This window comes from Raphanus sativus, chromosome 5 (genome assembly GCF_000801105.2).
Source record: "Raphanus sativus cultivar WK10039 chromosome 5, ASM80110v3, whole genome shotgun sequence".
NCBI lineage: Eukaryota > Viridiplantae > Streptophyta > Magnoliopsida > Brassicales > Brassicaceae > Raphanus > Raphanus sativus.
Genome location: NC_079515.1, coordinates 22,787,422 through 22,848,369, shown reverse-complemented (window position 1 = coordinate 22,848,369; position 60,948 = coordinate 22,787,422). Strand labels below are relative to the sequence as shown.

The 60,948-nt window shown below is 34.0% G+C and overlaps 10 protein-coding genes across 15 annotated transcripts; 4 read left to right on the top strand and 6 right to left on the bottom strand.

Annotated features, from left to right (window-relative positions):
* Positions 1 to 213: 213 nt before the first annotated feature.
* LOC108805203 (U2 small nuclear ribonucleoprotein A') lies at positions 214 to 2,499 on the top strand. The gene is made up of 7 exons (XM_018577176.2): positions 214 to 390; positions 482 to 522; positions 755 to 884; positions 980 to 1,185; positions 1,288 to 1,446; positions 1,654 to 1,788; positions 2,253 to 2,499. Exons 1-7 carry the CDS (start codon positions 309 to 311, stop codon positions 2,256 to 2,258), a joined length of 759 nt encoding a protein of 252 aa, XP_018432678.1. The 5' UTR covers positions 214 to 308; the 3' UTR covers positions 2,259 to 2,499.
* A 1,079-nt stretch (positions 2,500 to 3,578) lies between these two features.
* LOC108805204 (60S ribosomal protein L21-1) lies at positions 3,579 to 4,433 on the top strand. The gene is made up of 2 exons (XM_018577177.2): positions 3,579 to 3,874; positions 4,047 to 4,433. Exons 1-2 carry the CDS (start codon positions 3,638 to 3,640, stop codon positions 4,302 to 4,304), a joined length of 495 nt encoding a protein of 164 aa, XP_018432679.1. The 5' UTR covers positions 3,579 to 3,637; the 3' UTR covers positions 4,305 to 4,433.
* An 8,358-nt stretch (positions 4,434 to 12,791) lies between these two features.
* On the bottom strand, positions 12,792 to 14,032 carry LOC108863449 (uncharacterized). The gene is made up of 2 exons (XM_018637879.2): positions 13,900 to 14,032; positions 12,792 to 13,218 (listed from the first exon to the last, which is right to left on the bottom strand). The coding sequence occupies exons 1-2, from the start codon at positions 13,976 to 13,978 to the stop codon at positions 12,980 to 12,982; spliced, it is 318 nt and encodes a 105-aa protein (XP_018493381.1). The 5' UTR covers positions 13,979 to 14,032; the 3' UTR covers positions 12,792 to 12,979.
* Positions 14,033 to 14,392: 360 nt separating this feature from the next.
* On the bottom strand, positions 14,393 to 16,981 carry LOC108863448 (probable elongation factor 1-gamma 1). The gene is made up of 8 exons (XM_018637878.2): positions 16,865 to 16,981; positions 16,725 to 16,766; positions 16,109 to 16,258; positions 15,958 to 16,018; positions 15,818 to 15,870; positions 15,605 to 15,706; positions 15,020 to 15,512; positions 14,393 to 14,896 (listed from the first exon to the last, which is right to left on the bottom strand). The coding sequence occupies exons 2-8, from the start codon at positions 16,731 to 16,733 to the stop codon at positions 14,517 to 14,519; spliced, it is 1,248 nt and encodes a 415-aa protein (XP_018493380.1). The 5' UTR covers positions 16,734 to 16,766; positions 16,865 to 16,981; the 3' UTR covers positions 14,393 to 14,516.
* A 144-nt stretch (positions 16,982 to 17,125) lies between these two features.
* On the top strand, positions 17,126 to 20,996 carry LOC108861921 (leucine--tRNA ligase, cytoplasmic). The gene is made up of 3 exons (XM_018635911.2): positions 17,126 to 17,282; positions 17,385 to 20,648; positions 20,796 to 20,996. Exons 2-3 carry the CDS (start codon positions 17,398 to 17,400, stop codon positions 20,800 to 20,802), a joined length of 3,258 nt encoding a protein of 1,085 aa, XP_018491413.1. The 5' UTR covers positions 17,126 to 17,282; positions 17,385 to 17,397; the 3' UTR covers positions 20,803 to 20,996.
* A 113-nt stretch (positions 20,997 to 21,109) lies between these two features.
* On the bottom strand, positions 21,110 to 25,040 carry LOC108859768 (probable serine/threonine-protein kinase At1g09600). The gene is made up of 6 exons (XM_018633676.2): positions 24,169 to 25,040; positions 23,809 to 24,093; positions 22,709 to 23,254; positions 22,455 to 22,634; positions 21,814 to 22,170; positions 21,110 to 21,735 (listed from the first exon to the last, which is right to left on the bottom strand). Exons 1-6 carry the CDS (start codon positions 24,655 to 24,657, stop codon positions 21,556 to 21,558), a joined length of 2,037 nt encoding a protein of 678 aa, XP_018489178.2. The 5' UTR covers positions 24,658 to 25,040; the 3' UTR covers positions 21,110 to 21,555.
* A 144-nt stretch (positions 25,041 to 25,184) lies between these two features.
* Positions 25,185 to 26,079, bottom strand: LOC108857600 (60S ribosomal protein L21-1). Its single transcript, XM_018631603.2, has 2 exons — positions 25,788 to 26,079; positions 25,185 to 25,568 (listed from the first exon to the last, which is right to left on the bottom strand). The coding sequence occupies exons 1-2, from the start codon at positions 26,022 to 26,024 to the stop codon at positions 25,311 to 25,313; spliced, it is 495 nt and encodes a 164-aa protein (XP_018487105.1). The 5' UTR covers positions 26,025 to 26,079; the 3' UTR covers positions 25,185 to 25,310.
* Positions 26,080 to 27,270: 1,191 nt separating this feature from the next.
* LOC108856468 (phytochrome A-like) lies at positions 27,271 to 35,081 on the top strand. Of its 6 annotated transcripts, none has more exons than XM_056985600.1 (7): positions 27,271 to 27,703; positions 27,823 to 27,952; positions 28,198 to 28,316; positions 28,607 to 30,669; positions 33,459 to 34,278; positions 34,347 to 34,637; positions 34,710 to 35,081. In XM_056985600.1, exons 4-7 carry the CDS (start codon positions 28,617 to 28,619, stop codon positions 34,909 to 34,911), a joined length of 3,366 nt encoding a protein of 1,121 aa, XP_056841580.1. In that variant the 5' UTR covers positions 27,271 to 27,703; positions 27,823 to 27,952; positions 28,198 to 28,316; positions 28,607 to 28,616; the 3' UTR covers positions 34,912 to 35,081. The 6 variants fall into 6 exon arrangements, with proteins under 6 accessions (XP_056841580.1, XP_056841583.1, XP_056841582.1 ...); XM_056985603.1 differs by adding an exon at positions 28,055 to 28,093 and having other exon boundaries at positions 27,271 to 27,952; XM_056985602.1 differs by adding an exon at positions 28,051 to 28,093 and having other exon boundaries at positions 27,271 to 27,952; positions 28,198 to 28,288.
* A 538-nt stretch (positions 35,082 to 35,619) lies between these two features.
* LOC108834579 (germin-like protein subfamily 2 member 1) lies at positions 35,620 to 36,614 on the bottom strand. Its single transcript, XM_018607912.2, has 2 exons — positions 36,347 to 36,614; positions 35,620 to 36,282 (listed from the first exon to the last, which is right to left on the bottom strand). The coding sequence occupies exons 1-2, from the start codon at positions 36,534 to 36,536 to the stop codon at positions 35,738 to 35,740; spliced, it is 735 nt and encodes a 244-aa protein (XP_018463414.1). The 5' UTR covers positions 36,537 to 36,614; the 3' UTR covers positions 35,620 to 35,737.
* Positions 36,615 to 42,591: 5,977 nt separating this feature from the next.
* On the bottom strand, positions 42,592 to 44,237 carry LOC108831070 (transcription factor MYB61-like). Its single transcript, XM_018604638.2, has 3 exons — positions 43,939 to 44,237; positions 43,728 to 43,857; positions 42,592 to 43,584 (listed from the first exon to the last, which is right to left on the bottom strand). Exons 1-3 carry the CDS (start codon positions 44,069 to 44,071, stop codon positions 42,810 to 42,812), a joined length of 1,038 nt encoding a protein of 345 aa, XP_018460140.1. The 5' UTR covers positions 44,072 to 44,237; the 3' UTR covers positions 42,592 to 42,809.
* Between the last annotated feature and the right edge of the window lie 16,711 nt (positions 44,238 to 60,948).

Sequence of the window (60,948 nt, the reverse complement as noted above, 5' to 3'; positions counted from 1 at the left end):
ACACATTCAAATGTTTTTTTTTTAATTCAAAACATGTCCACTGCGTCTTTTAATATTTTGAATTAAAAAAAAAACATTAAAAGCACATGTTCAGGACATTTTTTGCTAAATTAAAACTATGAATTTTTATTATGGGCCTACGGAAATAGCTAAACAGTGCACTTATATGGGCCTTCTATAAAGCCCAATCCATAAATCGGTTGACCGAGTGAGATAACAGCGGCGTTCTTCGACACTGTTCCTCTCTTTCCCTCTGATTGCGAAGAGCAGAGAGGTAGAAGCGGTGAAACCCTAGAAGTTTTTGAACAATGGTGAAGCTCACGGCTGATTTGATCTGGAATAGCCCTCACTTCTTCAATGCCGTTAAGGAGCGAGAATTGGAGCTACGAGGTTAAGACTTATTTTATTTCCCGTTACCGTTCTAGGATTTTTTTTTTCGTAAACCTAAACTCATCTTCTCTCGATATTATTTTGTTTGCAGGTAACAAGATTCCTGTAATCGAGAACTTGGGTGCTACTGAGGTACTTTTCTCTCTCTATCGAGTTTCTTTTCTTCATTGTCTGGTTGTTATAGACGAGTTTTTGTGGATGCGGTTTGAACGTTTTTTGAGTCTGTCTGTTAGGTCTCTGCTCCTTTGTTTTAATTAGCATCTGTTTTGGAACTCTGTGTCTTCGTGTATTAGTACTCTTGTTCTGATTGTGTGATTCGTTACTTTCTAGAGGCTCTTATGATATGCTGTTGTTTGGCTTACAGGACCAGTTCGATACAGTTGATCTGTCTGATAATGAGATAGTTAAGCTCGAAAACTTCCCACTCCTCAATCGCTTAGGGACTTTGATCATAAACAACAATCGGATCACCAGGATTAATCCTAATATTGGAGGTAACATCCTCCTCTTTGTTCGTGTTGTAACGAAAGGTTTAAGTTTTTGACACATTGTTTGCTTTGTTGATTAAAGTATGGTTGTATGTCTGCAGAGTTCCTACCGAAGCTGCACACTCTGGTTCTTACAAACAACAGGCTTGTGAATTTGGTTGAAATTGATCCCCTTGCCTCCATTCCAAAGCTGCAGTACCTTAGTTTGTTGGATAATAATATCACCAAAAAGCCAAATTATCGCCTTTATGTGATTCACAAGCTGAAATCACTTCGAGTATTGGACTTTATAAAAGTCAAAGCCAAGGTGAGAGAGGACCCTTATTCTTTGATTTATCCACTGCTCATATTTGCTTTACTCTAGATGACAAGTAGATCATTTACCTGAGAATCCTTTGTTTCCTAACAGGAGAGAGCTGAAGCTGCGGCTTTGTTTTCATCCAAGGAAGCGGAAGAGGAGGTTAAGAAGGTATCTCAGCAGGAGGTTCAAAAAGTGGTGGATACTACAGAAGAACCAGAGACTCCAAAAGTGGTGGCCCCAACCCAGGAGCAAATTTTAGCAATCAAGGTGCGATTATTTCTAAATCGAGTCAAATTGAATTTTAAGCTGAGTAGCATAGGGTGGTACGATGTTAAAAAAGAAGAAGATATTTCCAAGATAGAAACCACAAAAGCTCCTTGAATTGTTTGTGTTGAAAACTGGAAACTGGGTAGGACAAAGCATTAGTAGATGATAGTAATATTCGTTTTTTTTTTCATTGCCATCATGTTCTAGGCTGCAATTATCAACTCCCAGACGATAGAAGAAATTGCAAGACTCGAACAGGCTTTGAAGTTTGGCCAGGTTCCTGCAGGCCTGATAGTTCCTGATCCTGCATCTGGTGTTAATGACAGTTCTGGTCCTATGGAGGTAGGGATCTTATCCTAAAATTTAACTCATTTTTTTATGAGTCTTTTGACTTTAACGTAGGTAATATATGGGGGGTCTCCTGATTACTTCAAACGTTTATAGGATTAGGATGATAGGATCTAAGTAGAACGTTATTGGAGTTTGGTTATATTTGTTGTTTAGGTCTTTTAGTTATCCGCATTAGTGCGACTGGCCGTTTTGATTTATTGCTTCTCTCTTTTGTTTTTATGGACCATGTACCTCTAATACTTTGCTGGAACTGTGAAAAGGTCAAGTGAGAAATAGTATAGGACAAATTATTAAAATTCCTTTTTATTGTGCGGTAAAACCCATTTGAAGAAATTAGGATGACTATGCGATTGGTTTGCTTGACTGGTTGATGCTGCTGCTTTGAATTCATAAAAAAAAACATTTTTATAGGTTGGATCGTGTACTAAATACTGTCTGCATTTAATGTCCTCCAGGAATAGAAAATGTGGCAGTTGCTCCTTCAGACCGTAGTAGCTGCTGCTCGAATTGCTCACAGCAGTTATGTCTGACAAGCTTTATTGCTTCATGGTCATGTAAGACATCCTTAGGAAAATTGTAAACTACTTGTGCTCAAGAGCATCTGTTATTGAACCCTTGAAAAGAGTGGCAAAGAGGATTTTGTAATGTTTAGTCTGCAATCACAGAAAGAGATGGTGCACAGTGCACACAGAATTTGCCAAAGCTCTTTTTTCGCATTATACTCTCTTCTCACTTCATCTTGAATCTCGTCCATCTATGTATACTTCTACAGTTCTACTGAGTGACAAGTTCAGAAATCATAAAAAATATCCATACTCCATCGGTTCTTAAGCAAGACACTCGTTAATGATTTGTTGAAAGGATGCACTGTTCCTCTCTCAACATCAACCATCAAACATGCTGTAAAAGATGTAGATATCTTAAGATTTACATGGAAACTACTTAAAGAAAAGCCTTTGATAATACTAAGGTAACATCTTGAATTCAATGGATCCATCAGACTCGAATGTTAATTCTCTCCACCATCTCGTTAACATATGAACAAGTTTTGAAGGGACATTGGTGGAGAACAATAATGCAATTTAACAGTAACTACTTGATCACCAGGTCTTATATAGTCGTGACAATTTTAAACAACAAAAGAAAACAGTATATCATCTTCTAAAGTCGTAAGAATCTTACAAAGGAAAATGAATGCAAGTACTGAGAGGATGCAGAATTGCAGATATAAACAAATTCCGATTACTCCATACGTACAAGCCTTCCTCCTCTTCTGATTCATCATTAAACTAAAAAAAAAGATGTTGCAGGGTGCAGCAAGCAATGCATATTCATGGTAGTGGGCCAGCCATATCCGTACAAAACATTCAAATAGGTCGAACACACAATCTTCAAGGTAATATATAGATATGTTCCTTCATGGTTTCACGTGACATTGTTCTTGGTTATATTACATTTTCCTGAATTCTCAACTTTACTAGACATGGAGGAGAAGGTATATCGTACATTACACACTAAAGATCATAAAACGAAGATGGAGACACTTTTGCTAGAGGTATTAACTCTTTGTTTTTGTATTAAGATTACATGAGGTTGCTTTGGTCAAGAACAGAAAGGTTCTTCTCACTCTACAACACTATTTTCAGAGCTAATTTGAGTAATATGTTAGTTTGGAGACTAAAATATAAAAGAGGCAAATAAGCCCCACTTTTCTGGCCCAGGCCCGTTTACAGAAAACCCTATTTTTCCAGAAGATATAAATAATCATTGCCTTCGGCATTTTGTTTCTTCGGCTGTTTTAAGGTTTAGACTTGTCGCGTCCACCAAAGAGAAGACAAAAATGCCGGCAGGACATGGAGTTCGTGCTCGAACGAGGGATCTGTTCGCGAGGGGGTTCAGGAAGAAGGGTACAATCCCATTGTCCACTTACCTCAGAACCTTCAAGGTCGGCGATTACGTCGATGTTAAAGTGAACGGTGCGATCCACAAGGGCATGCCTCACAAGTTCTACCATGGTCGTACTGGTCGCGTCTGGAACGTCACCAAACGCGCCGTTGGTGTCGAAGTCAACAAACAGGTCTGATGATGTCTCATCTCTTGTGTCTTATTATATGTAAATGTTACTCCACTGCGTCAATCTAATTGTTGTATTGAGATTTGAGCTTAGTTAGATAAGTGAAATTAGATTAGTGGCGGTTAAGCATAATTAGATTGGTGGATAACGTGATTGACTAAATTAAATGTTTCAGATCGGAAACAGGATCATAAAGAAGAGACTTCATGTGCGTGTGGAGCACGTGCAGCAGTCTAGGTGTGCTGAGGAGTTCAAACTGAGAAAGAAGAAGAACGATGAGCTCAAAGCTGCAGCCAAAGCCAGAGGAGAGACGGTAAGCACCAAGAGGCAGCCTAAAGGACCCAAACCAGGATTCATGGTTGAAGGTATGACCTTGGAGACAGTCACCCCAATCCCCTACGACGTCGTCAACGATCTCAAAGGAGGCTATTAGTTCTTACTCTTCTTCCTTGTTCTTGCTGTGTGTTTTGGAACTCTGCAAATGTATTTTTTGTAGCGACTTGAACTAAGAATGTGATTTTATATGAGAATTTTGCAATCCAGTTTTTCATTTTATGTGTAATGTGCTTAATCATTATTCATTTTGTTTATCAGAATCATGATTCAACCAATTAGATTGAGCCTATATTTTATTTTTCATTATGAGAACAGTTGTCGACCAGTATGAATAAGTATGAGTTATGTAAAGATATCTGCTGAAGAGAGTCAGAGACCAGCTGCTTATTTGTATTGGAGCTTTTGGTTATTCTGTTTGCTCATAGAGTTTCCTAAAATAGATACAGAGAGAAACCTCATTTCATCCGTTACTTACCTAATTTTTCTTATAGGCTGTTTCATGAATCACTCATATTCCAACCTCTCTCTCGATTATTGTTTCTACGTTTTAGTTTTAAAAGTTTAATCACGAAAGATTGAGAAGATTTCACTTAGTCGGTTCTTGTTCTCTCTCAAGTGAGTGTAATCTCTTACACTTCCATAAGGATTGACTATGGAGGAGTATAGGTTCTCCTTGGGTGAAGGTCCGAGTTGTTGATGTTGCTTGGAGCAGGGTATTATGATTGAGACCTTGGAGCAGGGCAATGGAGATCAACGAAGGATGAAATCCCTGGTGCATGCAAAACTTATGTCTTTTCAATTTCTTTCATTCATCATTAACAATGAGTTTATGTCGGTACAACTTTGGACAAAGGAAAAGCTTGGAGTTCTCAAGGCAATAATAGCATTAAAGAGGTTGCAAGCTCCGTCGAAGAAGAAGGATTTCACGGTGGAGACCCGATCGGAGCGGACAAAGGCAATGGCGGTGGAGACTTTGTATATGTCTCTCTAGGCTGACCACATCTTTGCTACATATGGCTTCCATTACCTTTTTTTAATCTTTATTTTCATGTATAAGTATTCGGTTTGTCTAAACTAAGTTTGTAGGGTTGTTTGTACTAACTTTAAGTCCTTTGAGAAGTTTTAATTAAAATTATGTTAACAGAAAAAAATAAGTTTCACAAGTAAATAACAAATGAAAAATAAATTCGATAACTAAGATAAATTTATTTTAATAATAAACTAGTAATAAATTAAAGTCAAACAAACTTTTTTCCTTATTAATTACCTTTAATTAGTTTTCCAGGGCCACCAAACATTACAGTATGCCCCCAATATTTTTCAATGATTGGCTTTCTTCTCCCATACCACCCATCAAAATCACTTACTTCCTCACTATTCTCTTGTGTCACATCAATGACTTTCTGGTTTTCAGCATCTACTACCGAGCATAAACGAGCGTATGCATAAAGTCGCGGATCTTCTACGTACTTAATTAGTAGTCCATTTCCCATCGGACTAGTCTTTGTGTTTGGAACTGTGAACAATTCGCCACCCCAATAAATTTCGTCTGCATTGTATGCTAAATCAGTGAATATTTTAGCCGGCCAAAAACCAAGAGCCTTGTACTTCTTTCCTTTTCCAGTGAGTAACCACCAGTTTCCATTTTGTGGATCCTTATAAGAAAACACAAGTTTAAAGATAAGTTTTGATATATTATAAGGTTCATGACATAGTTTAAATATGAAAATATAAAAGTAACTTTTTGGATAAGTTAGCAATTAAAAAAGTAATTAATTAATACAAACTTTGCTAAATTAACTTACTCGGTGAATGAAAAATCTACATTCCATTATTCGCACAGGGATCTCTGAGACTTTGGGAAATGCATAATCAAGAGGACTATTGTTGTTCACTATCACAAAACCGGGACAGTTCGTATTGAAACAGTGTTGCTCACGTGTCTATCCATTGAGAAAATATTAATCTGATATTAGTAAAATAAAGAAGAAAATCCTAATAATGCTGATTTATTAGAAATCATAACCTTTTTTTTTTTTGAAAAAACTGAAAGTATAACCATTTATGTGATGTATGTAGAGCTTACATGGAAATATGAAAATTTTCGGCAACGATTGTCTCCATAGAGCGTCGGGTTAACCTGTCAAAAAGACAATTTAAGCAAAATAATAAATATTTATATATTTACTTATATTAATTTTCGTTTACTAAGTTATGTGAAAACTATGAATGTTATGTTGTACCGTCCAACCAGCCTTGATGAAATCTGTACCGTTGGAAACTTTTATTAAACCAGAAGAGTATTGAAGTTGATGAACCATTGGAGTTTGGTATAAACTGAAATGAGCAAATCCTCCTCCAAAATCCATATGTGAGAAAGAGTGCTTTTTTGTTATTTTGTTTCCTGCATACTATTAAATTTCACTATTTTTAATCTAACTTATTAAAAAAATACTAATACATTTTGTTTATGCATAAAAACTAAATTGAGAAAGAGAGGAGAATTTATGCAACATGTAAACCCGGTTCGGAATCGGTTAGAGGATGAATACTTGAGTCAAACATTTGGTTGAATGTCTTTTGTCTGATAAGGTCTTCTTTGGTAGTTCTTCTTATTGGGACTGTGCCATGTGGGCATCCAACTTCTATTTCAATATCACCTTCTTCTTTCTCTTCTTCTTTTTCAACTTCCTCTAGTCCATTCACGTTGCTTGGTCTCATCTAATGGGGGAAAGTATATAATTTTAAAATAATGATAATTTAAAATGATGCCTGACATAATATTTATTCATAAATTAAAAGATTATTACTTCAGGATGAAAATCATGGGTTTTCAAGAGAGCATGATCAAACGCAGGTTGTTTGTAAAAATCTATACAATCATAGATATCACCATATTCAGTCTGCAAAAGATAAATACAATAATCTATCAAAACAAAACAGTGAGGTTTTGTTAGGAGAAAAATTATAACTGAAAAGTTATATATGTACAAAAATATATGTATATAAATAAAGTAAAGCACGAACCTTGACTGTCTTAACAGATGGTTTATTTATAAGCTTAAGTTGTCTCTCTAATTTCAAATCCTCTTCATATAATTCTCTAGTTGCAGGCTTTGCAACACAACTTGTCAACAAAAAAACGGCTAAAATGAAAAATTTCATCCAAAACATACTAAGATCAGTATTAGTTCTTTTTGAATGGTTGTTTTCTCCTAACCCCATACACACATACTTATATGATTTTGTTATGAGCGCTTATACACATTAATTGAGTTCACAAAGAATTTGAAATTTTAGTAATTTGAGAATAATAGGAAGTTTGCGATTTCTTTATGAATAAATCTATTAATTATAACTAGGAAAGAATATGAAATGTATTGCACCAAATCTTGAGTTGAAGATAGTAAATACAGAGGAATATGCAGTGGCATATTCTATTTTTCTTCTATTATCTAGAAGGAATTTGGATTTTGGCTCTAATATATCACCTACCCTGGAATCAATCTTACTAATACCATTTATCACATAAAACATTTTTTCACCATGTTTCAAACTAGGAACACAACACCATCAACAAATGTGATTAGACAACCTGTGCTCAGACCAACTGACAGTGGAAGAACTAGATTTAAAATTTATAAGGGTCATATTTTTTTATCATATAAAAGATATGTATATCAGATTTAAATCCATAACATGTGGGTCAAAAAGAAAAATTTTGACCAATTCACCATAGCAACAACTAGGGTAAATACATAACGATAGTACTACAATTTTCAATATATTTATGATTTGTTTTGTATTTAACGAATATTTGAATTTTTTGATTTTTTCTGTTTTGGAAAAATACGGATATCCGAAAAATTTATGAATTTTAGATTATTTGTTTGGTTTAGTTCAAATATTACAGATGTAAAAGTATAGAAATCATTTAGATATTTGAGAGATTTCCAATTTTGATTTCGGTTCATTCAGTTTTTGAAAAGATATGAGATAAAACGTCATACCTAGAGGATATGTTATAGGAATTATCAAAGTAATACCAGTAACAACGTGATGGTCTATACTCCAAAAACATGCATATGCATACAACCATTACAAACCCCAAAGATAGCTGTTCTTATGATCTGTTTATATTGGTATCTTTTGATTTTATGCAAGAGAGTATGTGTCAATAGTTTAATTAATTTTTAAAATTAATTATATATATATATCAATTGTATAAATTAGGAATTAGATATATGATAAAAATATAATATAATTAAATTAATAAATATATAAATGCTTAGTATGGATAATAAAATTAACTTTAAATTTAAAACAAACCAGAAACAAAAATCAAAAAAATTATAAAAAGTGTGAACAATAAAAGTAAACTAAATATATAAATAGGCAATAATATTTATTCAAACATAAATCACTGAACTTTTTGGTTCAATTTCGGTTTGAGTTTTTCGAGTCCGATATGATCCAGATAAAATGTATATGCCTAAAATATATAATGTGTATAATGAGAATATTAAAAAATGAAAAAAAAAACAAAAAAAAAACGGTCACGTGGGTAAAGGCATCATATCTTCTTCTACCTCTCTCTCTTGAGTGATACAATTACAGAGAAAACTAAAACCATCAGAAAAAAGCTTGAACGTAACAAAATGGCTGGAAATCTATTCAAACACACAGTTCGAGAGTGTATCTAACAAGGTGATCACGCTTGTCAGAGACGACCAACAAAGTGCTAACGCCTCCACTGGATGTTATTCGAGGAGGTAAAGGCAAATGCACCATGTCAGGCGGTGGAGGTGGAAGCACCGGTAGAGACAAATCGCAACCAAAAACGGACCCAAAGTAGGATCTTGATTTTTTTTTGTTAAATTAGTAATTTTTCTATTGATTCATTGTTGAAAGGTTGGTTAGTTATCCACATTAGTGTGGCTGATTTCATTATCTATTGTTTACCTCAAATGTTTACCTAAGTGAGAGAACCAATGTCTTTCATTTCTGAGAATGAAAATAGTATAAGGACAAGTTATTAAAGTTACTGTTATATTGTGCGGTAGAGTCTTTTGAATACATAGAAACATATTGATGGGTTGGATTATGTACTAAACAAGCACCAAGAGGTAGAGGCGAGACAATAAGCACCAAGAGTTAGTCTAATAGGATAATAGCAAACCTTTTAATAGGATAAAAGGACCCAAACCAGGATTCATGGTCCATGGAGACCCTCACCCCTATCCCCTAATACGTTGTCAACCATCTGAAGGGAAACTATTAGATTTTTACTTGTTCCATCATTTCTTCTTTCTGGTCACAAACTTATCCTATTACTTTATCATTTTCGGTTCACTCTTTCTTTTTTTATCAATGTTTCAAAATATTTACATTTTGACTTATTAAATTCATACTAAAATAGCAAATATCAGATAAGCTACTAAGTAAACAAAAAGAAGAAGAAAACTACTAAGGAAATCGATCAGTATATAGTTATTATACATTGTTTAATCTATCGTGTTAACTAATTTTTTTTAAATAACAAGAGGTAAAATATACTAAATGGAAACTAGTTGAAAATTTCGGAATCTACTAAGTTAGTGGGGTAGGTTGATTATGTCAAAACCCAGGCAGGCCACACACCACACCACAAGTCGGATTAGAACAAGTTAATCCGTTTCGTAAACATTAATTTGTTGTTTAGCGATTAAACATAAATGCAACGACCTTACCTCAATTCTCAAACCCATGGGACAATGTCACAAAAGCCCAATTGATGATTAATGCTTCCCAGATCATAATAAAGAAAAAGAAGAATTAATGAGCAAACAAAAAAAAATTACTTTAAACACAGCAATATTTATGTCTAGAGCTCTAAAGCTATGCCAATCACTAAAGGCTTTCATAAATCATTTTTTGGTTATACAATAAAGACAAAATTAAAACATAATCCAAAAGACAACAAGGAAACAAAAGGGCCAAAAAAAATCCCCTAATATTCCACTCCACTAGCCTACACTCCACAACCCTTTTTATATTTCGTCTTTGTATACTAGTAAATTGCTGAATGGGCATGATCCAAGCATTGTGAAGTATTTACACTGTTCCGAACTATACATATGGGGACAGATGAAGAATGCTGACATGCTTAATATAGGGCCCATTAATAGTGGCCGAAGTTCCAAATATGTCAAAATGCAAAGAAAATTAATAACAGATTAAGAAAAAAGAGAATAGAAAGCGGTGAGACCCTCTGTCTCTCATGGTGCGTGGGCTTTTGAGTCCGAGCTTGAGCCCTTGTCCGAGTCCAAGCATGTCCCCATATTCTTCTTGATTTTTGTGAATTTTTGTTTTTTTGTTTTGTGAATTTTTATGATTTCTTTTGAATTTTTTATGATTTTTTATTTTCTGTATTTTATGTTTATTTTATTAATAAAATAATATAAATATTTTTATGATTTTTTTGATTTTTTTATAAATATTCATATTTACTGTATTTTTATATTTATTTTAGTAATAAAATATATATTTTAACAAAAAAACAAAACGACACGTCATTGATTTTGAAGAGTATCGGTTATAGTTTTTACTTGATGTACAAGTAAGTCCAACTGAAAGTTTTTTATAATATTAGCGTCACTTTGAAAGTTTAAAGTGCTTATTAAATAGTTTTATAGTTTAAAATGTAAGTGGATATCCCTTTAAAGGTTTTTATGCGATTTTTCTATTTTATTTTTGAGATTTATTTGTTGGTTAGCAGTTAGATTGCATGGAAACTCGGATAAAGGTTTGTTTCACGTTTCAGAAAAGTTTTGGAATCAGAATCTCTTGGAAATTCGTGGAAACTCGTTGAAACTCATTAAAAACTTGTTTCCAAAAATTTCATTTTGGAAACTTGCGTTTTAACTTTAGAAACTCATAAAAAACTTATTTCTGTTATTTAAAATTTTAATATGATTTACATGTTTAACTATTACTTATTTTATTTTTGTATACTTAACATAAAACTGCTATTTGTTGATTTATATTTTTAGATAAACTAGACAGACAATTGTTAATCATCTATATTATTAAAACAGAAATACACATATAGAATGTCCTTTAATTTTCAGTGTTATTTACACTTCCATGCCACTGACATTAAATAATATTTCCTATTTTATTGTTGTCTTTTCCACTTTGATTAATGTGTTTTCCAAAATTAAATTTGAATTAAATAATACTTCCTATTTTAATGCTTTATCTTTTCCACTTACATTAATGTGTTTTCTAAAATTAAATTTGAATTAAATACACTCCATTAACTTCTCAATTAAATCAATGTCAAATTCAAAAAAATACATTTTTATTGGACAAACAATTCATGGAAATTATAATATCAACTCTTCATTGAACAAATCTGAACGAAAAAAGTATTACCAAATTTAAACCTAAACTAGATAATATCCAAACGGATTTACCATTTTGGTATCTAGAGAACCATAACTAAACCTTATCCGAACGAAATATTTCGGATATTCGAATATATTTAAATCATATTTATATACTTCAATATGTTAGCTATTTTTCGAGTTAATATCCAAGATATAAGCTATTTTAAGTTGATTTGAATATAAAAAATAGTCAAAAGTAAACATTTAAAGTAGATAAATAATAATCAAAACACCAAAAATACTTAAAATATATATATATATATATATATATATATTTTTTTTTCATCCAAATATTCAAGTTAAATTTATTTTAATTTTTAATTTAAGTAATTTAGCTTATACTACTCAAATTTACATGTTATATTTTTTAGATTGAAGGATATTTAAAGATATATAAATTTTGAAAATTTAAAAATAATTTAAACGGGTTATCAAACCCGCAAAGATCTAAATCAAACCGGAACCAAAGTTTATAAATGTCTGAATAGAGTTAGAATCTTTAAACTCGAAAATCTCAAACCCGAATAAATTTTAACCGAATTTGAATGGATACCCAAATACCTATCTCTAGCTTAGTCATTATAAAACGATCAAATATTATAAATATACTATTTAGTATAAATAAATAAAAACTAAAACTGAAAATTAATACCTGTGCGGTCGCACGGGTCAAGATATATTTCAGATTATATATATAAACATTTCCAAAACGTTATCATTCCTAAAAAAAAATAACAATCACGTTCCACGTTTCGTTTCCATGTTCCGATCCATGCAACCTAGGTTAGCAGAGATGATCACTAACCAGTGGGTAATAAACTAGTAATTGTGTTTATGAATGGTAATCTCGTTCTGAATCATGCTAACTTTTTATTTGAGTTTGAACCTGTATCATTAATTTCATTTCTAGTCTTTGGAGTAATATTCATAGTTGCTTCGCAGTCAGTAAAGTTCTCTTGTTACCCAAGTCTTGTAGACTTGAGATTATTGTCCCTCTTTCAGCATTTACTTATTTATTTATCTGCTAATCCTTTCCCAACTGTTTGTTACATTTCTTTCGTTGCTTTGCAACCTTTATCTTCAAATAAGCAAAGATCGCAGGACTCATACTCATTTGCACAAACAAAGTACCTATCATCTCACAGCAACATCAGTTAACTATCAAATGGATATATAAAATATAAACACCTGCCAATAGCAAACATAAGATCTCACTGGGAAAAGTAACGTTTTAACCATAGACATGCTCTGATTCTTCTATATATCTTACATAACAATAAAACAAGCCAACACAAACAAACACGGCCCAGGGCAATTTGATAACAAATTTCTAAATTTGATTTTAATCTCGAAGGCCTAATTCAACCTCGAGTTCATCATCTTCCTCAAAGAGCTTCAACAGCCGGGCATACTGCTCGTCTCTTTTCTTCTTCTGCCATAGCTTGTATAGAAAGAAGGAGAACATTGCTACAGCCACAAATCCGACTAGTATGAGTATTACTTTTGCGCCTCTTCTGCTAGAAGTATTGTGAGACTCTGTCTTAACTTCTTTATTTGTGGTATTGGTATCACCTGAAAGACCTGGAAATATCACATCAAAAGACTTTAATATATGCCTGATCTTAGCATGTCAAGAAAACGTTTAGGCCTTGAAAAGGCCTGTCCTCAAAATGACTTGCATGTTGCTTATCTTAAAAAAAAAGAAACTCTAAACATAGACAACAGAGAACAGCAGCAACAACAAAAACAACACTACACAAAAAATAGCAGGATGACCTTTTGCCTATTTCTTTTAATGTCTGAAACCGGGGACAAGAAAAAAGATTCAGCCACTTTAGTGCAGCATGACCATAAAACTGCTGATGAATTATACCGAAACCATGATGGTATCTACATGAAAAAACAAGTGAATCTCGTTCCCACAAAAGTAATATATAGCCACACACCATACCCATGAATTGAACCGTAACATGTTGTTTTAACTAACATGTGTTAAGAACAAATATATGTGTGCTCAAGATCTATTAACAGAGGAATACTAAAGTCTCCTTAACTAAAATGTTTCAATCCTTAAAGCGAAAGACCAATACGTAACCACATTAATACAGATTAAACATACGGAATCTAGATATAGCCTAGTTCAGCTAATCTCGCGAATTCAAAATCTAACATCTCCAAACGAAAAAAAAAACGATGGATTCTCTACCAAACTGACAAAGAAAATTGGGAAATAAGATTAGGCAGATTTTGGAGAAGACGAACCTAGGACAAAGTGCAGAACAGACGAAGTGAAGAATACCAGATGCCGCCACGAAAGACCACTCGTCGAGGTCTCTCTCATTTCTCTCTACACACGGCAACTCGGCAAGGAGGGATCGACTTGTGAAAATAGAAACAAATGAGACTTATTTATTTCATGTCTTGTAGGAAAGGATCAATTCATTCGGTCTGTGACCAAACAATTTAAATTATGTCTTATGTCATGAAATAAAATAATGTCAACATACCAAGTGGACTAGTGGAGACAGAGACCTGTACACTCAATCTTACCAAATGTCATGAAAAAAAAGGCCAAGACCCATTGCCTACAGACGCCGACGGAGACTCATTCTCCAACGTCATTATACTTCTGTTTTTGGTGAACATCTTTATACTTTAGAAACATGAAGTACCCGTAATGATAAAATAGAAGACTTGTATCTGACAGTCTTGAGATTTTCACAATATGAAAATAAACCTCCGAAACAACGCGCAATTCCAGAACTATTAAGTATTACTTAAGACCACAACCTCTTGTCCTTAAACCACTGTATTAGACATAAGCGACTCATAGTATATCAAAACCAAAAACTAATTGTCAAACCAAACCAATTATCTTTTCACTTGAAGCACTTGGCGTCCAAGAGAGCTTCACCTTCAAATGGCTCTGCGTCTTCGATCATCTGGCTAACACGCTCCTTCTGTGCTTCATCCGAGATGTCAACCTTTGTCCATTCGTACAGCTCCATGTCGTACACCTCGTCCATTATGAACTTTGGGATCTCTGGCCCTCTGAACAACCACAAACCCTTCACCTTGAACGGAGCCTCTGACCCGCAGATCAGCATCTTTCCAAAGGCGTACTTACGAGCCAAGTCCATTCTCTGAAGGAACCCGCCTACCTTGTTGAGCGTCACAAAGGACACCATGTTCTCGTCGTTGTACTTGTAGTCACAGAACCATAGTGAGTATCCCTCTGGGTCATACATGTCCCAGAATCCTGCATTGAGCAATTTAAACATGGTGATGAACATAATCATGATACTTAACTCCATAAGCTAAACGATTCATGCATCTCCATAAGAAGCGAGGAATAGGTAAAAGAGAAGATATCACCACATACCTTTAATAGCAACCTCACGGAAGTTAGATTTGGTGTTCGAGTAAAGCCTCTTCCACTCATCCAGAACCATTGGGCTTGGTGGTAGCAAATCAAGAGGGTTCTTTGCTTTGGGCTTTGGTGCCTCTTCTTCCTCTTCAACAACCTTAGGTGCCTCTGGTGCAGGGGCAGCCTTTTTCTTAGGCTCCTCCTTGGGCTTTGCAGGCTGGGCAGCTTTCTTGGAAGCGACAGGAGGGACAGCTTCAGTCTGTTTGACATCACCCACAACCTTCTTGAAGTTCGGTTGGTTGATAATGGTCCAGAAGTATCTCTCAACATGAGGGAATGCAGAGGTAAAGCTCTTGGTCATGACAGTGGCAAATCCAAGGTTCAAGTTGCAGACAGTGATGATATCAGCGAGGGTAACGGAGTGTCCAACTAGGTAGGTGTTGGAAGCGAGATGAGTGTTCAGGGCTTCAAGTGCTCTTTTCAACGCAGAGATAGCGGCTTCCTCACCCTTTCACACATAAACAATCAGGGATAAGAATGAAAACAGGTGTCCTAATTGCTATAGTGAATGAAACAACAAATAAAGGATAGTAAGCTTACAGGTGCACTGTATGCCATAAAGCCCATTCTTGGGCCGAACCACTTCAAGATGTTACCATATATCTCCAACGTGGAGAAATCGCTCCATTGCTCAACGTGTGCCTGCAAAGTAAAAAACATGCAGATAAACATCGAGAACACGAACAAATAGATAAACAAACAGAAAGTGCAAACAGATTAGAAAAGAGTAGCAGTGGTGAAACAGAAACTTACGTATTCGATCAGAGAGGAACCGTTCAAGGAGTTCTCACCGTTCAACCGGCTTACTGTAACGAGATATTAAAACATCCATTAGACCAAAATGGCAACAACAAATTAAAACAGACATGGGGATAAATAAATGATTCTTATACCATAACGGGCAATGGCGTTGCTCTCAAATATGGGACCCTCGGGAGTCTCAAGTACAGGAACCTATTAAGACCAGTAGCTTTTTCTTAGCCAAAAAAAAAAGAACTCAAGTTTAAAACGAATGACATTGAGATATCAGCAGAGCTCTCATACCTTTCCCAAAGGATTCATCTTGAGGAACTCTGGGGTCTTGTTGGTGACACCCATCTGAAAGTCAGAGGGCACATCGATCTTCACACCAACGTACTCCGCAGCAATGAGTGCCTTGTCAGCATTTTTGTTTCCCTTGTATGTGTGCAACACCTGCAACCATTAAAAGATTCCAATGTCACAAAGTGATCAGCGCTACTAATCAAACAATTTCTCAGCCAAATACATTCTCGAGCTTGATAAGTAATCTCAAGCTCAAAACTTAAAACTAGTGAATAGTAGCTAGATGTCGAGACTAACATAATTTCAAATCAATTTGGAGTGCCAACAACCATTCAAGATCATAGATTTTTTTTTTTTTGCTAAATGAGATAATAGATTCTTCAACAAAGTTAATACGAATCCGAAAGTTTCTAAAGAATCGAACGGTTACTACAGTTCACGGATTTATACAAAAACATGCAAGAACCTAAGAGCCGTCAACAAAGATAATCTGAATCAAGAGAACTACTAAAATCGAGCAATTACTACAGTTTGTGCTTGCTTCTTCACGATCATATATCAAATACAGGATGTGATCGTACAAAGTAAGCTGGAAAATCAAAAATTTAAAACTCACCAAAGCCATTGCTCAGACGGACTCCAACTTCGGATACTGGATCTGGTTTCAAGGTAAAACATTAAGGAGTGAGTTCTCAATTGATACCCGATGAAAAGAAGCTAATATGATAATTCGATACTTCGATCGATGAATCTTACCAGAGAGAGGTTAGAGGCGAGCAAATCGAGAGAAGAGTCTAGTGAGGCGGAGAGAGCTGTAGACGAAGTAGGGTTTTTATATTCGTAGTGTATTCCTCTCTCCTGGGTTGGTTTGGTTTGGTTTGGCCGGTTCTATTTGGTTTAAATTCTGCTTTTCTTTATATATATCCGATTGGGCCATCTGTTAGCTTGGGCCCAAAGAAAGCTAATTGGGTTAGGCTCCGAACCGGGTTACATTCCGTTAAGAAAATTGGAACGTAACCGGCCGTTAAGTCAAAGGATCGAAGATTAGGTTTGCTTAAAAACCCTAGACGCCATCACCTTCATTATCTTCTCCCACTGTGGCTCCGTCTCTACCAAATCTCGGATTGCTTTCGCGGTGGACTCGATTCACTACTGCTACAAGCTCATCCTTAAGGTCCTCCTCTCCCCTCTTTTGCTCCTTAACCAGCTCTCCCTAGTTCTTTTAAATCTATTTACCGTTGTTTCGATTCGATTTTGAATGTTTCTGTTTGGTCAGGCACTGTCACGGAATGGCATCTGAGAAGAAAAGCTCCGTGAGGAGAGATCGTCTTCTGGAGATCGAGGTCGCCGTGCGTAAGTGGTGGGAAGACGAGGAAGTATACAAATCCGAGTCTCGTAAGGATCCTCCGAAAGACGGGGAGAAGTTCTTCGCGACGTTCCCTTTCCCGTATATGAATGGCTATCTACACATTGGCCACGCCTTCTCGCTCTCCAAGGTTGACTTCGCTTCTGCTTACCATAGACTTAGAGGAGCTAACGTGCTGCTCCCGTTTGGGTTTCACTGCACTGGTATGCCGATCAAGGCTTCTGCTGATAAGCTTTCTCGCGAGATCCAGCAGTTTGGGAACCCTCCTGTGTTTACTGCTGAGGAAAGCGTCAAAGAAGTTAAGGAGGTTGAGGAGGAGAGTGATACACCGGCTTTACCGGGTCAGTTCAAGGGGAAGAAGTCGAAGGTGGCTGCGAAGTCTGGTGGACAGGTTTATCAGTGGGAGATTATGCGTAGCTTTGGTCTTACTGACAGTGAGATTGCGAGGTTTCAGGATCCGTATGAGTGGTTGTACTACTTCCCTCCGTTGGCTGTTGAAGATCTCAGAGCGTATGGGTTGGGTTGTGACTGGAGAAGGTCGTTCGTGACGACTGATGTGAATCCGTTTTTTGATGCGTTTGTGAGGTGGCAGATGAGGAAGCTGAAAGCTATGGGGAAGATTGTGAAGGACCGTAGGTACACCATCTTCTCACCTTTTGATGGCCAGCCTTGTGCTGATCACGACCGTGCTAGTGGTGAAGGTGTTCAGCCGCAGGAGTACACGCTTGTTAAGATGGAAGTGGTGAAGCCGTTTCCTCTGAAGCTGGGTCCTTTGGAAGGAAAGAGAGTGTTTTTGGCTGCAGCTACTTTGAGGCCTGAGACCTTGTATGGACAGACAAACGCATGGGTGTTGCCTGATGGGAAGTATGGGGCTTATGAGATCAGTGAAACTGATGTCTTCATCCTTACGGAGAGAGCTGCACGCAACCTTGCGTACCAGAACTTCTCGAAGATCCCTCAGAAGCCTTCTTGCTTGGTTGAGTTGACAGGGCAAGATCTGATTGGACTCCCTTTGAGGTCTCCCCTTGGGGTGATCGATATCATCTATACTCTGCCCATGTTGTCCATTCTGACCAACAAAGGTACTGGCATTGTCACCTGCGTCCCTAGTGATTCCCCGGATGATTACATGGCTTTACATGACTTGAAAGCAAAGCCTGCTCTTCGAGAAAAGTTTGGTGTGAAAGATGAGTGGATGCCCTCTGATATTATACCGATTATCAACATTCCGGAGTATGGGGATAGGACTGCCGAAAAAGTCTGCTTGGATCTGAAAATTAAAAGTCAAAATGAGAAGGATAAGCTTGCTGAGGGTAAAAAGTTGGTGTACCTGAAAGGATTCACCGAAGGAACCATGATTATTGGAGAGTTCGCTGGTAGGAAAGTTCAAGAAGTCAAGCCCATTATCAAGGCACAGCTCATAGAGTCCGGCGAGGCAATTCTATACAGTGAGCCCGAGAAGCCTGTGATGTCAAGATCGGGTGATGAATGTGTTGTGGCTCTTACCGATCAGTGGTACATAACGTACGGAGAATCAGAATGGCGTAAGATGGCTGAGGAATGCTTGTCAAAGATGAATCTTTACTCTGAAGAAACAAGACATGGCTTTGAGCACACTTTGAGCTGGCTTAATCAGTGGGCTTGCTCTCGGTCTTTTGGTCTTGGAACTCGTATTCCCTGGGATGAACAGTTTCTTGTCGAATCCTTATCTGATTCCACTCTGTACATGGCTTATTATACTGTTGCCCATATGTTTCACGATGGAGACATGTATAAAGGCAGCAAGTCTTTGATTACCCCTCAGCAGATGAATGATGAGGTGTGGGAGTATCTCTTCTGCGATGGCCAGTACCCAAAATCATCTGACATTTCATCGGATCTTTTAAGTAAGATGAAGCAGGAATTTGACTACTGGTACCCGCTTGATCTTCGCGTCTCAGGAAAGGATTTAATTCAGAATCATTTGACGTTTTTCATCTACAACCACACTGCATTGATGGCGACTCGTAACTGGCCTCGTGGTATCAGATGTAATGGTCACATTATGCTGAACTCTGAGAAAATGTCGAAGTCAACTGGGAATTTCAGAACATTGAAGCAGGCTATTGAAGAATTCTCTGCCACTGCTACAAGGTTTTCTTTGGCTGATGCGGGTGATGGCGTTGACGATGCAAATTTTGTATTTGAAACTGCAAATGCTGCAATTCTGCGCCTGACAAAGGAGCTAACATGGATGGAAGAGATTCTGGCTGATGAGTCCTCTTTGAGATCGGGCCCTGCGTCTACATATGCTGATAAAGTGTTTGAGAATGACATGAACATTGCTATCAGGTTGACTGAAAAAGCCTACAAAGATTGTTTGTTCAGGGAGGCACTTAAGAATGGGTTTTACGACTTGCAAGCTGCTCGAGATGAGTATAGACTCTCTTGTGGATCTGGCGGCATGAACCATGACTTGGTACTGACCTTTATGGATGTGCAGACACGCCTCATTGAGCCAATCTGTCCTCATTATGCAGAATATGTTTGGAGGAAATTTCTGAAGAAGGAAGGCTGTGTGATAACAGCAGGCTGGCCAGCATCAAATGAGCCAGATTTGGTTCTCAAGGGTGCTAACAAATATCTGCAGGATTCCATCGTCTTAATGAGAAAGCTTCTGCAAAAACAGCTTTTAGGATCCAAGAAGGCTGCTAAGAAAGGCGCTCAAGTAACAGCAGTGGCAGAAGAGAAGTTGAAGGGCCTTGTGTATGTGAATGAGGAATTTGATGGATGGAGAGCCCACTGCCTCCAGATTCTGCAAAGCAAATTTGACCAGCAAACCCGTTGCTTTGCCCCTGATGCTGAGATACTTGCAGAACTGAGGGAGACATTGCAGAAAGAGGGCCAAGCGGAAAACTTCAAACAAATTCAGAAGATTTGCATGCCTTTCCTTAAATTCAAAAAGGACGAGGCTATAGCTATTGGTGGCCAGGCTCTGAATTTGAAGCTACCTTTTGGAGAGATGGAAGTTCTTCAGAGTAACATGGACTTGATCAAGCGGCAGCTTGGTCTTGAAGAGGTTGAGATCTATTCTGCGAGTGACCCTAATGTCGTTGCTAGAGCTGGTCCACATGCTTCACTCCTGAAGCAGAATCCTCCATCTCCTGGCAGTCCAACCGCAATCTTTGTCAACAGGTAAAACCTTGTTGTATATGACAAATCTCCATTATAATAGAAGTAGCATGGATACTCGTTTTACTTCTCGTCAATTAACTGAACTTCTTACTGTTCTTGCACGATTGCCTTTGCCTTCATGTCTAAGAATTTCCTCATGAATCACAGGGTTTGAAAAAGCGTGGGATATACAACGACAAGTCAAGAGGTCGAAAGGCTTGGCGTATGCAAGGTGTTTTGGTGTTTTTTACGAGTCGGATTTTATATGCAACTGTTTTGACTTCTTTGCTGTGTTTTTACCCTTTTTTGGTATTGTTCAGTAAGACTTTCTATTATTTCTTATCAATGACCCTTGTTTCATTTCGCATATTCATCCTGCTACTTTTCCTGATCGGCTACAGGTTTAGCTTCTTACTATAGCTGTATTGTCTAAGCGCTTTGATACTGCATTTGAACAAGTAGGAACATAGGGACTTCAGATTTGGAGAAACAGAGTAAAGTTTGTCAACTATGGACAAAAGGGTCTCTACTTGATTCTTATCCATCTCTATAGCTAGGGATAACAAAATGCCTTCTTGTTTCTTCATATACCCTCCACACTAGAAAGCTTTGGAGAACTTGTCTTCTACCATGATTAGATACGAACTAGTCTCATAGATGTCTGACACATTAGAGTACCTTGGATATATTGCTGTGCATTCAGGTCCTTTTCCAACTTCTAAGAGATTCTATGCCTGGTTGACTTTACTGTGTATGTTACAAATTATATCTAATGCTCTTATAATTGCACAAAACACAATAAAATATTGGGACGGGCATGATGATCATAGTGATGGGATTGAGTACAAGTCGGTAATACCGTTAGAATAGGTTAAATAAACAAAATAAATTACACGAGTGACTTTACACAAGACCTGAATAAACTTCTCTACACTGCAAGACATGCTGGAGTCTGTCCGTTATCGTCCCTGTTCGTCTTCTTATCTCGAGCTTTTCGAACAGCTAACTGAATACGTCTTTCATGTTCTTTCAACATTTCATCTAAGTTTCCTCCATTAGAAACCAATGGCCCTGAGTAGTTCATTCTCTCTATCTTCTCACCGTGTCCCTAAACATAACAAACAACTATGATTAGCTCCACAAAGGAAGCAAAACAAAAGCAAAAAGCACAAGATGTTCTTCTTACCCGTATGGATTCTTTGTCTTTTGTAGAATATTTGGGTTTCACCAGCAGACGTTGTGGCCAATCACCATCTCTCATGTTATTGTTATCACTATCTTCAAGCCACCGTGGATTTGCTACAGAGAAATGTGATGCATCTCTAGCAGCTACCGAGTTTGAGAACTTAGTCAACTGTGGTGCTCCACGTTGAACAAAAGAACGTTGCGACCTCAGCTCTTTTCTTGGTGACCGACTCGAACCCATCATAACATTCTCTCCGTTTCTATTAACCGAGGACAGGCCATACCGCGTGTAACCGTTCTGCGCGGTTCCACTCTTCATTGCTGCATCTTCATTAGGATTATTCTGCACTTGTCGTTTCTTTTAAAAAAAAACAAAATATAAACAAGATTTACATGACTATAACACAACAGTATGTCTATATTATGATTGAATCATACATACTTGTGTTGATGGTAGTAACTCTGCATTGGAATCTTGAGCTGACACAGGTTTAAAGTCTCTAGATACTTGTTTTGACTCATTCTGTTTACTGCCCGTGCCTTTCTTCACATCAATTTCCTTTCTCGGTTGGTACTTTGGTAAACTTGATGCCATGACTATAACACAACAGTATGTCTATATTATGATTGAATCATACATACTTGTGTTGATGGTAGTAACTCTGCATTGGAATCTTGAGCTGACACAGGTTTAAAGTCTCTAGATACTTGTTTTGACTCATTCTGTTTACTGCCCGTGCCTTTCTTCACATCAATTTCCTTTCTCGGTTGGTACTTTGGTAAACTTGATGCCTCGCTTGCAAAAGGCTCTGTCGTGAAGAACTGATTAAAAAGGAACAAAAGTGTGAAGACAAAGAAGGATATAAACAGACATGCAGTAATATAATCCCAATCACCTCGCTTTCAAGGGCATTAGCCGTGGTTCCACGAGCATCTGGCTCAACAGCTAGAAGAACCTCAACTAGTGCCAAAGCTGTAGATGGGAGACTCTTAAACGTCTCGGCTACACACCTCTTGTATGGATGCTGAGGTTTAAAGATGGTCGCGTCTGGAAGTTTAGATCTTTTCCAATACTCTTCAGAAGGTGAGCCACAGAGTTTGAAGATCTTGTGTAGCTGTTCCACCTCAGTTCTTCCAGGCATGATAGGCTTCCCACTAAAGAGTTCTGCTAGAATGCATCCTGTGCTCCACATATCCACAGTAATGCCGTAGTCCGTTGACCCTAGCAAGAGTTCAGGTGGACGGTACCACAAAGTTACAACACGGCTCGTGAGAGGCTGCTTCTGGTGGGGGCCGTAAAAGTTGGCAAGGCCGAAGTCTCCGATTTTTAGATTGTTGTTTTGGTCCAGCAGCAGATTCGAGCCTTTGATGTCACGATGCAATACACCTCGGCTGTGACAGTGTTCTAGACCATGTAGCAACTGTTTCATATAGCATTTAATCTGCCAAACTCACAAAGGTTTTAGATGAGAACCAACCACATAATAGTAACCATAGTTGCAAACAGAACAATAGTATTAACAATAACAATGTTCTAAAGTCGGTATAAACGGCACTTAGACTAGGCTAGACTGTAGATCAACCATAACCAAAACAATTTTTTTTTTTTAAATCCGGTTTATGCAATTTAAATAGGTTTTAACAGTTTAATGTTGATTAAAATTGATCTAAATTAGTGATCTAAATATGTAAACTAAGCAGTGCAAATCTATATATTTGTCTAGTTTTATTGTATATGTAATTTTTCTAATTAATCAAAATAATTTCGTAACTAAACACAAAAGTTAAAATATCTAATGTAAATGTGAAATGTATATAAAAAATAAAATAATAATTTCTGAACGTTTAAGGGCATGTAGTAATGGTCTATGTAATATTTCTCTTAAATTAAATTGTTAGAGTATACTTAAAAGAAAATAGTCTGCCTAAGCCTAGTCGATAGTCTTCTACGAAGCATCTAGTTACCATCTATCGAGTTTTGAAACATTGGCAATACCTGTGCCTCAGAGAACTTAACACCAGGTGTTGAAGCAAGTCCTGAGAGATCGTGTTCCATATATTCAAATATAAGATACATACTCCCTGACACCCTCGAAGTGATCAAACCCTCAAGCTTCATAACGTTGGGATGGTCAAGCCTTCTAAGGATGATGATTTCTCTTGCCATGAACCGAACACTGTCAGGATCCATATTAGCAAACCGCACTTTCTTCAGTGCAACTATTTGGTTTGTCTCTAGGTCCCTGGCTTTGTACACACTGCTATACGTCCCTTGTCCAATCTAGCAGCAAAAACCAACAATGTCAATCAAATAATCTCAAAATATATATAGATAGATAAAAAAAAAAAAGCTCACCTTCTCCAACTTTTCGAAGGAGTCTGGCTTGCGTGGAATCCATCCATTGATAGCTTCTCCAGCAACAGAAGCTAACCAAGAAGGCCAACCAGCCATAACCTGAGCACCTCGTTCTCCATTACTAACACTGCTTATTCTAGTCATCTTAGGTTGTTGCAATGCCTCACGTCTCTGGAAGATAGACCTGGAAGATTTTCTCTCAATATTCACCTTCTTGTTGTCACCCTCCTCGTTAGAGGTTGCATTCTTGGCATCGCTGGGTAATAGAAGCTTCAAGGTGGCTTCTTCTTCTTCGTTGTTCTTGGCATCGGGTCTTTCCTCGGATCCAACATTGGCTATGCTGGATGAAGCAGGCTTTTTCTTCTTCTTGCAGGTTCTTGTATTAGGCTTGTTTCTTCTCTCCTTGACAATGTTGTTGTTGTTGTCGTCAATGTTCTGGTTGATGATGCTATCATTTGCTCGTATTCCCTTGGAGAATTTGCAGCCCATAATTCTCCACAGTTTCCTGATCGGAACCAGGAAACTGTATGGTTTGATTAGCCTCCCTATGCTTCTTATTCTGTTATTGATTATCGATTCCTTCCATTAACCCACAAAAGGGATCAAGGATTCAAGCTTTATGGGATCAAATGTGTGTTTGATCTCTATACCAAATGATTATGTGGGTTCTTGATTCTACCTACAATACAATCACACATTCTAAGATCAATTGAAAGGAAACCCTAGAAGAATGAGGAAGAGAAGGTTTTGAAGATCCAACATAACTGCAAAAACTAGAAACAATAATGGACAGAGAGAGAGAGAGAGAGGTTGGAATATGAGTGATTCCTGAAATAGCTTATAAGAAAATTTAGGTAAGTAACGGATGAAATGAGGTTATCTATTTTAGGAAACTCAAAGAGCAAACAGAATAACCAAAAGCTACAATACAAACAAGCAGCTGTTATGTCTCTCTATAGTTTAGGCTAACTGGTTGAATCAATGGTTCTGATAAACAAAAATATGAACAATGATAATGAACATAACATAAAATAAAAATTTGGATTGCTAAAATTTCTCATATAAATCATATAAGAATTTTAATCCGTTACAAATGCAGAGTTCCAAAAACAGACAGCAAGAATAGGGAAGAAAAGTAAGAACTAATAGCCTCCTTTGAGATCGTTGACGACGTCGTATGGAATTGGGGTGACGGTCTCCAAGGTCATACCTTCAACCATGAATCCAGGTTTGGGTCCTTTAGGCTGCCTCTTGGTGCTTATCGTCTCTCCCCTGGCTTTGGCTGCAGCTTTGAGCTCATCGTTCTTCTTCTTTCTCAGTTTGAACTCCTCAAAACATCGGGACTGCTGCACATGTTCCACACGCACGTGAAGTCTCTTCTTTATGATCCTGTTTCCGATCTGAAACACATTACCAAATATTTAATTTAGTCAATCACGTTATCCACCAAGATATGCACTACATAAGATCAAAAGAAAAAAGACGAGTTTTAAGGTTAACTGCCACTAATCTAATATCACTAATCTAATTAAGCTCAAATCTTAATCTAACAATAAGATTGACGCAGTGGAGTAACATTTACTTATAGTAAAGACACAAGAGATGAGACATCATCAGACCTGTTTGTTGACTTCGACACCAACGGCACGTTTGGTGACGTTCCAGACACGGCCAGTACGACCATGGTAGAACTTGTGAGGCATACCCTTGTGGATCGCACCGTTCACTTTAACATCGACGTAATCGCCGACCTTGAAGGTTCTGAGGTAAGTGGACAATGGGATTGTACCCTTCTTCCTGAACCCCCTCGCGAACAGATCCCTCGTTCGGGCACGAACTCCATGTCCTGCCGGCATTTTTCCCGTGCGAACAAGTGAAACTGCTAGAAGCCGCCGAACTTACGAAATGAGAAAGACAGCTTATTTATATGTCCCCTTTTTGAGTTTAGGGTTTCTTTAACGGGCCTTTGTTTGAAAACTTGGGCTTATTTGTTTGTTTGTTCTCCTAGTCAGAGATATGGGCTTAACTGTTTAAACCGTTAGTTAACTTACGTGTATCCGATGAATTAACATAAGAGTCCCTAACATATGGTCAAATTAAACCCAATACCATACAAAACTTATATAAAAAAATAAGCAAGAGAAGCTACAAGGAAAATTTGTTGACACAATTTCACTGAAAGAATTTTCTTTTTCTTTATTTATTGGGAAGGCATAGAAGGGACCAATGGGCTTGAGACTTGAGATAAGGTTTCGAAATTATTCTGTATATAGTTGCCTTTTTTGTTGTAGAAGTTAAAAACCTTTTAATATGATTGAATCCAATGGAGTCACAATCTCACAGATAAAGTATTAAAATATTTTGTGTTAGATAAATTAAATGAAATGACTTAGTTTCGTGTAATAGAAGGATCAAACTGAAACGTATTAGCATCAGGCTCATCCATTACTACTCGACCATAAAATCGATTCTATATATAGTTGTCCTTTACATATTATTTGGCATTCTTTTGATATATTTATAGATTTCTTAATGCCTAATGCTTTTGAAAATAGACAAGTTGGCAGACCGAAACTGTTATATGGCACTAAATCATGTTTACTGATTATTTATATTGCTAAAGCTAAGCTAAATCTTGCTTTAATCATGTTTAGTAATAAGCATTTCTGCTCAGGTACAGCTCATCATGTCAGTATTGAGTATTGTTTTAATAACTTCTATCATATTTACGGAAGTGGTATCCTAATTGCAAAAGTCGACTAAAAAACTAACATTCAAATTATATCAATCCGAAAGTATTTTATCATTCTATTAAACGAAAACAAAATAAAATTTTGAGGTGAGTGTGTAAAACACTAAGTCACTAACCATCATGTATCACTGTGAAAGTCCAAAACAAAACAAGGAATACAAATTTGGAAAGGTCCCTTATTTAAATGTGGATCATCCCAGAGTGGCAACTACAAAGTGCAAAAAGCCGAGAAAAAACGCGAAGACCATAACACTAGCGCTGTCTTCTAACGTCATCCAACCTAACTCCACTTTCCATTTCTGGTTATTGCCTTCACTAAACTACTTCTGTCTTCTTATTGATTTTTTTTTTTTTACAACTCATCTTATCCTTTGGATGATTCTCTTTGACCAGATTGAGAACATGTTCAATTGTTCTTCCACTTCCGCAGTGGTAGTTACATCTGTATATAAACAGTGCGGAACTAGCCTTATAGGAGGGTGGTCAATTGGCCACATGAATTTTTGTTTTAGAAAAAAAATAAATTTGAAGAAAATCTGATGAAATTAGTTATTGACCCTTTAGAATTTGCATATTATGAAATTGACCCTAGTCAAAGAAAAATGATGCCTATAAATAAATCATTTTAGTGGATTAAACTCCAAAAAAAATAGAGAGAAACAGAGCCTTTTTCTTTTCTATTTTCATATTTCTTATGCCACCGTTCTGTTTTGGCGAGAAAAATGTTACCGGCGAAGCCGACCTTGTTCTTGATTTATGTGTGAGAGTCGTCCTTTATCCAAAGTGAGCTTTTTTTCTCAAACTATTCCCATTTAAAATATAAAACAGAGTGTCCATACTCTGATACATGTGATGTGCATACGTATATGGGTGGTCCCATTCATCGTCGTCGTCTGTGCTAGGGAGCACAAATAATTGAGAAGAGAGTCGCAGCACAAGTTGAGGCGGTGTTCGAGGTCAAATTTTAGAAAGAAAAGCCTCTGAAGAGTGTAAGTAGACAAGATCTCATCATGGTTTCATGAATCGTTAAAGGTAGTTACTTACTTTGCTTGATTTTTTTTTTTTTGCTTGATTTTTATATATATATATATATATTGAAGCTTTCTTTCTTTCTATTGTTTTTTGCTTAGTCAGCAACTGGACTCACACTCCTGTCTGAGTTGCTATAAACTTGTCAGTAATTTTAAAGTTAATAATTAGCTAAAAATATATATATTTCTCTGTTTTCTGCAGACAGAGAGGTCTCTTTTGATGTGTGTGTTTGTTTCTTTTCCCAGATTTTGTAGTCTGTGAGACCATTTATAAGAAGAAGCATCCCCAACAGTCACTATCTATTAACATTCTTCACTCTTGAAGTTGCTTTCGCTGGTGAGACTTTATTGCTCTTTTCCTAAAGGTATTTAGCTATAAAAGACTCTTAAGTGTTACCTATTTAGTCTATTATAGATGTAGCTGTATTTGAATATTACTAGGCAAATCGGTTCAGATCCTAGTATTATATACTTAGCTATGTTTTTATATACCTCATAATCAAGGTGGCTCAGTTACTTTGTAAATGATGAATCATTGAATGAATAGTTGAACATGGTAGGATGGTTCCTGCATCTACTGCATCATGTTTCATGGTAGGATAGACTTTCTTGATGAAGTTGCACTTAATTTTTGTTGTCTTGTCTCATGTGTCAGGCAAAAAAACATGTCAGGCTCTAGGCCAAGTCAGTCCTCAGAGGGCTCGAGGCAATCAAGACACAGCGCTAGGATCATTGCACAGACAACCGTCGATGCAAAACTCAATGCTGATTTCGAGGAGTCAGGCAGTTCCTTTGATTACTCAACCTCAGTGCGCGTAACTGGCCCAGCTGTGGAGAACAACAACCAGCCACCGAGATCCGACAAGGTGACCACCACTTATCTTCATCACATACAGAAGGGAAAGCTGATTCAGCCTTTCGGTTGTTTGCTCGCCTTGGATGAAAAAACCTTCAAAGTCATCGCGTACAGCGAGAACGCCCCCGAGCTCTTGACTATGGCTAGTCACGCAGTTCCTAGCGTCGGAGAGAACCCTGTTCTAGGCGTTGGCACGGATATAAGGAGCCTCTTCACCGCTCCTAGCGCCTCTGCCTTGCAGAAGGCTCTTGGATTCGGAGACGTCTCTCTGTTAAACCCTATTCTTGTCCACTGCAGGACTTCCGCAAAGCCGTTTTACGCGATCGTGCACAAGGTCACAGGGAGCGTTATCGTAGACTTCGAACCGGTGAAGCCTTACGAAGTTCCCATGACAGCTGCCGGCGCTTTGCAATCGTACAAGCTCGCCGCGAAAGCGCTCACGAGGCTGCAGTCTTTGTCTAGCGGCAGCATGGAGAGGCTCTGCGATACGATGGTTCAGGAGGTTTTCGAACTCACGGGCTACGACAGGGTGATGGCTTATAAGTTTCACGACGATGACCACGGAGAAGTTGTCTCCGAGGTCACGAAACCTGGTCTGGAGCCTTACCTCGGTCTGCATTATCCAGCCACCGACATCCCTCAGGCAGCTCGGTTCTTGTTCATGAAGAACAAGGTGAGGATGATCGTTGACTGCAACGCGAAACATGTGAAGGTAGTTCAAGATGACAAGCTCTCCTTTGACCTCACCTTGTGCGGCTCCACGCTTAGAGCACCACACACCTGCCATTTGCAGTACATGGCCAACATGGACTCGATCGCGTCTCTTGTTATGGCTGTGGTAGTCAACGAGGAAGATGGAGAGCGCGATGATGCAAAGAGAAAGAGACTATGGGGTTTGGTGGTTTGTCACAACACGACTCCTAGGTTCGTCCCGTTTCCTCTCAGGTATGCATGCGAGTTTCTAGCTCAGGTGTTTGCGATACACGTCAACAAAGAGGTGGAGCTGGAGAATCAGATCGTGGAGAAGAACATTCTGCGCACGCAGACGCTCTTGTGCGATATGCTGATGCGTGACGCTCCTCTAGGTATTATTGTCTCGCAGAGCCCCAACGTAATGGACCTTGTGAAATGCGACGGAGCAGCTCTTTTGTTTAAAGACAAGGTGTGGAAGCTTGGAACAACTCCAAGCGAGTTCCATCTGCAGGAGATAGCTTCTTGGTTGTTTGAACACCACGCCGATTCGACCGGTCTGAGCACTGATAGCTTGCACGACGCTGGGTTCCCAAGGGCTTCAGCTCTTGGGGATTCGGTGTGCGGAATGGCGGCTGTGAGGATATCGTCTAGAGACGTGATTTTCTGGTTCCGTTCTCATACAGCTGGTGAAGTGAGATGGGGAGGTGCAAAGCATGATCCGGATGATAGAGATGATGCGAGGAGAATGCACCCGAGGTCATCGTTCAAGGCGTTTCTTGAAGTGGTCAAGACTAGGAGCTTACCTTGGAAAGACTATGAGATGGATGCTATACATTCCTTGCAGCTTATTCTGAGGAATGCTTTTTTCAAGGATGGAGGAGAAGCTACTGATGTTAATACAAATGTCATTCACTCGAAGCTTAATGATCTGAAGATTGATGGTATGCAAGAACTAGAAGCTGTGACCAGTGAGATGGTTAGGTTGATTGAGACTGCTACCGTGCCAATACTGGCGGTTGATTCTGGTGGATTGGTTAATGGTTGGAACACCAAGATTGCTGAGCTGACTGGTCTTACGATTGATGAAGCGATTGGGAAGCATCTACTCACACTTGTTGAAGATTGTTCAGTGGAGATCGTTAAGAGGATGTTAGAGAATGCATTAGAAGGTAATTTCTCTTTCTTTACTACTTACACTGACTTTTGCTATAAAATATTGGATTTTTAACGTAAAAACCCTCAACTAAATTTGTTTTGGATAAAAAACCCCCAAACTAAATATTTAACGAAATAATCCTTAAACTTATTTTATTTAATGAATTAAACTCTCTCAGTTCAAAATTAGCATTTTTAAAAATTTCTATAAATATATGAGTCTGATTTTTTTAAATCAACATTATATATGTATAAATAAAAAAATGTATAATTAAAGTTATACATATATAATGTTGATTCTAAAAAAAACAGACTCATATATTTATTAAAAAAATTTAAAATGCTAATTTTGAAAATTAAAGTAACTAGATAATATATAATTTTTGGTATATTTTCTTGTCTTTTACATTTTTAATTTTTAGGTAATTTTTATTACATGTAAAGCTTTAGATAATTTTTTCTATTTTTGGGTTTTCTCATTTTTAATTTATACATATATAGTGTTGATTTAAAAAAAATCAGACTCACATATCTATATAAATTAAAAAATGCTCATTTTGAAAATTAAAGTTATTAATTTTTAGATAATTTTATTATATTTTGGATTTTTTATTTTTTATTTTAATGATAAAACCCTCCAACTATGTTTATTTAATGTAAAAACCCCTAAACTAAAGATTTACGAGTACTGCTAATTATGACCTGAGAGAGTTTAATTCATTAAATAAAGTTAGTTTGAAGGTTTAGTTTCGGGTTTAGTTTCGGGTTTAGTTAGGGGTGGGCATTTCGGTTTAGTTTCGGGTTCGATTTGGTTTAGATAATTTGGGTTTTACAAAACTCAAACCAATTAAAACCAAAGTAGCTTTGGTTTGGGTTCAGTTTGGATTTAATTCGGTTCGGTTTAGTTCGGTTTGGTTTACATTTAGTTCGGTTTACATTATTATGGTCTAATTTGGTTCGGTGTAGTTCGGGTTGGTTATAAAATATGAAAACATCAGTTTTATACTTTTATTTAAAAAAATAATCAACTCATAAACGATAGACTGAGAATATAAAAACTTATGCTACATGATTTTATATATAATAGTATTATTTGAATCGTATTAATATTTTTTTTTAAAGACATGGAAGTTATGAAAAAATGAAAAACGAAACTTTAACTAAAATTTACAATATGTTAATACATATATATATATAATATATTTTTACTATATATATATATTGGATTATCGGTTTGGTTCGGTTTAAACCCAAACCAAACCAAACCGTTCAGGTTGAGTAAAACATGAACCAATTGGGTTACAAAAAGAGCACGGTTTGGTTTGGTTCGGTTTCACTTCGGTTTGGTTGGTTCTGTTCGGTTCGGTTTGGGTTTTTTGCCCACCCCTAGTTATTTCGTTAAATACTTAGTTTAAGGGTTTTTACCCAAAAAAATTTAGTTGAGGGGTGTAAGTGTTAAAAATCCTAAAATATTTCTACTAGGCCAAGGATTTTGAACGAACTTGCAGAACAGAACCAAAATTTCGGTTAGTTTGGTTAGAAGTACAGTATGATTCAGTAGGCTTAAATCGATTTTTGGTTCGGTTTGGCAATTGGTTACGTTGGTTTTCTTCTTTAACCAAATTATAAAATGAACTAAACCAACCTAACGAAATAACTGAACTAACCGAATTTATCCAATATTTAAAAAAAAAAAAGACTTATCAAAATAAAAAATAAGTAGGAACTAGGTGTTTTATCCGTATTTGTGGGGTTAATAGTTTAAAAAATTATAAAAAGATATACTATAAATTCAAATTTTTTTAGAATAAAATTATTCTCATGTTTTTGAAATCTTTAATAATTAACTAAATATTAACTTTTATACTCAATATTTTTTATTTTAATAAAATATATTTTGTTACGCAAATAAACCTAAATCATTCATATGTACATAAATTGTATTTATTTTTAAAATATATGATGTAAAATATTTTTACATAATATAATATAGAATCTTTTAGATAATAATGAATACCAAACTAATAAATTTATTTTAATTTATGGGTATTATATATTAAAAAATATAACCTAATTATTTATTAAAATAATAAAGATTTTCAACGCTCTAAATTTAAACGTGAGAACGAAAAATCACTTCGCAAATAATAGTATAAATAATTTTGAATCTGCTACCAATTTTTTTAAAAAATTATCACAATAAGTTATTTTGATTGTTTTAAAAGAATTATCTTAAAATATAAATTATTATTCTATCTTATGTGATAAATTACTAATTAATAGATTATAGTGATAAAAATTTACGCTTTATAAAAATTAATATATTATTTTTTCTTTTAAATAATTTTACATATAATTTTTAAAAAATATATTATATGTATACTTTAATATTACTAAATTATAGTGTATAAGTTTGGTAATGATATTGTCTTTAGCAAATTTTGATTATTTTCAAAATAATGATAAACTACCAGTTAAATCACTCAAAATATTAATTAATTAATATTAATAGTTAAGCAAAAATATGACTAAATCTATAATTATGGAGAGCATGACAAATAAGCAAATTCACTTCTCAAATAATAGTATAGATTTCAAAAAACAAACTAATGGAATGCCAAACTGAACTTTATTTCTGTAAAATTTATTTTGAACCGAACTAACCGAAAACCGAAGTAAATGAACCTGCAGACCTCATTTCAACTATTTTACTCTGTTTGGTGTGTTTTTTTTCCTTTTCTCTCCCTCAAAGTGCTGAAAAGACTATACACTTCGGTTGTAACTTGTATATATATATATGCAGGAACCGAGGAGCAGAATGTTCAGTTTGAGATCAAGACACATATGTCAAGAACCGATGCTGGGCCAATAAGTTTAGTTGTAAATGCATGTGCAAGCAAAGATCTCCACGAAAACGTGGTTGGTGTATGTTTCGTAGCCCATGATCTCACTGGACAGAAGACTGTGATGGACAAGTTCACACGGATCGAAGGTGACTACAAGGCCATCATCCAAAACCCAAACCCGCTCATCCCGCCCATCTTTGGAACCGATGAGTCCGGGTGGTGCACAGAGTGGAATCCAGCAATGTCAAAGCTAACCGGTTTGAAGCGCGAGGAAGTGGTGGATAAGGTGCTGTTAGGAGAAGTCTTTGGGACGCAGAAGAAGTCATGTTGTCGTCTCAAGAATCAAGAAGCGTTTGTAAACCTTGGGATAGTGCTGAACAATGCCGTGACCAGTCAGGAGGCAGAGAAAGTGCCTTTTGGTTTTTTCACAGGAGGTGGGAAGTATGTGGAGTGTTTGTTGTGTGTTAGTAAGAAACTTGACAGGGAAGGTGTGGTGACTGGTGTCTTCTGTTTCCTGCAACTTGCTAGCCATGAGCTGCAGCGAGCTCTCCATGTGCAGCGTCTAGCTGAGCGTACTGCGCTGAAGAGACTAAAGGCTTTAGCTTACATTAAAAGAGAGATTCGGAATCCTTTATCCGGGATCATGTTTACAAGGAAGATGATGGAAGTCACTGAGTTAGGACCAGAGCAGAGACGGTTCTTGCAAACTAGCGCTTTGTGTCAGAAGCAACTCAGCAAGATTCTTGATGATTCTGATCTTGAAAGCATCATTGAAGGGTATGTATGCAAACAATGAAAGTCTTTATTCGTTTAGATTCTCTCATATGTTTTTTACTTCTGTGTAGGTGCTTGGATCTTGAGATGAAAGAGTTCAGCTTATACGAAGTGTTGACTGCTTCCACAAGTCAAGTAATGATGAAGAGTAACGGAAAGAGCGTTCGTGTAAGTAATGAAACCAGGGAAGAAGTAATGTCTGATACTCTGTATGGAGACAGTGTTAGGCTTCAGCAAGTCCTTGCAGATATCATGCTGATATCTGTTAACTTTACACCATCTGGAGGTCAGTTAACTGTCACAGCTTCGCTGAGGAAAGATCAGCTTGGAAGATCTGTGCATCTTGCTTATTTAGAGATCAGGTAAAATATTTTAATGAATACACGGTGTTGAAAGAATGTGTGCATTGAGGAGATTGTGTTTGATGAAAACAGGATAACACATACCGGAGCTGGGTTACCAGAGTTTTTGCTAAACCAAATGTTTGGGAGTGAGGAAGATGTGTCGGAGGAAGGGTTAAGCTTGATGGTTAGCAGGAAACTGGTGAAGCTGATGAATGGAGATGTTCAGTACTTGAGACAAGCTGGGAAGGCTAGTTTCATTATCACTGCAGAACTCGCTGCAGCAAGCAACTAGTCCTCTCTGTTCTGTAACTTTCCTTTTTTTTTTTGCTTTTGTTTTCATTTTCAACTTTCAATAACGATGAAATAAATGTCCATCCATTTACATATCCTCTGTTATCTCTGTTCTGAAGCTGTGAATATGGATGCATATCTAATCTTATGTCAAGTGTTTTGGTTTCATGATGTATTATTCAAAAACTGATGTTATGATACATGAACTAATTTATAGTTGATGTTTAGATTATACTAACTGCTTGTCTCTCTGAGTATAGCTCAATTTTAGAAAGGATCTGCTTAATAGGCTGAATTACCGCAGCTGGAGTCTATGCCTAATGCAACATGCCAGAGTTTAGGGGTAAATGTATGATACTTACCTTCAGTATGATGCAAGAATCCTTTGTTTAAACAATTTCCTTTAGCTTAAGTACATGAAGATGCAGACAAATTTGTACATTCTAATTAGCTGGCCACATGGAATGTACTTTAGATTTGGAAGAAGAAGCACATGGCAGGAAGTATAAAATTTGGTCTTGTCAATTAATCAAATCAGTTTTATTAGGCCCATAAGGTTGATGATATAAAGGGCCAGATAAGTAGCTTACCTGCTTCCTTTTTATAGTTGGAAGTTTTTAAATAAGATCAACAACACCAGGTTACCTGTTTGGCTGTTTCTAGTCAACTAGAAACCAAGAAAAAAATTTGGACCATACATGCAACAATAGAGCTCAAAAATGCGCATTCAAAGATCAGTTTATTGGTTTTCATTACACAAAGATAAATAAATAAAAACAGAACCGGTACAAGAAAAAACACACATGTAATGAATTTGGAGTATAAGATCATTTCTTGGGTTGGAACCTAGTTTTAATGTGTTTAACCGTTCCCGGAGATGTCTGAAAGGCTTGAGCCAAGATGTTATCAGGAACGGGAGGAGTAGAGCCGAACAGAGTAGCACCAAGAGACTGAGTTCCAGGAAGCTGACTATTGAAAGCAGCGATGACAGAAGCAGGAACATCACCGTTGTTCTTCTGGAAATGAACAAGTCCTTTAGGGAAAGCAAAGACGTCACCTCTCTTGAGAGACCGAGAGATGAGCTTGTTGGCGGTGGTGAGAAACCCAACGTCGAGTGTTCCTTCGAGGACGTAGACGACTTCGGTGGCACGTGGGTGAGTGTGAGGTGGGTTTAAGCCACCTGGCGCGTAGTCGATGCGTGAGAGGGAGACACCGAGCGTGTTGAGACCTGGGAGGTTCATCACGTTGGCTCCTGTGACTAAGGACCCGAACGTGTTGTTGGTGAGACCTGGATTCGCTAGTCCTTGTGAGAAGAAGTCTAGTGACGTGATGTTAGCTGCGTCTTTGCAAGGGAAGCCGTTGACTTTGATACCTGAAAGTTTTAAAGAAAGTTGAATAAAAGTGGAAAGATGAGAGTAAATCAAGTTTTTTATTACCGGAGGAGAGATCAGCGACGCAGAGGTCTTGGAGCATGTCGGGATCTGCGGAGATTGTAATGAGGAAGAAGAGAAAGATGGAGAGGAATGGAGTTGTTGGTGAAGCCATGGATTCTTGATTGTTAATGGTGAGACTGTAACAGAAGAGAGAGATTGAAGAAGGAGATGATGCTTTAAAAGCAAGGAACATGAATGACCTTGTCAAAATAATTAAAATAAAAAGAAGTCAAAGGTCAACGTATACTAGACGCATAGATCAGGTCTGTGCTGTTGAAAATAATGACTGCTCACTTGTTTTTTAACACCGTACTAGATTTTGACCCGCCCTTTAAAGGGCGGGTATATTTTTGTTTTAAATTTAATTTTTATATTTGTGTTTTCTTTATAATTATATTTTTATTTTCTCTTTTAATGGTATATATATATAAATCTTAATCAAAATATATTTTATTAAATAATAGTAATTTAAAAATTGATCTGGTTGTATACATTCGGTTAGGGCTGGGTTGCGGATCGAACCGGTCCCGCTGACCTTCCAACCTGCGGATTTTAATTTTATTTTGGTCAAAAGATCTGATCCGCACAATGCGCAAACAAATAATTTTGTACCGGCATCCGTCCCGTTAACTTTGCGGTTATCCGCAAGTTATATTTTTAAAATAAAAACTATTTAATTTAATTATTATAAATAAATATAAAAGAAATATTTATAATAAAATTATATATTTTTAATTTTTATTTTTTTTTTAAATCCCCATATTTATATAAAAGTGTTTACTTTTCTTTTTATTTTTTATTTTTAAATACTTTGCGGGTCAGAAGGTACGTGCGATCCAAAATTCACCAACCCGCACCCATCCCAAATAAAATACTCATAACCCGCATCCGTAATTTTTTTTTCAAATAGTTGAACTAAACTTATGATCCACATTTAAAAGGACGGATATATTTAATGGACTCTTTCACATAATTTATATTTTTATTGGAAATAATTAGTTAGACAAAACTTTTTATCAATTGATCATGCTGGTGAATTAATAGAATAAATCCGTTTTCATATACTTTCGCTTTATTTGTGTTTGTTTTCATATATAGATGCATAGTTAATTTTTTTCAAAAAAAAAAGTTGTTATATATATTGTTGTCGAAAAGCCTATCACTTATTTTAGTTGTTTTTATTCATATTCTTTAGTTCATAGCTTCATAGGTGATGAGTAACAAAAAAAATAAAAAAATGTGATGATCTATCATATTCGTACATAGATTTCTTTAAAAAAAAAAAAGTAATGGGCCCCGATATAATAGGAATCAAAAGAGAGGTTATAGAAAACCAAACACGTTAATAGATAGTTATATATTAAGCAGTTGGCATATTAACAGTTATATTATATATAGCTTCCTTGATTTTTTTTAAGTTGGACTCAACTATTATCAATAGGTCATACAGCAAAATTAATAGAATAGATATCCAAAATTAATAGTATTGATTTTTCCAATATTTCCAAAGTAATTAAATAAATAAAATTATATGGTTGTCATTAAGTTTTCATTATTTGATTCCACATATAATTATAATAATATTATAATTACACATAATAATTTGTCATGAAACTAAATATGGATTTTGTAAATTTTGATTCAGTATAAATGAAAGGGACCACCTGAGTTGTCAACCAATTGCATTTATCTAAAAGAATCTCGACATATGTATAAAGCCCAAATTTTGTTAAACCAATTGTATTTGTTAAGCCCATCTTCATTTAAGCGGTTATATGCTTTGTTAATAGCTGTCACGAGATTTCTTCATTTAATCAGTTATATTTAGATATTGTATTATTTTAAATTGGACATAACTAATATCAATAGGGCATACTTCAATTTAATAGTATTGATATATTAAGCCTGGGCGTTCGGATATCCGTTGGCGTTCGTATCAGGTTTTTCGGATTTTCGGGTTTTCGGGTTTACGTTCATAGGTTTCATAGTAAAATTTTATTAGTACGGGTCGGGTTCGGATAATAACACTTCGAGTTCGATTAAAAATTATATTGCGTCCTAAAACCCATAAAATAACCACATATCATTTGGATTCGGGTTATATCGGTTCGGTTCGGATATAACCAAAGTAAAAAAACGAAAACTTAAAGAAAAACATAAAGAAAAACAACTAAATTAATAAAAAATAATCTATCACTCATAATTGCTAAAATAACAAAAAAAAAATTAAATCAAGCATGAAAACAAACATTATTTGTAAACAATATACATTATATTATAGAGAGTAGACTTGTTATTTCAATGAACAAATTATAAATTACTTATTTATAACTAATTGTGTACTTAAAACATTTTTAATATTGTTAATATTTATTATTATATATCATATTACCACGAATATTAAATTTAATGACTAAAATACTTATATATATATATATATTTCAAAATATTTATATTAACTATTAGTTTCGGATTTTTTGGGTTACTCGTTCGGTTTCGGTTAATAACACTTCGGGTTCGGATATTTTTATACCACCCTACAAGATCCGTTCGGGTATTTTTATATTTCGGATCGAATAACGGGTCGGTTTTTTTGGTTCGGGTTCGGTTCGGATTTCGGGTTCCGGATTTTATGCCTATGCCTATATATCGATATTTAATGACGTTACCTAATCATGTTAAATGTTAGCATCTGTTTTTGTTATTAGTGAAACCTTGATCTGCACAAATATTAGGAATATTTTTATATTGTCTTAATGCAACACGTCATCTTTATTGGGTTGACACGTCTTCATTTTTATATTTTTAGGGAATTTATTGGAACTAGAATTTGGAAAGAATTTAGTTATTTTAGAAGTTGACAGATTTTTAAAAATTTAGGAGATTTCACAAATGTTTTCTAAATTTCTATCAAATAGTTTGTATTGATTTCTATAGATTGTTATTGATTATTTAGAATTTGCACAATGTAGTTTTTCAAAAAAAAATCCTTCTAAGGTAATATACAGAAATATTGTAGAAAATTTCAACAATGAATCTCGATGAAGCACTATTAGATTATCGTTTGGTGTGTTCACATAGACAAGTGCATTTTATGGTATTGATTCTTTGTATTATGGTTTGTTCTTTGATTTGTTATGAAAATAGTCATTTTTTATCTTTGTACTACATGGCAGATTTTTAACAGTCTAGTTTTCATTGACTTTTTGTTTTTTTGAGACATCACTCTTACAAACGATAGATTATGTTAGAACACACCAAATATGAAACTAATCGACAAAGAAATCTTCTGGAAATCACATGTCAAACAAGAAAAATATATCATACTGTAAGGAAATATTTTTATTAGTATACAGATTTCAGAAATCTTATGAGTAGATATGGTATTTTCAAAGTCTAGCTTATGGATAAATATATAAAGAATTCAACTCCCAATAACCATAGAATTTAATAGAATAGCAAAATCAATAAAAACTAAACTTTCTGAATAACAAAAGATTTGAATGGAATTTAAAAGTCTTTAAACCAATAACAGTGGATTTTGGAAAGATTTTTAAAATCCATAAACCAATAACCATGGATTTTTAAATTTTTATAATTCCTTAAAAATTCTTAAACCAATAATCCCCTTAGTCTATATGCATGATTCGAGTTCGGGCTTTTAAGACAACGTTGGTGGACATCAAATTGTTTAGAACGTAACAACCCGTTTACAGTCTCGAGAACAAAGCGTCATTTTAAGCCTATTTCCGGCCCGTTCGTTAAGATAACAAAAATTTCTAGGTGTAAATACAAAAAATTCTCATCTGACAGGTTTATAATTATAGGTGGTCGGTAGTTTTCGATCATGTAACTAACCGACCCTATTGCGGTAAGAACTAAGAACCAATAGCATAATATAAGATAGTTTCCATTTAAATTATAGATTTTCTTTCTTTTAGGATTAAAGTTGTGTATAATATAATGGTGAACATATATGTTTCAATAATAGAAAATCTATTCAGAATAATAATACTACAGTAATTCGCAAGCAATGGATCAGGATTGAGGAGCAACAGAAGAATCGTGTGAATCGTAAATATTTGTATGGTGGGATATACAGAGTTGTGTCGTTTCCAAGCGGCTACGATGCTCTCTCGGGCCATAAAAGCGGCTGTGAATAATTTAGGGTACTGCGGTTCAGCTCTAGACGTTGAAGCAGTTGGAGAAAGACGATGTGTTAATCAGGAGCTGAGCGATAGGTATCTCGCTAGTCGCTACTGGGATACGATTTGTACCTGTGGATTTGGAGGTAGATATCTGCAACCAGCACAGGATCTATAGCAGCATTATTAAACGGAAAAATTCACACCAGCCCCCTCGGGGTAGTGTAGTTGTTGTAATCAGCTGTGACAGAGGTTACCGTCTGATTCTTCGCTCATTTAAAGAAACTGGTTATCAGACTGTTATTTGTAGTCATATGAAAGAAGCCGGTTACCGGTTACCGTCCGTTCGAAAGTTTTTTGTAGTCATACTCATATGACTACTACCTACATTCTTTATCCTCATGCTGTTCCAAGACTTATATTTGTGCAGTAACTCAACATCCCAAACTTACATCCTTTTCTCAACCGATGCAGTTTCATGAATGGATCAAATTTTCAACGTTCTGCATGCAGCTTTCAGTTGTAACCTTAGCATATTTAAAATATAAAAAAAAATTGACAAAAAAAAACAGAAAATGAAACCTGTGATAGCAACAATTTAAGGTGTTATTTATTTTAATATGTTAGAAAACTAAAATCTTGTATAAATTATAGGTAAATATATCATAGGATATAAGAAAAGAATGCAAACATTTCACGAGATTCTTAGTTTTTTTCCATCTCTTTTGGGCACAATAGACATGTTTATTAATTGTTAGTAAACCGCCACAAATGTTTGTGCTAGCTAGCTAATCACATCCTCAAACAATGATTGGTTCAATGTAGAACCAATTATTCGGTTCACATGCACCCTCGTCCTTTGCGTTCCACTAAACTTTATTATAATGCAAAGGGTTGACTGCCTAATGCATGATATAATATCTAACTCCTCAAACCCATTAATCTGTTGGACGGTAAATAAGATTGACTTTTAACTGAGAACTAGATCTTGACCCACGCTTTAGAAACGCGGAATATTTTACGATGAAAAAATTCACTAATAACTTAATAAATATTTTGGTAATTTTTAAAGAGTGTATTTAAAATAGTTTTGCATTTAAATCAGTATTTTTAAATTCAACCCGATTGTGATTATACCGGTTAACCCGGGGATCTGACAATTCAATTTAGGTTTTTAAAATATTCATATTAAAAAAATTACTAAAACCCGAGACTAACCGATTGAACTGATGAATGACCGATATGTAATTTAATTTGATTTAAATTGTAATAGTTTCATAATTTGTAACTTATAATCCAAATTTAAAGTTTATTATTTTGCAATTTATGAAATTATGACGTTTCTACAAAATTTTAAAGAAAAAATGATAGATATAAAATAAGTAATATTAATTATTGTATTGTTTGGAAACATTGATAGTAGTATAAAAATATATTGTTTGAAAACATTGATAGTAGTATAAATAAATAAGTATATTGTTTGGAAACATGGATATTAGTATAAAGAAAGAAACATTAGTGATTTAGTTTAAGTTTAACTATAAAGTATAAAAGTGTATTTAATTTAAAAACTTACAAAATAAATGTTAAGTCCAATAGAATGTTTCTATTTTAATAAGATAGATATTGATTTTCCTCTCATTTGTATAATGTTGAAATTAGACTAATGTGTTTGACAAACCTATTTCTTTTTATTTTAAAAATATACTAATATCGTCTTTAAATTTAATGTCAAACAAACATTCAACATTGTTTACTTACCGGTCAAGTTATTGCATTAGGTTATTTAAAAAAAAAAAAGTAAACCCTGATTGGGATTTCAAACAATAGATTTTGGTATAAAGTAATTCAATTGACTTTAGGATAATAATAATATATTGAATTCAGAAAACGGAGAGCAACTTAAAAAAAACTTTCGAAAAAGTGTTACTTCTTCTTAAGGCTTTAGATTATTTATCATGTTTGCTTTAATTTTATGTTATTCTTGTCTTGTAATCACTCACAGGTCTGAAAATGGTGAAGGTTGTGACATGCATGTGAGTATACGACTCTGGTTCACGGAAACAGACAGAAACTGATTTATTACGTTCATCATTGTTCTTCAATCCATATATCATAATCTTTATAACCAAATGAAAAGTATATACAGTAGTATGAGAGTGAAAAAATTGCAAAAGAAAGAAGAATATTTGACGTATGAAACACACTTAAACTAGAAATAAAGACACCCATGAGAACACTTAAAAATCCACTGTACGTACGTATGTATTGTATATTTTTTGCTCTATACATCCGTTAAAGAGTTAAGAAAAAAATAAAACCTAAAGGGACTGACCAAAAGAGACAGCCATTCTCTGAAGATCCTTGCAGAACACGTCACTAGCTTCGGGTGTGTTCAAATTCTCGTTCTGGCTTTGGCTCCAAGGATCTGCCAAGCTTGAAACATTGGCTAAGTAATCTGCCTCTGATTTGATGAAGATCGGTAGAGAGATTTGACTATGTACAGTGCTCCCATTGAAGCACGGTGTGTTCAAATACTCTGACCATTTCAATTCCTCGAAGTTATGATTAGGTTTAACAAGAGAAGGAGAAGAATCTGGGACCGACCATGTGAAACCGCCATTGTCGGTCAAACTTGAAGTGTTGTTTGTCTGAAACTCCCAGTTAGGTGCTGCATGATCAGTACTCGAACTGTTGTCCGGAGGAAGACTAATTGAAGGCTTAACACAAGAGGGTGTCTGAAAAACAGAACCAACCTTGTTTCCGGGGATAAACTGCACCGGAATCATGGAGCAGAGGGAAGAATCAACGGAGAGTCCGAGGTTGGAGTTGAAGACAAGCTTCTGAGGACCAAAGTAGTCGGAGAAATCAGATGGCCTTTGGAGGTAGAAGTCTTGGTTAGCTGCAGAGGAGGAACTAAGAGACATGTGGTCGGTGCTGCTTGTTGTTGGTTTGTCTTTGTCAACTTCAGAGATGGGTTTGTGTGTGTTTGGATCAATGCCTCTTTGTTTCAGTTTCTTTTTTATGTTTGAGTTCCATAGATTCTTGATCTCGTTGTCGGTTCTTCCCGGAAGTTTAGCTGCAATCTGTGACCATCTGATAAAAAAAAGACAGAACAGAGTAAAAACAGAGGAGGCTTAATTCATTGCAAAGATATGATCCTCTGTTGAAACAGAGGAAACCTAAAGACATAAACTTTATCCTCTGTTTTTATGATCTTTCTTTAACAGCGTTATTACCTGTTTCCAAGGACTGCATGAAGCTCGACGATGAGATTCTCTTCTTCTGGAGAGAAAGCTCCTCTCTTTAAATCAGGTCTCAAGTAATTGATCCATCTCAGTCTGCAACTTTTACCACATCTCTGCAAACCTGTATAGTAGACTCAAAAAAGGTTGCTTTTTGTGAGGATGTTATGTTTTTTTTTCACTTGAATTAAGGAGAAAACTTTACCGGCAAGTTTAGGAACAGAGCTCCAGCAGCCATGACCGTGATTGGTGATGTGGTTGAGAAGCTTCTCGTCTTCATCAGGAGACCAAAGCCCTTTTCTCAGCTTTTGTTTGTAACAGCAAGAATGTCTCCCCATTTAGTTTATTAAAGCTGCACTGCTGAGCCAAAAAGTAACAATAAAAGAGAAGAAAGCCCTATTTTTTCTTTAAGCACTGAAAGAAAAGAGTTTTGAGCAGAGAGAATGTATGTGAAACTTTTGATGGCTAATGGAATCTGAGGGAAAAAAAAGAGAAAGGTGGAGAAAATGAAGTAACAGATCTCTATAGAGTGAGTATTAATAGGACTAAGAAATGTCACTTTAGAGTTTGTTGAATTTTTTATATTCTTTTTTATTTGCTCTCTCTCTCTCTCTCTTTCTCTCTCTCTCTCTCTCTCTCTCTCTCTAGAGGTTTTGGTAAAGTATGTGCATTGTAAACACAATTTGATGTGTCCACGTCAGATTGACTTAATGGAAAGAGAGTCATATAGTTAAGAAATGGAGTTCAAGTAGTTTTTTAACATTTACATCACCCTAATCATCATCATCATACACTTGTCATATCAAATGCAGTAATTAAAGTATGATCGACATGAATTTCCCAAAAAAAAACTATTTTCTTTTAGCGTAAAAATTGATTGTGAAGTGTGAGTTTAAGTAGTGGAGACATGATCATTCATATTCAACCTGTCCTCGAAGATTTTAGGAACTACTACTCAACGCAGCCAAAAACGGCGTGGCCTAAGCAACTCTTCTAGAGTTTTAAGTTCAAAGATTCATGAAAGTACAGTGGAGATTTTTTTTTTCTCTAAAATACAGTGGAGAATTTTCCATGATATTATAACAGTTTTTTTGTTTGAATATTCATAAAAAAATTGGTTCAAAAAACCTCTTCAGGTAGAAATCTATATCTACAGTAATGTAAATGACCCGATGCTTATTGAAATTTGCCATCAACTAGTTGACGAGAGTAATTTTCAAGATCCATGACTGATTTCTTATAAAATAATAGTATTTGTCATAGTGTGAACGAAACATCTAAAAACAATTCGTGGTAATATTCATGGCAAGTCAACCATTTTTTTTAATTAATGGATTATATAATTGATGCGAATGTGAATTCCTTATGAAGATGCCATGAATATTACAAACTTTTATCAAGGTCGCAGTGACTTTGGAAGGTTGTGTGCTCCAAAAACGTTTTCAGTATAAGAGAAGGATCGATATCGCACTCGATGGTGTGATTATATATGCCTAAGAAAATTATGTAAGCTACACTAATAGACTGTGTTTAAGCTATGTGAATTATTGAAAGTGATTCTCGATATTTTTATGCAAGAAATCACTTTATTAACCTTTTTTGTGAACACAAAGTAACCAGCTGCTCTCTCAACAAAGGTAGAACACATGCATACCAAAACTTTACTAGAGCGGAGAAGCGTTACAGAAAAATTATTTACAATGACAATGTAATAATTAAAGTAGCCCATTAGATAGTGTATAGATAAGAATGAAGACAAAGAAGAGTTGTTTGTTGTCTTCATGAAAGACTTATGCAATGAATTAAAAGCAAATGCTAAATGAGGACTAAATCTTTGTGAAGACTTACGCATCAATTAAAGGAAATAATGGGAAAGGTTTTTAACCAGCAAGAGATTGACATAATTGGTTAACGTTTCCAGAAAAGATTAAATGAAATTAAATGGCTATATAACGAAATTTAGAAATTTCGGTTTAAAAACACGGTTTCTTTTGCAGATGAATGAGAATAATTAAGTGTCTCTTTTGTTTGCTTTATGCATTTAAATTTAACATTTAAATCAACTCGCCTCTCTTTGGCAGTTTACTCCCTCTTTTGCCTTAGAATCAGTCATAACAGAGAGGGTATATTCTTTGCCCATTTACCCAAACTTTCCCTCAGATACTCACATGTTGAATTTTTGTAGCTTTCTTACGTTATCTAGAGACGGCCACTCGTTAGACTCTTGCCGTTTATCCATTTGTTAATCGGGACCTGATCCTAAAAACATCCAGTACAACAATAAAAGACTATGCGTAAACATAATTTCTTATTTTTAGTTTAACGTCATGATGTTAAAGTTACTTATCTTTTGGGTTCATGTGTAGATTTTGATAAATAACAGAAAAGATTGAAATTAAGTGTAAATACTCTATATTGAAAGTCAGCTCTTTTTTTTGGTAAAATATTAAATTACTATTACCAAATTTTTATTTTCTTACGGAAGCACAAAAAAAAAGTAGCAGAATGCGAAATATGTAAACTAAATAAAATAAGTGACAAGTATACTCTACTACGACAAATTAAAGTCCTAGAGGCGAACTAGAGTTAGCGTAGCCTCGATGGCTCAAGGAAAAATGTATGAGCGGACTAAAACTCTTGTTGCTGCGAGCCCCCGAAGAAAAAACCCGCTCAAAACTTGAAGCAACAGGTAAAATTCACGGCTTCCGAGAAATTCAATCATCAACACCTTCACCAGAAAACACATCACAGAACAGCCAACCCATTCAAATCGCTTCACCGACAGCATGAAGAAGATTCCACTAACAGGCGGTGCCGTCGTTCGAGTTAGAGAGCTGGAGATTTCTGTCACCAACCCTCCAACCCCGGAACCGTGTACACCCATTTAGCCCACCGCACATGCAGAGTAGTGGGACATGTCAGGAAAACCTCTTTCTGAAGAAGAGACCTTCAAACTATCAAGAAATCTGAGTGCCAAACTAATTTCTACCCACCTCATAAGGACTGGTCTTCTTACACAGAAGCTACACGAACACGAGATGACGATTTATTATGGGAGAGAAGAAAGACCAACACGTTTTCACAGTCAAGAACCCAACTCTAGGAGACAGAGACAACCAAAGAGACACATATGCTGTCCCGTAACTCGTCACGCGCTGCCACAAAATCTTCAAAACTCAGGCGACAACACTGAAAGGAAAAGCTCCTCACACGCACCCATGACTGAGAACCAGCCACAGGATCTCACAAGAGTTAGATGGATCCGAAAGGACCAAGAAACCGAGACTTAACCCAAACCAAGAAGCACAAACAACACCTAAGGGATGTGAAACGCTGAAGAACCGCCGGATAATAGCGTCATCTTGATTCCACGTGCCATCAATTTCCTGGTAGGAATCCTATCTCCGGGAAAAACTAGAAAAGAACTACATCAATCTGAACAGAAGTGTGAAATGATCGAAGCCTGTTCAAGCTCTCTCCTCTCCACCGCCTTGGTACCAATAGATCTACTGAAGTATCTCCAGCGAAGAGAAAAAGTACAACCACCCACGAAGCCGACTATGTCGACAGGTCTTTGCTCAGAACGTCGCCGTCATACCAGATCTGCCACCATGTAAATCAAACCACCGGATTCTATCGTGAATAGAAGAGGGATCTGAAATGGCGAATCAAACCCATGACTAAGACTAAACCGTAGAGAGGAAGAAGAAATCGACAAAGTAAAAAGAAAAGAGAACGAGTGAGCTCCCGACGATGGCCAATGGGACCACCACCGCCGGAGCTGGATAAAAGTGATGGATTAGGGTTTTTCTATTTAGAGAATTTAGAGAGAATAGTTCCTTGAAAATTAAAAAGTAAGCCAATTCTGAACTAGTTTATTTAACTTAATTTAAATTTTGTTTGATAAACTATAAAGGTTTGCTAATCAGTCGTATGAATCATAACCTTACTTTAATATTTCCAATTTCGACTAATGTAATTTTTTCTTCCATCGACTATATTACGAAGCCTTTAACGAGGGAATATATTGTTTGATGCCATTGTTCATGCAGGAGTCCGAAACTTGCATTATAAATAAGCAAAACCGACACGAACGTCTCATAATCAAACACGATTGAATAAATGGACTTATTGTAGAATATCTGGAACCAAAGCTGTCAAAAGATACTTCAAATTAAATAATTCACCAAATAAGTGATTACAAGAAACGCCAATAATATATGGAAAAGACTTTGCAATTGCAGCGAGTTTCTTTTCAATCATACTCAATAAATTAATAGTCTAGTAGACTAATACCAATCAACACGTTCTTGAAGTTCATCGACAATAAAACATTATGTTAACTTCACTATATATTATATTAGTATCCCTTTAAAAAGGAACATATTCGAATCATGCATGATTAATAACCATCATTTGATCATCATCATGATTATAAGAGAAATCATGCATATATCCGCCGCAGCCCTTGCATTATGCGCAAGCATATCTGATTAGTGATTTCAGATTTTTTTAGGCGTTGATTTTTCATTTGATTAGGAGCATGCATCTTATTTCGTTTTTTCAAGTTTTCAGACTAATCCATTCCTATTGAAAATAATAACATTGACGATGCCTATATCTTATACTCAATAGGAAGCTGTCTTAAACCAATAATTGTTGATTTATTTTCAATACATTAAATGTTTGATTCTTTTCAGTATTTGAGTGATTTTTAAAAGTTTATACGTGTTTCAATTATGATCACTTATATGAAAATATTCTTAGAACAAAAACATTTCAATAATTTTGATCTCAACATTTAGACAATATAAATATAATATATCCCATTATAATTAGATTTTATCATAGAAGTGATTTTTAATAAATATAATGAATATTTGTTCTGGTGCATATTAATATTAACTAGGTAAAGAACCCACGCAATAATATCATGTAGGAACTTATTTTTTTATATATAAAACATCCTCAATTTTCTAAATTTTATTTTCAAAAATTTCTCATGTCAAAGCGAAGAGTATATGTGTTTATATTCATTTATAGATAATATAAGAAATGTATATTTATAGTTTTAGATTACAACTAAAATACAAATACATCAATACCAATTAAAATATACATCTTCTATTAATTTAGGTAATTTATTATAAAAAAATGATATTTAATATTTTTGAATTAATTAAAATAAGTAACACACATTTAAATTTAATCATGTACTAATTTATTAAGGTAATTTATAATGACAAGTATTACATTCATGATTTCGATGTTATGTAAAAATATGTATTGTAAAAACATGTAAATTTTAGGAGATCATATGGAAATTTTAAGAGATCTTGTACAATACATATTTTAATTGGTAAATGACACACCTTTTAATTATTGAAAAATTGATCTTTGACGAATTTGATATGAAACTCTACGTTTTTAATCTATTTGCGAGTTTTTTAATATGTTATTTTGGTTTTAATTTTTCATTATCCATAATTTTGTATATAGAAGACTAATGGTTGCAATAACTGACAACCAAATATTGCAATGTTTACTTAATGTTTGCAATATTAACACCAAGTTACAAGGACTCATTACTAAATACTACAATTATCAACAATTTTAATGGTTCATATATATCATTATACATTTTTATGATGCAAACATATATCATTATGAAAAAGCATCTTTAGATATTTTCTCCTAAAACTAATAAAACTTTAAGATGAAAAGACACATCATTTGTTGGGAAAAACATATCAACTAATGCGAACTCAGAGTCTTTTAATTTTACTTTGCTTATATTTATTTATTAATACTTCACATAAATATTCATAATATTTTTATATCTAAAACTCAGTTTATTAAAATAATAATTTGAATCTCATAAGTTTTTACACAAAAATTATATTTATTAGTTTTGAAATAAAAATTGTGTCTTTTTGTTACTTACTTTGCTCATATCAATTTATTTATACTTCACATAAATATTTTCAATTGTTTAATATCTAAAAATATATGTATTAATATGAAAACTAAAATCTCTTAAGTTTCTTAAATGAAAAGTTGCATCTATTAAAGTTTTTGATTAACGTTTCATAATATAAGTCATTACATATTTACAATATATGTAATCAGATAAAGTGAATATCTAACATAGACAACCAATTTGATTCAAGGATTGACATACAACTAACAACATTCAAAAATTCATAAAATCTGGACAGCAAACTCTTTATTATTAACTAGATAATTACCCGCGCTACGCTGCGGGATTGTCTCTTCAATATTCGGCCATAGCATCAAATTATGTATTTTAGTATGTTTAGTCTATAGTCTCTTAGGTTAGTTTTTTTCTTCTCCAACCTCAAAGGTTTTGTGATGTAATTACCCATTGCAGAAGATAACTCATTGATGTGCACTGCATCTTTCTGTGCAAATTCTAAAGAATAACACAGATTTTCTTTCTTTTAGACACAGATTCCACTTACTCTTTTGTTTTTAGATTCCACTTACTTGTTGGAACCATCTAACATAAAACCTAAGTTTCTTGTTTATATCAGGCATCTGCTCAATCTCAGCCTATGATATCCCAAGGAACCAAAAAATAAACAGATTTTCAGTGAAACTGCAATAGGCTTTTTCAAAAATTTCTGAGTGAAACCTAATTGGATCTTGGTTAACAAATCTTGGAATCAAAAACTATCCAGCATTTTTTCAGTATCGTCGTTATTATTTCAACACTTGTTGAAATGATGAAATATAATAATTCACTGGTGTCATTGTTATTTGCCACCAAGCTTGATATTTCGGATGTACATGGAAAAAAATGAAGAGTTCATCAAACATATTTCCGATCCACAATGATGAAATCTAATAATACTATAATCTGTTTCCAAATTAAATTTTTTTTTGTTATCCAAAATCAAATCTATACTATTATTTAAAAAGTGATTTGGCTTATGTGTCAGCTTCTCCATATTTTTAGGTTTTTTATTTATTGGTCATGTTTTCTATAATTTTAGGTTTATTCATATTTTATTCTTAATTATTAATTTTAGTAAATATTTTAATGATTTACTTATAATTTATCATTATCTTTATCTTGAGAATAACTTAAAAATTCTAATCATAATGTCATATTTAAATTTATATTATATATATTTAAGTAAAATTAAAAAATTATATAATTTTATATTATATTTGTCATGTTTCCTGTAATTTTAGGTTTAGTCATACTTATTTTTAATTATTAATCTTAATATATATATTTTAGTGATTTTGCTTATAATTTGTCATTATCTTGAGAATAACAAAAAAATTCTAACCACAATGTCATATTTATATTATATTTACTTAAGTATAACTAAAATATATATATATATATATATATATATATATATATATATATATATATATATATATATGTCTTTATTATCTTTGGGTTAGTAATATCAAACCGATTACTTTTCATACTCTCCATAATTTTAGTTTTTTTCTTATTTGTCATGGTTCCCGTAATTTTATGTTTAGTTATATTTTATTTTCAATAATTAATCTTAATAAATATTTTAATTATTTTTCTTATAATTTATCTTTATATTTATCTTGAGAATAACTAAAAACTATAACCACAATGTCATAATTAAATTTATATTATATTTATTTAAGTATAACTAAAATATCTATTTATATGTTTATATTATATTTGGTTTAGTAATATCAAACCGACTTTATTTCAATATATATATATATAGCAAAGAATTAAAAGTATTTATATTTATTATGTGAAGTTAGTTTTTTGTTCTCACTTTAATCCATAAAGCGTTAAAGTCTTTATTATTTTTAATAGATAATTCGATAAGTTTTGTTAATATATAATTATTCAGAAGTTTTTAAAAATTTCATTAACTTGATAATCATCATTATCTAAAAGATTCTATATTATGTTATCCATAAATATTGTACATCATAAGATTTTAAAAATAAATATAAATCCACATATATAATTTTATGTATATATGAATGTTTTAAGTTTATTCTGCATAACGAAAGATGTTTTCTTAAAATAGAAAAAAATCGTATGATAAATTTTAATTCTTAACTAAATATTAAATATTTCAAAAGCATAAGAATACTTTATTTTAGTGAATTTTGAATTGATAATATATTCATATACAATTTTTTGTAAAATTGTTAAGCCCGCAAGTGCGGTTAAAACTCCTAGTTATATAAATATAATAGGTTCCTTCCAGTTATAAAAACAGGTTCTCGTCTTCTGTTTTTTTCTTTAAAAATCAACATTCATATCAGATTCAACATCATCTAATCGCTTTGGTTTACTAAAACCGGTTTGGTTTGTCTAATTAATTTCTTTTATCAAACCAAAGCTCAATTTTTCTTATTCACGTTAACCTAACACGTGTATAAATTATATAAGTATATCTATCTCCTTCTACCTAAAGCCAAACCGTCTTCTTCTTTGTGTGGTAATCACCAATGCTTTTAACCACTTCTTCGTATTATGTTCTCTTCTTCCCCTCTTCAGCCTTCGTATTGTTCTTGGTTCTTCCTTCAAATCTTCTTCTCTTTCTTGTGTGAGGAAAAGATGTGGTGTTTGTCTCCACCTTCCTCTTGCGAACTAATCACCTTTGGATCCACCGCATCTGCTGTCCATAGACTCATCTTTGCTCTTGTTGGTGTTATGCGGCAGAACCAAGACGTGGAGGAGAAAGGAGCGACGTCAGAGCTGCTGGTCTTCACCATCACTCGACGCCCCGAATCTTCACAATCCACCGATGATACCATCCGAGCGGTACCAACCACCAAAGTCGAGATCCGAGCAAGTCAGATTACCATCCACTCTTGCTTGTGCCGCCCCAAGCGTTTTCCTTCCCCACTTTCAATCAATCTGATCGATGGCGACGTATACGGTGGTTAAGGCATGAGGAGGGGGCTTACGGCGTGAAAAGGAGGCCGCACAGTAGCAGTAGAAGCTCATCTGATTTTCAATATTTCTGATCGTAAATCTTGGACAAGTGAAAGTGGTGATACAAACAAAGAAGAAAAGGCAAAGCACGAGACAAAACTGATGTGTACAAACGAAATGATTTGATTGGTTTTCATAGTTTTTTCATTTATTGACATGGCAATCTCACAAGCTTCTAAAAATCTGATGTGTCATGTTCTGGAGAGTTGCTTGTGTTATTACTGTGTGGATTTTCTGGATAAAATGATTGTAGGAATTATAAACATTTTTTCTCAATTAGCGACACAAATATGTACCATTTAATTACGCCAAAAAAGAGGAGCAGTTGATTAGTTTTGAATTAGGAATCCTGAAAACAAAAACAAAAAAATATGCATGTGTAAAAGCAGACAAAGTAAAAAAAAATTATTGAAAAAATGATATTTCTAATTTAAAGAGATCTTTTATATTGATCAAAAAGTCAGTTCTTATATCACCAACACCATCGTTGACTTTTACCACTCTTTCAATGATATTTCGTTCACACCCTTTCATATCCATTCTTGCCTCTTCTGGTGATTACCCATTTACATTCCATTGGTTACGACTCGTTTAAATCCTGTCAGTCACAATTCATTCACACCATTTTGGTTACGATTCGTTCACACCCTTTTGGTCACGACCCGTTTACACTTTTTCTGACACAACACATTCTCAACCTTTCGGTTACTACAATTTGCACCATTTGTTCATGTCCCGTTTACACTTTTTGGTCGCGATCTATTCCCAACCTTTCGGTCATGACCATTTGCACTCTCTTGGTCACGACCCATTTTGTACTCTTTTGGTTACATTCATGATACTTTCACACCCTTTAAGTCAAGATCCATTCACATCTTTTTGATCATGACCCGTTCATAGCTTTCCGACCACAACCCGTTTGCAAATTTTTGGTAATAACAGATTCGCATCATTTAAGTCACGACACGTTTGCACGCTTTGGATCAATGACATGTTCGTATCTCTTGGAACACATCACATTCGTATCTCTTAGATTACGATGCATTCATACCTCTTAGATCAAAACACAATTGTGCCTCTTCGTTAATGACACCACATAAATATTTATAATTGTTTAATCTGTGTTAATATGAAAATTACATTTTTAAGTTCATTTAAATGAAATATTGTATTTATTAGCATTGAGATGAAAACTTAAGTCTTTCGGTTTTATTTTACTCATATCTATTCATTAATAATTCATAAATATTTGTACTAACTAAAAGTCAGTGTATTAATATGAAAATTTGAATCTTAAGTTTTATACATGAAAGTTGCATCTTTTAATTTTTTTTTTTACTTAAAATTGTATTATTAGTTTTTGGGTTGAAAATTGCATCGTTCACTTTGATTTTGCTCATATCTATTTATTATTATTTTACTAAATATTTACAATTATTTTATATCTAAAAATCAGTTTATTAATATAAAATTGAATCTCTTAAGTTTTTTATATATGAAAAGTTGCATTTATTCATTTTAAGATGAAGATTGCATATATTGTTTATATTAAGACCGTCTTTTATTGTCCACATGGATGGAGAGTTACCGATGTGGTTCACAGAGTCACTATGAGTCTGTTTTTCAGTTGCTGACAAAAAACACAACTTTTAAAACTAGTACGTTAGAAAAATGAAAACATACAACATTTGACATTATAAGAAAAGACACAAAATTATAAATAAATCCATCATTTCATAATTTGACAACTTTTCAAAATTCATTTCAGTTTTTTTTATGAAAAGGCACAATTTTTCAACATTAACTAGGTTGCTAAGTTTTTGAGATGAAAAGTTGTGTCTTTGAGTTTTATTATGCTCATAAATATTTATTATTATCTTACATAAATATTTACAATTGTTTTCTATCAAAAAACATGTGTATTAATATAACAATGGACTCTCTTAAATTTCTCGTATGAAAAAGTTGTGTTTCTTAGTTTATAAGATGATAAATTGCATATATTTCTTATGAAAGACGCAACTTTTAAAACTAATACATTTTAAAAATAAAAAGAATGAAAACATTTCAGTAAATGTGAAAAAAAATTTTCATCTTAAACATTGCATTATTTCTTTAGATTATGAAAATATATAATGAGGTGTCTTTTCATAAAGATGTGTCATTTCACAAAAATTCATATGAGTCACAACTTTCTTATTTTAGATAGTTACTTAAAATAGCACATTTACAATGGACATATATAACTTTTTAAACAAAAAATCAATTATTATACATTTTATGATGTAAAGACATATTATAACATTTATTCACAGACTTTTGCAATAGTTTTATATTAAAGAGATATAATCTTTAATAAAAAGACACCTTAATAAATAAGAAAAACACAAGTTTTAACAAGAATTAAAATTCCTATAAAACGCACATAATTTCTCAATATTAGTTAGATAGAAATATAATATTTATATAGAAAATCATTTTTTCTTTCTTATTATTTAACGAATCCTTGTTTTCCTCGGGAAGGATCGAATAGTTTGCATGGTTGATTTTCATGCACTAAATAGAAGTTATACGTTATAGCTATGTATTATAAGTATTACTAGGTGATAACATGCGTCCTATTCAGGGTGAGAAAATTAAAAAATCTATAATTTTTAATATATAGATATTAGAAAGGTAAATATTATAGACACAAATATTACATATTATTCATGTTAAGGGATTTAACGAAATTGTGGATATGTAAAGAAAATAAGTTTAAAATTTTCTTAAAACTTGTGTTATTTGTTTTGTGTGATTGAAGTATAGTTTGTGAAAGTGAATCTATAAGAGTAGGCAAAAAATTATATAAAATTAATGAGGTTCGCCATTGGTGTTTTCGTAGTGTATTTCTGGTTTTGTTAATGATGATTCGGAAAGAGTGATGTGGTGAGGAGATGTGTTGAAGACACTGTGTATTTATATACGTAATGCTATATGTTTAGGGTTTTAATGAGGAAAACAAATTACCAAAATTATAGTAGATATTTACTAACTAATATTCTAAACTTACGGTACAATTTACTTTAAAATTTGCCTTAACACATGTTGTAATAAAAACTAGGTGGCCGGCTCGCACCCTGTGCGGGCATTGTACAGATTCAAATTATACGGGTAGAACTGGGTCTACGGATCGACCCACCCCGTCCGTCCCGCCAACCCGCGGGTCACCTAGTTTTTTGACTCATAATTTCGATCCGCATGACCCGCAACGAAAGATTCAAAATACCTGCACCCGCCCCGTCCAAATTTGCAGGTAATTCGCGGGACCTGCGGGTTAAATATTACGGAATATTTTGTATCTATTTAAGAGAGAGAAAGAGAGAGAGATAGAGAGATTTAGTGTTTAACCCGCGGGACCCGCGGGTTAAACACTGAATCTCTCTCTCTCTCTCTCTCTCTCTCTCTCTCTCATCGTAAACCTTTTTTTTTTGAAAAATATAAAAATGTAAACATTCTTTTAATTCACCGATTATTTTTTTAACTACCACAATTTTGATTTATATAGGAATGTTTCCTAGTTTAATATTTTATCATGAATTTTTCTTGGGTGAATTACCAACTAATCATAGTTTGCCAAATAATGTACAACATTTTTTAAAGATAATAGATAAAATAATAATAATTTGTGTTAAGTTTTTAAAATAAATGAAAATATTATTAGCTGCCAAAAGATTAATTTTTTTAACAATTTTAAAACCGTCACAAAAGAGTAAATCATAAACACTAAACATTATACCCTAAACCCTTGGACAAATCTTAAACCCTTGGGTAAAAATCCAAACACTAAATTCTAAAATCTTGGATATACCCTAAACCCTTGGATAAATCATAAACACTAAACTGTAAACCCTTGGGTATACCCAAAACACTAAATCTCTCTCTCTCTCTCTCTCTCTCTCTCTCTCTCTCTCTCTCTCTCTCTCTCTCTCTCTCAAATTTGTGTTACTTTCCTATTTGTAATTTGTTACTTTTTTTATTAATAACTTACCTTATTTTCATTGTGTATTATTTACGCAACTTGGTATCATATTTATTGCTTTGTTTAAATAATTTACCTATAGTTAATTTGGTTTTAATCAATGTTTTGAGAACCGGACCGGACACTGACTCGGTGAAGCTACTGGTTGACTGGTTAGACCGGTTCAACCGGTCGAACCGAGTTTTTTATTTATACAAAAATGTATATAATTATATATTTATGCTATATAAACTTTACTTCTACATATAATACTTTCTCTATTCTTTTTTTATTAACTCAAATAAACAACAAACATAAATCTGATTACTATGTAAACTAAAAATTAAAAAAAGAACAAATGATTTACAGCTAAAACAATCATATTTATTTATTATTACAACTAATATTTCAAATTTTAAGAATATGGTAAAATAAAAATAGTATATGAGAGTCAAAAATATATTTTTCACATTTTTTCTTAGAAAAATAAAAAATCAATTAAATAGTAATAGTTGAACACTAACTATAAAATATTAAATTTTAGCTAGTAATAATTAAAAACACTTAATTATATGTTAATTTTTAAGAACCGGGTTTTAAAATTAAACCGGGTCACCGGTTTTACCAGTTTTCAGCCGGTTTTACTGGTTTTTATCAAATCCGGGTTTTAAACCGAACCGGACTCGGCTTCTTCAGCGAGTCACGGTCGGACCGGTTTTCGAAACACTGGTTTTAATAACTTACCTTATATTAAATACGGATTGCTTTGGCAAGTTGATATCATATTTACTGCAGATCAATTTATGATAATATAATAGGTATCTTAATGTTCTAAGATCACCTTTTCTAGAAATCAAACAGATAAATGTTGTAATAACATGTCAAACAGATGAATGTTGTAATTCTTGGGTGAATTATCAACTAATCATAGTTTGTCAATTAATGTACATCTTCTTTTAAAGATAATAAATAAAATAATAATAATTTGTGTTAAGTTTTTAAAATAAATGAAAAATATTAGTAGCTGCGAAAAGAAGAATTTTTTTAACAATTTTAAAATCGTCACAGAAAAAGTAAATCATAAACAATAAACACTATACCCTAAACCCTTGGACAAAGCTTAAACCCTTGGGAAAAAAACCAAAAACACTAAACCCTAAATTCTTGGATATACCCTAAACCCTTGGATAAATCCTAAACACTAAACTGTAAATTCTTGGGTATACCTAAAACACTAAATCTCCCTCTCTCTCTCTCCCCCTCATCGTACACCTTTTTTTTTGAAAAATACAAAAATGTAAACATTCTTTTAACTGTAATTTGAATCCCAAGAGTATTTACTTCACTATTTTAAATGTAATTTACCATGTTTCTAAATTGTTAATTTTTTATTAATAACTTATCGTATTTTCAATGTGGATTACTTGCGCAACTTAGTATCATATTTATTACTGTGTTTAAATATGATTGCACGACAAGTTAGTATCAAATAATATATTCATACAATTTATTACATTTTTTTATTGCTATATAGATGTTTTGAATTTAATGCGTTAACATAGATCATTCTTATTTATTACCAATCAATCTTGTGAATTAAATATGATGAATATATGTTACGTGATGTTGTAATCATCATTAATTGGTAATCATTAATGTTATAAATATAGACATATTTTTCATTCAAGGCAAATTGTGACAACTAAATAATAAACAAGTAATAATATAATTGTTAAATGATGATAATAATAATTATAAAAATGATCTTATTATATATTGAGATCTGAAAACAAAAAATAATCCAATAAAAAAATATAACTAAAAACAATAACGAATACATTGACTAAATAATAACATGTCATTAGAACGAAAATTAGATAATTTCATCTCTTCTAACAGATTATTACTAAAATATGGGCGTTATTACAATGCAATTATTTTAAAAATTATCATGATCACAAGAAAAGAAAAGACTAAATGTGTTTTTCTTTGAAATAAATAATAATGAATAACGCGGATAGTGACAAAAACCATTGCAACATAAGTAAGTTTTCAATAATCAAAAAAAAATCCCAAGCTAGATATGATAAGTCAAATCCATTTTTATCATAGTAAGAATGTGGAAGTAAGACAAAGCCATAACGATAGGAAATAAATGTTTTTAAAAATCTTCGAGATCACTCCCCCTTGATTTTCTTGTGGGAATGTCTCTTGTTGAGAGAGTGTTGATCCTCAAAGTTACTGTCATGATCTTTTTGGCTTTTTCTTTTAGACAAGGGAGTTCCTGAAAAATCCATAACCAGAGAAAATATCACCTGAGGACTGTAACATCATGACCTGCAAAAAAAAAGAGTTCATCTCATTAGTATGCTATTGTAACTCTAAAATGTAAGCAAACACTAAAATGTAATACCTGTTTAGGAGGCAAAGCATGAAATATTGATTTTTCATAATAAACATTTAAATTGAATAAATAAAGTAAATAAATCTACAGTATCATAAGCTGATTTGAATTAAATATTAGTCTTTTTGCGCAAGTTAGATTTATTTAAAATAAAGCAACAAGATTAAAAACGACTTTGAAAATTTATAAAGATTTAAAAGTCCAATTAATGTGATACCACATTGCGCAAGAATAAATAAAGTTATTAAATATACAATATCATAAACTGATTTGAATTAAATATTAGTCTTCTTGCGCAAGTTAGATTTAAAATAAGGCAACAAAATTAAAAACGACTTTGAAAATTTAGAAAGATTTAAAAGTCGAATTAATGTGATACCATATTGTGCAAGAATAACATATTCTCAATAAATATCAATAAATGTGATTAAAACTTTCGCAAGAATTATTCAAATAAATAAGGTAAATTACATTTATAATAGATTTATAAGAGATCATATTAATTGCGCAAATTAATAATCAATGCATGTTCTATCAAAAATGTGCAGATATTTGTTCCCAACTTTCCCTTACTCCGTTTAGTTTTGTTTTAGTATAAACTGAAATCGAGAAGAAGAAATAGAAGGAGATGAGAGAAAGAGATGGCGTAGGATAGATTTTTAGAAAAAGAAAAAATTTTAAAAATAAATCAGCCAATCAATTTATAATATAGTTTATGATGACATAGAACTATATAGTTTATGATGACAAAAAAAAGAACTATATAGTTTATATATATGAATTTATAAGATATACATTTTATAATATGATAAATTGTATAAAATCGTATTTTAGTACAAAGTTGATAATATGAATAAAAAGTTATACTAACTTTTATAATAAAATATTGATTAAAGATTTTGTTCTTTAATGTATAAGCAAATAATTATTTGAAAAACATAAAGAATGTAACAAAGCATGAAACTTATATTGTAGTTTACGTGTTTTGGATGATATGATCATTTAAGTACATATGGATCCACATGAAGAAACATCATAATCGTTGGTCTGCGCATATATAAACTAAAATTGTAAATTAAAAAACCAATAGGAAAATACATATGAAAGCATTATTCTCCTTCTAAGCTCTAACAAACAATCATTTCTAACATATTAAAAAAGTAAGAATTAGAATTCAAATAAATCTACGATTAATCAAATCATATAGAGAGATAAAAAAATTTACCTGCATCGGGGTGAAATCGTTATAATAGGGCATCTGCATATAAACCAAAATAAAAGTCAGCTCTGATGAAATATGTATATATAAAAGCTTAATGATGTAAAACAACAAATACAATATGAACATAAAAAATTGAGAATAAAAAGTCAGTGGGTTCATTTCTTCTACTGTAAATATCTTATATATAGTAAATTGGTGTACGTTTCTCAATGATTTAGCTTGCATGATAAGCCAAAATATCATAATATTTTAATTCTGAATTTGTAAAAAGGAAACTTATTAATACACGTATTTATTGTAATTCTTGCGCAAGTTATGATTAATGAGAGCAATTAATGTAATATTCCGATTAGCAGGTTATGATTAATGAGAGCAATTGGTTAAAGAAAATATATTAAATTTGTAAGGTATAAGTAAGGTATGTTCATAATCATAACTTGCGCAAGACATTTAATGCCATTAAGACATTTAATGATTAGTCGACATTTATTAAAATTGTTCTGCAAGTTATGATTAATGGCGGACATTTATTAAGATTCTAGCGCAAGAAATGATTAGTGCGATTAACAATTAATGTAACTTTCCAATTAGAAGCTCGAGTAGAAAAAT

Bases quoted from the DNA above. Each gene is read 5' to 3' on its own strand.
- LOC108805203 (XM_018577176.2), top strand. From the start codon at position 309: ATGGTGAAGCTCACGGCTGATTTGATCTGGAATAGCCCTCACTTCTTC. The intron at 391-481 runs GTTAAGACTTAT...TTTTGTTTGCAG, and splicing joins GCGAGAATTGGAGCTACGAG to GTAACAAGATTCCTGTAATC. The intron at 1,186-1,287 runs GTGAGAGAGGAC...GTTTCCTAACAG, and splicing joins TTATAAAAGTCAAAGCCAAG to GAGAGAGCTGAAGCTGCGGC.
- LOC108805204 (XM_018577177.2), top strand. From the start codon at position 3,638: ATGCCGGCAGGACATGGAGTTCGTGCTCGAACGAGGGATCTGTTCGCG. The intron at 3,875-4,046 runs GTCTGATGATGT...TAAATGTTTCAG, and splicing joins GTGTCGAAGTCAACAAACAG to ATCGGAAACAGGATCATAAA.
- LOC108863449 (XM_018637879.2), bottom strand. From the start codon at position 13,978: ATGAGAGAGACCTCGACGAGTGGTCTTTCGTGGCGGCATCTGGTATTC. The intron at 13,219-13,899 runs GTTCGTCTTCTC...TGATATTTCCAG, and splicing joins TGTTCTGCACTTTGTCCTAG to GTCTTTCAGGTGATACCAAT.
- LOC108863448 (XM_018637878.2), bottom strand. The intron at 16,019-16,108 runs GTATGAGAGCTC...TGGTCTTAATAG, and splicing joins AGATGAATCCTTTGGGAAAG to GTTCCTGTACTTGAGACTCC. The intron at 15,871-15,957 runs GTATAAGAATCA...ATCTCGTTACAG, and splicing joins CAACGCCATTGCCCGTTATG to TAAGCCGGTTGAACGGTGAG.
- LOC108861921 (XM_018635911.2), top strand. From the start codon at position 17,398: ATGGCATCTGAGAAGAAAAGCTCCGTGAGGAGAGATCGTCTTCTGGAG.
- LOC108859768 (XM_018633676.2), bottom strand. From the start codon at position 24,657: ATGGGCTGCAAATTCTCCAAGGGAATACGAGCAAATGATAGCATCATC. The intron at 22,635-22,708 runs GTGATTGGGATT...CTTTTTAATCAG, and splicing joins CTAATGCCCTTGAAAGCGAG to TTCTTCACGACAGAGCCTTT. The intron at 21,736-21,813 runs GTAAGAAGAACA...TGTTATGTTTAG, and splicing joins AAGACAAAGAATCCATACGG to GGACACGGTGAGAAGATAGA.
- LOC108857600 (XM_018631603.2), bottom strand. From the start codon at position 26,024: ATGCCGGCAGGACATGGAGTTCGTGCCCGAACGAGGGATCTGTTCGCG. The intron at 25,569-25,787 runs GTCTGATGATGT...AATGTGTTTCAG, and splicing joins GTGTCGAAGTCAACAAACAG to ATCGGAAACAGGATCATAAA.
- LOC108856468 (XM_056985600.1), top strand. From the start codon at position 28,617: ATGTCAGGCTCTAGGCCAAGTCAGTCCTCAGAGGGCTCGAGGCAATCA. The intron at 30,670-33,458 runs GTAATTTCTCTT...ATATATATGCAG, and splicing joins GTTAGAGAATGCATTAGAAG to GAACCGAGGAGCAGAATGTT. The intron at 34,638-34,709 runs GTAAAATATTTT...TGATGAAAACAG, and splicing joins CTTGCTTATTTAGAGATCAG to GATAACACATACCGGAGCTG.
- LOC108834579 (XM_018607912.2), bottom strand. From the start codon at position 36,536: ATGTTCCTTGCTTTTAAAGCATCATCTCCTTCTTCAATCTCTCTCTTC. The intron at 36,283-36,346 runs GTAATAAAAAAC...TAAAACTTTCAG, and splicing joins CGTCGCTGATCTCTCCTCCG to GTATCAAAGTCAACGGCTTC.
- LOC108831070 (XM_018604638.2), bottom strand. From the start codon at position 44,071: ATGGGGAGACATTCTTGCTGTTACAAACAAAAGCTGAGAAAAGGGCTT. The intron at 43,858-43,938 runs GTAAAGTTTTCT...TCTACTATACAG, and splicing joins CTCTGTTCCTAAACTTGCCG to GTTTGCAGAGATGTGGTAAA. The intron at 43,585-43,727 runs GTAATAACGCTG...TTTTTTTATCAG, and splicing joins CATGCAGTCCTTGGAAACAG to ATGGTCACAGATTGCAGCTA.